This window comes from Bidens hawaiensis, unplaced genomic scaffold (assembly GCF_021521415.1).
Source record: "Bidens hawaiensis isolate Kalapana, Puna unplaced genomic scaffold, B.hawaiensis_p1.1 tig00000780_1, whole genome shotgun sequence".
NCBI lineage: Eukaryota > Viridiplantae > Streptophyta > Magnoliopsida > Asterales > Asteraceae > Bidens > Bidens hawaiensis.
This window is the reverse complement of record NW_027491045.1, coordinates 3,115,731-3,187,819: the sequence shown is the minus strand read 5'-3', so window position 1 is coordinate 3,187,819 and position 72,089 is coordinate 3,115,731. Positions and strand designations below refer to the sequence as shown.

At 35.1% G+C, this 72,089-nt stretch overlaps 4 protein-coding genes and 2 pseudogenes across 4 annotated transcripts; 3 read left to right on the top strand and 3 right to left on the bottom strand.

Moving 5' to 3' along the window:
• Positions 1-19,690: 19,690 nt before the first annotated feature.
• LOC143536956 (early nodulin-like protein 21) lies at positions 19,691-21,107 on the top strand. Its single transcript, XM_077030828.1, has 2 exons — positions 19,691-19,880; positions 20,656-21,107. The coding sequence occupies exons 1-2, from the start codon at positions 19,691-19,693 to the stop codon at positions 21,060-21,062; spliced, it is 597 nt and encodes a 198-aa protein (XP_076886943.1). The 3' UTR covers positions 21,063-21,107.
• Positions 21,108-21,813: 706 nt separating this feature from the next.
• Positions 21,814-29,922, top strand: LOC143538342 (ruBisCO large subunit-binding protein subunit beta, chloroplastic). Its single transcript, XM_077031924.1, has 14 exons — positions 21,814-21,877; positions 23,184-23,368; positions 23,631-23,756; positions 23,828-23,965; positions 24,825-24,920; positions 25,009-25,251; positions 25,932-26,166; positions 26,252-26,421; positions 26,497-26,574; positions 27,021-27,092; positions 27,214-27,411; positions 27,681-27,773; positions 27,852-27,975; positions 29,614-29,922. The coding sequence occupies exons 2-14, from the start codon at positions 23,204-23,206 to the stop codon at positions 29,625-29,627; spliced, it is 1,752 nt and encodes a 583-aa protein (XP_076888039.1). The 5' UTR covers positions 21,814-21,877; positions 23,184-23,203; the 3' UTR covers positions 29,628-29,922.
• Positions 29,923-45,753: 15,831 nt separating this feature from the next.
• LOC143536947 (ethylene-responsive transcription factor TINY pseudogene) lies at positions 45,754-46,561 on the bottom strand (annotated as a pseudogene).
• A 10,413-nt stretch (positions 46,562-56,974) lies between these two features.
• LOC143538295 (aquaporin TIP2-1-like) lies at positions 56,975-58,185 on the bottom strand. The gene is made up of 3 exons (XM_077031887.1): positions 57,962-58,185; positions 57,621-57,871; positions 56,975-57,403 (listed from the first exon to the last, which is right to left on the bottom strand). The coding sequence occupies exons 1-3, from the start codon at positions 58,086-58,088 to the stop codon at positions 57,035-57,037; spliced, it is 747 nt and encodes a 248-aa protein (XP_076888002.1). The 5' UTR covers positions 58,089-58,185; the 3' UTR covers positions 56,975-57,034.
• A 7,005-nt stretch (positions 58,186-65,190) lies between these two features.
• Positions 65,191-66,749, top strand: LOC143538245 (anthocyanidin 3-O-glucosyltransferase 2 pseudogene; annotated as a pseudogene).
• Positions 66,750-66,970: 221 nt separating this feature from the next.
• LOC143538305 (auxin-responsive protein IAA9-like) lies at positions 66,971-69,304 on the bottom strand. Its single transcript, XM_077031896.1, has 4 exons — positions 69,053-69,304; positions 67,958-68,190; positions 67,432-67,570; positions 66,971-67,344 (listed from the first exon to the last, which is right to left on the bottom strand). The coding sequence occupies exons 1-4, from the start codon at positions 69,283-69,285 to the stop codon at positions 67,266-67,268; spliced, it is 684 nt and encodes a 227-aa protein (XP_076888011.1). The 5' UTR covers positions 69,286-69,304; the 3' UTR covers positions 66,971-67,265.
• Between the last annotated feature and the right edge of the window lie 2,785 nt (positions 69,305-72,089).

Below are 72,089 nucleotides of genomic sequence, written 5' to 3'. Positions count from 1 at the left end.
GCGGCGTGAAGAGGCCGGCTCCATCGGGTTCATCCCCGCCTGTCCGCACTTTTAGGCTCAAGAAAACCCGTAAGTACAAACTTTATTTTTAACTTCATAGCTTTCCATCATTAATACTTATCTTCTTTGTGCAGGCGTGGATGTTGACGCATTCCAGGGTGGAGCGGGGAGGAGTACCTCCGGACCCATGACGGTAGGCTTGGTCAGCCTACCTGAGGCGACGACCCTGGCGGCTGCGCCTGCCTGCTTCCGCTGGTTCAGTTGCTCACTCCGTTGAGCCGACTGTTCCAGCTGTGATGACATCACCGCCGGCTGTCAGTGCCATTTTTACCGCATCTTTCACTGAGCCGGCGGTTACTTTTTCTGCGCATTCCGCAGCGGCGACCACGGTTGTGAGTTCACCTCCGGTGAGTTCACCTCCGTTGGTTTCTACCGCGGCGGCCTCCATGCCTCCGACGTCGGCAGCTACAGCCGATCCTTCAGGTATGCTTGGGGCTTATCGCCAACCTCTGCCTCCTTCCCATCTGCCTGACCTCTTGGATGGATTTCCCTTGGGTTCAGGTGATGGGTTTGGCGGCTATCGGCCTGTTGTTGACCCTACAGGTGCGTAGGGTTCTTTTGGCCTTTTTATATTTTTATCATCTTTTTCTAACTGCTTTATGTTTTTTGCAGTGTCGGATTCCAATGAAGTGCATGTTCCACGATGGAACATCCGCCGAGGAACAACCATTCGCACACATGTGGAGTGCGTGGAGTGGGCTCGTCACGCAGCTCCCAGTGGTGCGTTGGGGGAAGCCATGGCTAGCTACCAGGAGGGTAGGCTAACCAATGAGCTTCGGGTTCTCCTGGCCCGGATGCAGCCGCGCGTCGAGCTGCTTAAAAGCAGCTCGCCTTCAATAAGTAGCTCGGGCGCGGGCTGTCCGGGAGGAGAACGTAAGGCTTACCGCAGTGGCTGCGGAAAAGGAGAAGGCCTTCAAGGCCCTCGAGGTTGAAGTTCAGGCCCGGCTCGAGGCCCGTTCCAAGGCTGCCCAAGCTGTTAACGAACAGCTTCGGCTGGCTAAGGAAACTGCACGGAACGCAACCGAGAGGGCTACCAAGGCTGAAGCTGTTGCTGAGCCTCTACGCGTGGAGAATGAGGAGCTTAAAGCCAAATTAGAGGCTCTCCAGCAGGCTCATGATGCCTTGGCGATGGAAGACGCCAAAAAGCTCCAAGAGATCTTGGACCAGAGGGGGGTGCTTGACCACACTGAGCGGAAGCTAAAGGGCGTCGAAGAGGCTGCGGCTAAAGAAGTGTTGCTTGCCAACCTCAACAAAAGTGAAGCCGAACGCGCCCGTAACGAAGCTCAAGCTGCCCTCCAGGGGCTCTGGTTGCCAAGGAATGGCTTCTTCGAGAAGCGTTGTCTCAGGTATGTTTAGCTTCATGTCTTCACGCTTTTCTTTGTAAATAGAAAAGGTTTTGATACTTGTATTTTTTCTTGTAGGTTGTGCATCGGGTCTTCGCGGATACGTCTTATGACGATGCTATGAGCGCAGCCCTCAACGCTTCTCATAAGGATGGGGAAAAGGCCGGCTTCCTGCTTGGTCTAGGGTTCGTTGAGAAAGGCATCCCGCCTTCCAACTTCCCTTTATTTGATGTGGATACTGAAGCTGTATACGACCAAGCAGTGAATCAGTATGCCGCCTTCCCGCATCCGGTGGTGGAGAAGGTGAACGAAGTTGCTGCTGCTGATGATGGGCTAGCTATCCTTAAAGCTTTCCTTGAACCGCCACGCTCTACTGATGGTGCTGGTCCAAGTGGAAGTGGCCCTGAAGCTTGATCCTGAAGATCCATTCCCACTGCTAGGATAGGTTTAGCTTGTATAGATTTATATTCTTGTAGGCGGGTAGTTACCCGGCCATTCTTGTAATGAATATTATGAAATATAAATCTTTGTGCGGGTAAGACCGCTATTTTCACTGGATTACTTGCTTTATAAACGTTATATGACTTGCATACTTTAGTTTAAATTAGCAATTTTCCAAATGTTTAGAATAAGTTAACATTTGAACGTGGTAGATAATAGGTTGAAGTTTTGCTTCCTCTTTCGTGATTGTGCGTGTAGGACCGTCACTTGCACTTAGTAGGATGGCTAAACTTTACCTATATCTGACCTGCGTGGAGGTTTTCCTCATCTTTTTTGAAATTTCTAAGTGTTTAGGATAAGTTAACCTTTGAACGTGGTAGATAATAGGTTGAAGTTTTGCTTCCTCTTTCGTGATTGTGCGGGTAGGACCGTCACTTGCACTTAGTAGGATGGCTAAACTTTACCTACATCTGACCTGCGTGGAGGTTTTCCTCATCCTTCTGTTAGAAATTTTCTAAAGTATTTTGAATAAGTTAACCGTTCGACGCGCGGTTGTCAATAGGTTCGGTTTCCTCTCATGATTTGTGCGGTTAGGACCGGCACTTTCATTTAGTTGGATGACCAAAGTTTACCTATGACTGACCTGCGTGAAGGTTTGCCGTTTTTTGGGTTTATGCGGGTTTTGCCGCCTTCCCCACGCAACGACTTTCACACTTATGTATGCGGTGAAAACCGGCATCAGTGTTGAATAAATTAACCGTTCAACGCGCGGTTGTTAATAGGTTAGTGTTCAGTTTCCTCTATCATGATTCATGCGGATAGACCGGCACTTTCATTTAGTGGGATGACTGAACTTTACCTTTAACTGACCTGCGTGAAGGTTTGCCGTTTTTTGGGTTTATGCGGGTTTTGCCGCCTTCCCTACGCAACGACTTCCACACTTATGTATGCGGTGAAGACCGGCATCAGTGTTGAAAGTTCATAAAAGTATAAATGTAAAATCATCAGCGTCGATGTTCTAAGGAGAATCATTTCCATTAGAAGTGGCTCTGGGCCTTTTCTTTACAAATTTGGAATTGATCTACATGCAAACTGTGTAATTGAGCTCCCTTCCATGTTGTTGGGATGGGAGTGCCATCGAGCCGATATGCACCTGGTTCGGGATCTCGTTGTTTACGCAGTATGTAGTCTCCAACATTGAAGCTGTAATTTTATTCGTGTTTTCCCCAACTGGGGTTCTACACGCATCAGCATGCTCAGCGTTCATTGCGCCACGAGGTGCGCGAGCGTCCCATCTCTGACAAATGCTTCGACCATGTCCTTTACGTCTGTGCATTCTTCAGTGTTGTGGCCTTTTGTCCTGTGAAAGTCACAGTATTTGCTCCGATCAGTATTATGACGATGTCGGATTATTGGAGCCTTTGGCCATGGGAGCTCCTCAGTGGCAAATATCTCGGTGACGCTCTTGGTGAGTGGCGTCCATCTGGAGTTCTGGTTCGACCGTACGTTATCCCTTCCGCCTAACCGATGTTGCAAGCCGGATGAGGTGTCAAAGTTTACCCTTGACTGCCAAATGCCTAGCTTCCGCTTTTTGTTTAGTCGGGCGGTAAGGACGTTGTCTTCTCTTGTTTTCTGGGTGTAGAGGTTTGTGCTCTGGGGGAGATCTTTACCCAGTTGCTTCTCCGTTTCCGCAAAGCGTTTAGCTGCTGTCATGATGGCATCCCATGTGGATGGCATGCCATCTTTACCCGTTAAGGTGCGGATGAGCTCTGGGTCGTTCGCGCCCTGGATGAAAGCAGCGCGAACAAGATCTTCGCTAATATTACCCAAACTTAGCTTCTTTGAGTTGAAGCGAGTGATGAAGTTTGGCAAAGATTCATCTTCCTCTCGAATGCATTTGAGGATTGTCCATTGTTCCTCGGTATACTTTCTTTGCTGGCTGAAGTGTTGGCTAAACTTTTGCTGGAAGTCTTCCCAACCGTAGATGTGGTGGACCGGTAGACGATCGAACCACGCTCTAGCAGCCTCAACAAGCGTCATTTGGAACATGTAACACCACGTAGGTTCCGTCCAACTACTGACGGTTGCCCACGCTATGAACCTGTTCAAATGATCATCTGGATCAGATATACCATCGTAAGTGCCGATGTTGGACATCTGTTTGGCACTTTTCGGGACGATTGCTTCCGCAATGTCCTTTGCAAATTTGGACGTTCTCGCCTTTGCAGCATTTGGTTTAAATGCTTTCGAGAAGTCACGTGGATTTCCACCTGTGTTTTTTGGTTTGAAGGTTTCTCCAAAACGCCTTCTCGGTTGGGAGTCCGTTTCCTTACGCTTCCCTTTTGCCCTATGGCGAGGGTTCGCGTCGGTGTCGGATTCCTCCGAGTATTCGCACTCACTACTCATGTTGAGCTGTTGAGTGCTTCCAAATTCGTCAGCCTGTTGGACGGAACGCAAGCGTTCGTCCAACTCAGCTTGGAATTCCTTTTGACGTGCTTCCGCCCACGCTTTAATTTCATCGAGTGTTTGGCGGGGGAGCCTCGTTCGTTCTCTTTCTAACCGGGTATCGGTGAATCCCAGTGAGCGATTATTTACTGCACTTGCCCCAGCTTGGGTAACTGGGTAGTGTTCGTAAAATTTACTGCACTTGCCCCGGCTTGGGTAACCGGGGTAGTGTTCGTAAAAACTGTGTAGTCGCCGGTATTCCCCCCAGTAGCTGGGGTTGTGGTTACCGGAGTTTCTTTAACCATCTTTCCAAAAGTTTGAAAAAACTGAAAAGAAATGAAGTTCTAGCTTTTATGCACGGATGGCGCCAATGAAGAAACACTAATCGACCCCGGGCAGATTATGGATAACCTGGGGGTTAAATAGATGTTTCCCACGAGGGGTTAGACCCGGCAAAGATGGTTCTTCTGATAACCTGCAAAACAGACACCGTGAGCTCGTCACTGAGAAGGGGGGGTTCCTCCTTGTGACCACCCTCCGGCGTGAGAATCAGACTAGATTGCTCTTGAATATAAATGTATATTAAGATATTGCTAGAGCAGATATCAGGTATAATATGTAATACGAGATAGTATATGATGATATGATGATAAGATGAGATGATCATACCATTTGGGGTATTTATAGCCGAATGTAGGTTTCCAAGAAGGTGTGGCCGGCTGAATAGTATTCCTGTTCTACCAACTGTGGCCTACGCACGTGCCCTGCTGGTAGTTGGTAGGTAGGCAGCGGCTGACAGTGACCAGGCCTGCTGTGTACTATTCCTTTTCCACCAACTGCCGGCTATGCACGTGGTATGACAGGAGTTGGTGAGTAGGCAGCGGCTAATAGTGACATACAGTACAAGAGCATGCTGCTCGCCATACTGTTGTCAATAAGCTGTCGTATCTTTGGTCAGATCTTTTGCCCATACCTCGTCAGGTACAGTACAAAAGATCTCCCCGTATCGTACGGACTGGCTTATTTGGGCGGGAGTATTCCCCCTCCCGCCTTTGTGCGGGATTGTTCCCGGCTTTGCTCATTCCTTTAGGTGACAGCTGAATTATTGAGAGCTAAGTGCCTTGTGCGTGTAGCCTTGCTGCGCGGGTGGCCTTCCCTGATGGCTTGTATCCGCAGCTGCGGGAACAGGCGGAGTACTTCACCATTGGGAGGCATTTCCTGCGGGAACAGCTTGCGTACTGCGCGTAAGGACGTCACGTCTCTGAGCATGGTGGGTCCTGCGGATCCAGTTGGTTTCTGCGCAGACGTCTCTCTTCAAGGTGAGTCTTGCGGATCCAACTGGGCTCTGCTGGGACCTACCTCTTCATGCCCCTTGTCGATCATTATAAATTATATATGTTCTTCATGAATCATTAAATACAAAATTGTTTGGTTGAATTCTATTGTTCTTGTTGTACAATTTGATTTCATTCGTTTATTTAGTCGATCCTATCAAGAGGCGACATCATGTTCAATTTGCAATTACGTGGTTGTTTTAAGTTTGAGACAACGAATCAAACAGTTAAAATCGATGTATTATCACATAATCAATTTATTCAGTATGATATTATGTTGCTCATGTTATCATATGGCCTTTACATGACTAACCATCCCCCATTAGAAAAAATGTATCAAAATATATGCTTTATATATTCTTTCTGTTTATTACTTACAAATGAAAAAGTTAAGTGCTGGCCCGGGTGGCTCGGAAATTGCTAGAAACCCAATACGAGGTAAATAGCATGCATTTGTACGAGTGGATCAATTGGCTACCAAAAGGGTAAATGTTTTTTTTTGAGGGAGAACTATGTTGGATTGAATTGTTATAATGATTGTTCTTATAAGGAGGAATATTCAACTTAGCTCAACAATTTGCCATTTTCTGTTTGGATCGCTAAGAAACCGCGGAGCATTTGTTAATTATGTGCTCCTTGGCATACACGTTTTGGTAGCAATTGCTAACAACGTAAACTCCATCATTTTTACACTTTCTCCATATCCAATGTCATGGAGTATCAAGATCACTTGGTTCGTGGTCCAACACACACACAAAATCAATTCAAGCTATCTTCCGAGTCACATTCGGAGTATATGGAAAGCTAGGAATGACAAAGGATTTTAATTTATTGACAAGATTAAAAAAAGAAAAAAAAAAACGGGTTCGATTGGAAAAAAATGTGCAATTTTGATGCACAAAACTTATAATTTAATGTTTCTTTGTACCTTTTTCTTTGTTGGTAACTAGTCCTTGCTATTGACCTTGTTGAATATGATACCGTCTTGTTATTTTATATTTTTTATATACATGAGAGTATACAAATTATAAAGATATTAACTATCATCATGAACTTGAAGGACCAAGAATATAGACTAAATAGTATAACAATTAATTAAAAGTTGCATAAAATTAAATAGTACATGAGAACAGTTACCAAAAGTACAAGGGTTTAAAGTGCAATAAAGTAAAAGCTGATGGAGTTAAATGAAAAGAAAGATAAAACAAAACTGAAAGCTGAATATTAGTGGGACCCAGTGAGCAGCATAACAACATACTACTCACATACATGACGAGACAATGACATGACATGTTGACAAATGACAAAATATAAAGATGGGATGGGATGGGATGGGATGGGATGGGATGGGATGGGATATGACTCTGTGTAGTGCAGACTCACAGTAAGAAAGGATACTGTGGGGACAGAATCACTGTCTTGCCAGATGACTCTTGTCTTGACCGTTGGATCACTGTCGTATCGTTTACGGTTTAATCCAATTTACACACTCAATCTAATTACTAATGGGAGTTTAAGCTGATAACTTAGTGGTGGAGTGGTAAGTAGCGTTGTAAAAAATCGTTAGTTGGACAGTGTGATGGAGACTAATGACTAAACGGGATTAATTAGATCGGACTTTAATGTATAATTTACCAATTTATACATATGCACGTACACATTTGGGCCGGAATCTCGGCATAAAACGACGATTTTTGGCCATAACCTCATCGAAAAAGTCGTTTAAGTTCGATTAATCCTGATTTTAGTTGGATTTGAGCATTGACCTATTAGCTCAAATTTAATCAATGAAGTGGAGACTAGCGATTAATTGACGCCTCCGTCTTGTTTGCAACACTGGCGGTAAGTGTTTCATGTGACCCGAGTTCGATTTCTGTCCATAATATCTAGTTCCAAAGATACCAGAGTGATGATGGGAGACTAAGCGAGTATGAGTCTTCACTAGGAGGATCATTTAACTAAACAAGTTTTTATCTCATTGTACTGACGTGCATTCGAGTGAGTGTTCACGAGCGTTGGCCTCAAGTGAGGGTTATTTCGGATCGAAAGTCGAGTGTATCCCGATATAGTGAATTTAGGCAGTAGCTCATTTGAAGGTTCGTTGGTCGTTAAAAAAAATATTTTGAGTTTAATTTTTGTTTTAATCTAAAGTTTCAATTAATAAGCTCGATTGTTGAGATTTGGGATAGTGGTCTCATATTTAAAAAAAGACCCAATGATATTTTTGGATGAGTTAGATGTGAACATAAAAATCAATAAAGACAGTTATAAAGGACGAACCCATATAATATGGATTTAGTGATAAATTAACTTCGTGTGATATCTTGTTGCATGTATGTACGCTTCCGCTAAATTAATAATGTTTGTCTACACATGTAAGTGTCTACATATTCATCCCCCAATAAACTTCATTAATATCTATTAATGTAATTGTTTATAAATAACCATGATATAGACAAATCGCATGTACTTTTTAATAAAAACTCGTTTGCATTATTTTATTATTAAAAAATAACATGAAATTAAATGACCAATGAGGTAGCGGTGTAGTCGTAAAAAAGACCATGTATTTCATGTTAACCATGTTTGATTCTTGTCCAACATTTAGTTTCAGATATACCAGGTGGATGATGGGACTGGACAAACTTTGTCTCACCACACTATCGTGCCTTCATGTGAATGTTTTCTAACATTGGCCTTAGATGGGTGTTTTTCGATCCGCAAAAGACGAATGCATCCCGATTAATGTTATTTTAGTAAAAAAACATGAAATTAAATGAAAGTAAAATGAATTGAACATTTAAGACGTGGCAGATTAATTAATATTATTTAGTCAAAAAAGAATATATTATTTAGTAAATGCAATAGGGTGGGCACAGGTGATGATGGGTCCACAGCCGTTGAAAATAGGTGGGCGTAGAGTGATGCAATAACAACGAATAGATCATAATATTACGCCACACACGTTACGTATTATATTCGGCTATTTGACACTTCGCCGCCACCTCAATCAGAATCACATATGCATACGTACCTACTTACAAACATTGTATTTTTTAAGTCTGCTACACAGCGTGTCTCAATGGTAAAAGATGACTTATTGTCTGAAAGTTTACTATGATAAAACTTGATTGAGATTAACTCGAGGCCTTACGATCTTCGGCTAAAATCTTCTCCTCAAATGCACATTGAGCTAAAACTCTTAGGCTACATACAAACATTATCGAATGCCAGGTAAATATGAAATATATTTGTACCTGCATACAGGGCCGGCCTAGAGGTGAGGCAGGGTAGTCGACGGCCATAGGCCCGACACCCGCTAGGCCCGGAATTATTATTATTTTTTAAATTATAAACATTTTTATGAAAAACGTTATATATAATCAATGTTTCAACATAATTACATAACCACTAGCTTGGTTTAGTGGCAAAAAGGTATGACCTCTAACTAAGAGGTTGTAGGTTCTAGTTTTACTTAAAACATTTTTAAGTTTATTTTTATACAAAACTTTTTTGCACAACTCAAATCATAACCAATTAAACACACTTAAAATAAAATTGTTTAAACCTAACAAAATGTTTCTTTTACTTAAGGCCCAAAAAAATTTCGCCTTTGGCCCAAAAAAAAGTTCGACTTCTCGGAGCCGGCCCTGTCTGCATAGAAATAAATATTAGACGATAAAGGGGCAGTATATTTGTTGTATCATATTTATTTGTAGTATGATTAATTAATTTTGTTAGAGAGAGTTTACTTCCATCAAATAAAAAACTAGTAAGAAACTGAAACACTCATGCACCAACAAAAAACAAGTAAAAACATAAAGAAAACACATCAGACGTTTACCAAGGCCGTCACCACCCTAAAACAGCCTTGAAAAGCATCCTAATGGATTATGATGGATAAGAAAAAGGAAACCGAGCTTCGGTTGAGGAGCTGGATTCGAAATCATACCGACATTCGAACACGGGTGTTTTGAATCATTTTCCTATTTCGAAAGGCGAAAAGCGCATTGGTTACTTCCATGGCCAGTTACTCTAAAATCACTGTCTTCGAAGGATTCAGAATGGAGAACAATGGTGTATAAGTGTGTCATCCACGCCTCCTAACTATTTTAGTATTAAGTATCTACACACGCGGTTATTAAGATCGGGAAATCCAAAAATCATAAGACCACTTGTTATTAGTGGTTCACATAACTAGACCTCCCCTTTAACAACAAACCTGACGATTAAACCATCTTGTACCACTGTTTTCATTACCGGGACATTTCGCGTGACTTACGTAACATTAGGAATACTTTCGATACAAAGCACTAATATATATGATTACGAGTTGTTTAGGGGGTGTTTGGCCTAGCTTTTATTTTTAAGCTTATGCTTATATATAAAATTAGCTTATAGTTTTTTTTCTATTATTTGATAAGCTCTTTTTAAGTGTTTGAATTAGCTTATATTCTATAAGGTAATTATGTGTCTTAATAAGTTGTTAAATACAACATTCTTTAATTTGTTAGAGTAATAATTACTAATAAGCTTATATAAAATAAGCTAAGAAACAATCTTCAAATAAGCTTCTTCAAATGAAGCTAATAAGCATAAGCTTAAAAAGCTAAGCCAAACACCAAGTTAAGCTTATTTTATAATAAAAAAAAGCTAAAAAAGCTATAAGCTTAGTTAAAAAAGCTAGGCCAAGCACCCCCTTTGGCAAAATCCAATCTCAAATGCATGATGTTTGGTGGAATGGAACACTCATCCTTGTCAAATGGTTTTAAAATGAGACCTCCGATGGGCTTATGTGATGGGCTTAATAGTACTCAACAGGCCTATTCTGATGTGCATGGCGTGGGCCCTTGTTTGGCCAATGATCAATTTAGGCCTTTAGGGTAGAGGTGGACAACAAAACCGGTTCCTGGAACCGGTTCGACGGAACCGAACCGGAACCGAACCGGTTCCTACCCGTTTTTCGTAGGAACCGGTTCGGTTCCGTTTCAACCCGACGATCCGGGACCGGTTTGACATGTTTGGAGGTGGACCGGGTAGGAACCGGAACCGAACCGGAACCGGTTCTGGAACCGGTTCGACCGGAACCGGTTCGGAACCGGTTATAGCCGTTGGAGTGGTTCTAGCCGTTGGGAAACGGTTTTATGGCCGTTTTTTGACCGTTGGGGTCAAAAATGGCCGTTTTTTGGCTCCCCAAACACCCCACTACTAGTATAAATAGGTATGACTTTTATATAAATAAATATGGGTCAAACATACACATGCCTACGCCGGGGGGGTCTTCATCAAGTTCAAGTGCTCCTAGAGTACGAGACCCCATGATTAGCCTTATGAACACCGTTCGCAACGTAACGGCTAAAAAACAAATGGGTAACACCCCTTCAAGCGAACTAGGAAGGTATAGTGCATATGATTTCTCTACCGGTTTATCCGAAGAGGAATATGGCACTTTTGATGTTTTGGCTTGGTGGAAGGTAAAGGAAACCGAGTTTCCGATTCTTGCCACCATGGCCCGTGATTTACTAACCGCCCAAGCATCTACGGTAGCTTCGGAATCTGCTTTTTCTCTTAGTGGCAGGGTAATATCGGTGAGAAGAACAAGACTGAATTCGGAGTCGGTGGAGATGTGCATTTGCTTGAAGGATCACTTGGACTCAATCGATCGTGTTCAACACGTAACCACTCTGGAAGACGAAACACCACTTGATGTTCGAGTGCACGACGAACAAGAAGGCGTTTCTACAAGTAATTCTGATGAATAAGTCGCCACTCAATAATTACGACGAACAAGAAGGCTTTTATAGAAATAATATGTCACAACTTTATATTTATAAGTTTAATGTTTTGTTAGTTTGTTTTTGAATATTTTAAAACATGTAACCTTTTTTTTTTGAACTTCTTAAAGTAAATAAAATGAATTTTATGTTAATTGTTTTTTTTATTTAACATGTTATACAAATACGAGCAGCGGAAACGAAAAACGAAAAAAAAAATTATTTTTTACACTGTAACCGGTTGGAACCGGTTACAGTGTAAGAACCGGTTCCACCGGTTCCGGGTCCGAGGGTTGGGGAACCGGTTCGGTTCCCTAACCGGTTCGAACATGGAATCGGTTTAAACAGTGATGTTGACTAATGGAACCGGTTCTGAACCGGTTCCGGTTCCTTTGACCAACCCGATTTGATCACCTATACTTTAGGGTTGTTCATGAGCCGAGCCGAGTCGAGCCGAACCGAGCGAAAGCTTGCTCGTTGCTTGGCTTGTTTACAACCGAGTCAAACCGAACGGCTGAAATTCGAACCGAGCGAAAACTGAAATGAGCCAAAATCAAATCGAGCATTTTTCGATCAAACATCGAGCGATTTTCGAGCATTTTTCGATCAAACATCGAGCGATTTTCGATCAAACATCGAGCGATTCTCGAGCATTAATTATTTCTTTTTCACTCTAAAAAACTTCAATAGAAACAAGTTTGAAGGCTGTAAATAATATATTTCATAACAAACAGTAGTTTTTCGAAAAACGTGTAATAGGTTGTAGATTTTTAGGAGAAACAAGTTCGAAGTGAGATATAATGAACATGTAAACAAACTTTTAGTATTTTGAAATCTTGAATCGAACTAATGAAACTATAAAATTGACTGAAGAAGATAAATTTAAAAGAGTTTAAATATTTGTATACTTATAATTTATGTGTGTTGGACTCTATATATTTATATATTTGTTCATACATAATTATATATAAAACAAATTAAAAATATTCGAGTCGAACTGAACCGAACCGAGCATACCTTTGCCCGTTGCTTGGCTCGTTTACAAAACGAACCGAGCAGAGTTGCTCGTTTACAATCGAGTGAAAAAACAAGCGAACATTTTCCGAGCAATTTCCGAGTGAGCGATGAGCGAATTCGAGCTGCGAACGGTTTGGACTAATCATGGGAGGTGTAATGAATTAGTGATGTGATCTTGGGTTTGAAGATTGGAGTTTACGTGTTACAATGATTACGGGGAGCCAGGGAGGTCTAGTAAACTATAAGAAACTGTATAGCAGACCGTATGACACCATAGATACCGTACATATATTTACGTCACATCAAACGGTCGGTAATAAGTTATACAACCGATATAATATGACGAAAATGTTATACGACCCGTATAGCATTTTAATAATATGTGTGTAATATATTGGTGGTGTGCGTATACACCTGCCTAATAAAATTAAAAACTAAACAATCGTTTGTTTATGATTAAAGAAAATAATGGAAACATTTGTTTTGAGTGAGAAATAATTTAGTACACCATAAGATAAAAATCTATAAAAATATATAGTTTTCATTTTCATGAACCAAAAAGTTTTGCATTTGGCACTTGATTGGAGGATTACAGTTGTAATTTTTATTTGAACACCAACATTCATATAATCTTTAGGTATTTTGTACGGTATCACCCAATGGCTAAATGTCGTTGTCAACTGTTCTAACACAGCCATACGGAGCCCTTAAGCGCCTCCAAGTTATCTAAGTTTCGGGAAAAAGTCACCCGCAATGGTAAAACACCCGGATGCCCATGGGCGGATCTAGCTAACAAGTGGGTGGTTCCTCAGAACCACCCGAGTTTTGAATTAATAGTGTATTAACATATAGAAAATGCAGAGTGAACCACTTTATAAATTATAAATGAACCACTTGATTTACAATACATGCATTGGTCTAGCTGATAGGTTGATGGTTTTGTAAGCTAAAGGTCATGGATCCGAATTCGTGCACAAACGATTTTTTGAAACTTTTTTTTTTCTAATTCAGCTTAGCTTATAACAATTTTAGGATTTTATTAAACACACAGCTACACAAACGCCTGCCTCTCTCCCCTCTTGACCTCTTCATACTCTGTTGACGTCACACCGCTACCAAACCACCGTTGTTAATCACGGACCACCGCTTGACCGTCGTTCCTGACCACCGCCGCCGTTTTTTCCGCCGACCACATACCATCGTTGATCCATTGCTCCTTCTTCCTGCCTTGCTACTCTTCCTCAAATTCTCCACTGTGAAGGTAAATTTAGATTCATTTGTTAAATGTTAATTCTTCTTGATGTTGTTAATCATTAAGTTACTTGTTAAATTTTAGTTTTAATTTGTTAATTTTTGTTAATTTTAATTTTTAGTTTGTAATTGTTGATTTTAATGGCGGTGTCTTTTTATTATTTTATCGCATTTTTTTATGTAACGATCTTTGCCCGAACCATAGAACCGACCCGAACCTAGAACTGACCAGAATTTTTATATTTGACCCTAAAGAAGTGCAACACCTAAAAAAATCCCTGGATCCGTCAATACGGATGCCCTCAGGATCAAACAAAAGATCACGAAAATCCCATTCTTTCTTCATTGAGTCATTAATGTCCACACAAAATATTGTTAGTGAGAAATGAACTTAAGGCTATTAAAAAACTTAAACTCCCTATCACTATAACATATTGAAAATGACATTATAGTTGTAATAAGCTAACCTATAGTAAAATGTTAAAACACCTTTTTTTTAATATATAAATACACACATCGTACTTTAGTTAATATATATATATATGTTTGACTAGGTTAGTTACCCGTGTAGCACACAAGTTAGAATAAATAAATTTATTTAAATAATATATATTCAAAAAATATAAAAATATATTATATGATAGTATAAATTACATATTACACAATATATAAATAAAAAGTTGTTAGAAATTCATAAATCTATAAATATTTTTTTGTACACAATACTTGTAGTTTTATTTGTAACTTCATTTTCTATATAAAACATAGTAGTTTCACATTGTTTGTGTTTATAATTCTAGATAATGCAACACATAACTATCATGAGTTAAAATAAATTGTCTCGAAAACAAAACCAGCCATCTATAATAATTGACCTTAGCTTTTATTAATCTTCAATGCAAAAAAAAAATAAAGTGAAAATTTCATACTTTGAAATTAATCATTTTATATAAAGATATAAGATTTTTTTAAAAAATAAAAATGTGAGTTCCAGTATTACTTTCGGATATGAGTTCGGCTTCTATAACACGGTTATCTTATTGTTATTTCACATATAGTTTAATTTCACTGCATATACCAATTTTCTAATTAATATTTTAAGTAACATTACTTCATCGTTGACTTTTAAGACAAATCTATAACTTGACAACCTTAAATTTTAAGGTCATTTAAAATATAAGGAATCTAATATTTTCTTGTAACGTATCATTTTATGACTGATAGAACATGGATAGCGAACGCTTGCTACTTTCTTGAGCAACCACATTTTTCGGTGCAAGTATAACTCACTCACTAAAGAAAACTGTATTTTTAAAGTATTCAATAATAGAAGAATATACAAAGTCAATTTATCATATGATTAATAGTATGTTAATGTCTAACATGTTTATTCCAAAGAGAAGTGATTTTATCCACCTGAAAAACCAAAACATGTAGTATAGTGTTTATATTTTTGTGGATTTTTAAGATTATGAACTTAACATAAATGATTGGTTGATTAAATAGTTAACTAAAAAGAATTTGTAAATGGCTACTGTTTTAAACCAACCCATGGGTCGAAACTCATTTTAATCATAAACTGTTTTGACTTGAACCATGTTTGATATTTTAACCGGCTAAAGAAACCCGCTCGTTTAAGTTAACACAAACACTAAGAATACATCAATGGTGAATTTGTCTTTTCGGGGTTTGAAAGAAAAAGATTTGTAATTTAGTAAATAATCATATATATTTAATAAGTTAAAGTTTATTGAAATTTAATTTTAAAATTATTCTTGCCTCTTCATCTAATAATATCATTTCTTATAAAACCTTAATGAATATAATATATTTAAAACCTTAATTTTTGGAATCATTATTCAATATCAACGTGAAAATTGGTTGCTTAAAAAAACCTAATATTAATAACTAATATAATATATTTATATAAAACAAAATAACATATTTATGTTGGTATTTAATTGTTTAAATCAGGAAAGTATTATTAAAAAGAGAAAATGAAAAATTAAAAAGTAAAAAAATAAAATACAAATATATTAATAGCAAACAATTATTAAAAGAAAAAATGAAAAATTAAAAAGTTGAAAAAAAATGAAATACAAGATTATTAATAAGAAAGAGAACTGTCAATGTATTTAATATGAGAGAGAGGAGGGAAACTTTAATAAGAGAATTGACATGTGGCATTTAGTAAGTTTTATTTAAGGTCCTACTAGAAACACTACCCCAAAATTAAAAACACCCATCCAATCCGCCACACATCGGGCGATCCGTCGCATATTGGTGGGGTCTTTTAAAAAATGTGTTTTTTTTTGTCTTTTTGTTGTCTTTTTTCATTATTTTATTGTTTTGTTGTTTTTTCTTTTCTTTTGTTTGTTTATGATTTTGTATTAGTAATCTTAAAAAAAAAATACTTTTAAATATTTTTCATTTTAGACCAAGTTTCGGGTAAAACCGAGTAAACGTCAAACTTCTCGTTTTAACGAGCTGGTCACCGTTCAAATCAACACAAATATTTCCTAACATCTTTAATTTATGTTTCATTTTATATTATTTAAATTTTAAGTTTGTGATGTGTTGGAACCAAACTTGGTTTAATGTCAAGATCGAGTGGATTTACATCCGCTTAAACCTGAGTTTGGGACTTTCATTAATAAAAAATCTCAAACTAGTTTAAGCTACTGGTTTTATTAAAGTAATTCATATTTAAACAGTATTGTTTGATGAGTTTAAATAATACGAGGATATAAAATGAATTAAACAAAATTCAATACTCATAAATACAAGTTTTTATTAAAAAAAAACTTCCGAATTACATTCTCGAGTTGGGTAAACATAAACGAATACAAATAAAAAAATTTGAGATGTCACGACGGTATAACGACGAAGACGATGATGCTTGGGACAAGCCCATCACACGCAGATGAGACGACGGCGCGGGTGGTGCTGCAGTTTAGATTTGTTTTTGTGTTTTGTTTCTTTTTTTCGAATTCGTTGTTATGTATTTAATATTATTATATAAATTTTGTTTTGTGTATGTTGTTTTGTTTCAATTTTAAAATTGTTGTTTCGTTGTAATTTTAAAACCGATAGATTGAAAACAAAAAAATTATTGAAAATAAAAATTGGTTACACCCCACTAAGGCTATGTGTAGTGGAGCGGTTACAAATTAGGCGAATTGCGACACGTAGCACCCAGTCAGCAAATAGTAAGAATTTGTTTTTAGGGTGTAATGGTGTTGTAGCCCCTCCAGTGTCGCGTCACCATTTATTATTATTTTTTATATTATATTATATTATATTATATTAATGTTGTTACTTATTCACGAACTCGTTTGGTTTTTTTCGAACTCGTAATGTAATAATGATTATTATTTTATAAATCTGGCTATGCATTATGCTTATTTTGTTCGTTTTCAATTTTAAAATTGTTGATTCGTTATTACTTTAAAACTGATCAAAAATCTGTTACACCTGACATACAGAAAAAAGAAAACAAACATAAGTCGTTATGTACTAATTATTATTATATAAATCACGTTCCTTTTATTTTGTACGTTTTTAATTTTAAAATTGTTGTTTCGTTGTCGCCTTCCAAAACCGATCAAAAAACGGTTACACCCGAGCCACAAAAAAACAAAACAAACAAAAGAAAGTAAATAAAATAAAAGACAACAAAAAAACAAAAACATAATAAAATAACAAAAAAGACAGCAAAATGACAAAAAAACACATGTTCCCAAAACACCCAACCATTAAGCGGCTTATTGCCCGATCCGCGACTTAATGGGAGGGTGTTTAGAAAACACCATGGGGTGTATCTAAAAAACCCTTTTATTTATTATATAGTATAGATTTTAATATATTGTTTAGACCGTGACTCATTGACTAATGATATCATATTATTATCAATTTACATTTACAATTGAGCTATACACAACGAGGTTGATTTTTGTTTTCTTTAAATTATATTCTATCTGCTACATTTAGAATTCAGTTAATCATTTTCCCAAAACAACTATAAATTTTAATTTAAATCGATTCACATGCCATATTCACATGTTTCAATTTAATTTAATTAATTTTACATTTAGAATTCAGTCAACCATTTTCCCACAACAACTATAAATTTTAATTTAAATTGATTCACATGCCATATTCACATGTTTCAATTTAATTTAATTAATTTTATATTTAGAATTCAGTCAACCATTTTTCCAAAACAACTATAAATTTTAATTTAAATTGATTCACATGCCATATTCACATGTCCTTTTATCTACAAATTTTTCGCCTACATTTAATTTATTTCTTTATCTAAACTCTAACCGTCGTGTCGTTTCTTCCTTCTCCGATAACCACCTTTCAACTGTCATAACCGAATAACCGCCACCCCTCCCAAACTATAAATACATACGTCTATTCTGATCACCAACTTTCATTCAATCAAATTTACAACGCCGGTGGCGATCATAATTTAACACAACAATGGATTGCGATGTACGTTTGGTTGAACACAACCATCGCTTTATTCCTCTGATAACCACCGTAGAACTGTAATAACCGATACCGTCCCACCACCGCCATCCTATAAATACATCGTTAACCCAAAATTTATGGGTGACCACATCCAACTTTTGCCATCCCTTGATAATTCAACATGTATATGCAATCACATTGTGAGTGTAAATGGCGGTGACAACAAGATTAACCCGACTCGGCGCTAAATCCATCGAACCGCTGTTACTCTAAAATCCGGTTTCGTTTGCTTTATAAACTATTATTCAAGAAAAGGTCGATAGGCATAATATGGCACTCTGAACCGAAACGTTTTAATTAAATATTTTATTAACGCATGTGTATGCTTTTATAATGTATATTGTTATATATTTATTGTCTTATATAAAACCAACATTTTCTCAAACCATAGCATTATGCTGTTAACCCAAATTTTCATGAGGAAACTGATTGTATCATTGCGTTGCCGTTTTTTTTCAAATAGTACGTTAGACGACATACTTCATGGTTATCTTAAACATATACCAAAACTTATGGGTGTTGTTTAAAAGTCGGGATTTCTTAATGGTCATGTTTGTTTATGTGGGATTTCTTACTGGTCATGTTAAGAAGATTGGTGGGTGATGTCACCAAGTTAATTTAATATTCAATTAAAACCTAATTCCTAATTCTTTTATAAACATACCTTATTTTTTTCTGGCCTTACTTTACCCACTTCGTAGTTTTTAGAATTGTTTCCTATTCTAATCAAAGCTAACCTTTTAAGTAACATTTCAAATCAAGAAACCTTTTTTTTAAAGGTTTATAGCATATACAAATATATATTAATTCTAAATATCAAGTCTTAACACTTTTTTAATATACAATAATGTTTTAGAAATATAGTAAACGTTTCACTAAATATATTAACCGGACGATGCATTTTTGCAAACCAAGTAAAAGAGAGCAAATTAATCACACGGTACTTTTAATGTTAGATTTTCCACTCAAATGTTGAAAAACAATATTTGTGAATGTCATGCATGACAAATTTGATGTAAACATAAAAAGCACAAAATGAAATGCTATTTGATAGCACCGTTGCAACGCGCGGGAAACAATGCTAGTTATACCGACAATTTGATTAATAACTCCCATATCTTTCACGAAATCTCAGTGTTAGATTTACACATGATTTTGTCTCGATAGAAAAACATTACATTTTTTTTTGTATGAGCGTACGTATTCAATTGAAAATTACATGTAAATGGCCAAATAAGTTAACCACATGACTTTGACCGCATCAACCTTAACATCCTCAAAATAGTACAACCTTTGATTCCATAGATAAGTAAATAACCACCCACGCCCCCACGTCTACCACTTCCTAATTAATTTCCCTCCAAAACCCATGCATATATATATATATATATATATATATATATATATATATATATATATATATATATATATATATATAAACCCCTCACTAGTCACTACCACAACCTTAATTATTTGCTAACTAAAAATGGCATCCACTTTCACTTCATTTTTACCTCTTCTCTGCTTCTTCTTATTTACCGTAGTCATCAGCTCCGTCTCCGCCGCGGAATTCCAAGTTGGCGGTACCGTCGGGTGGCGTGTACCGGCCAGTAACGAGTCCCAACTCTATAATGTATGGGCTTCCAGACGACAATTCTTCATAGGCGATTCCCTTCGTTAGTTTTCTTTATCCTTACAATTTTGTTTAATATTGAATTATTATTATTATTATTATTATTATTATTATTATTATTATTATTATTATTATTATTATTATTATTATTATTATGCTCAAATGTAAAAGTAGTGTGCGTGATCTAGCTATTTTTTAAAAAGTTATGTACACATGTAACATTTTATTTAATTAATGTATATTTAAAAGTGACATTTAGTAATTTTTTGTATATGATATAAAGAGTAATGTATGATATAATTTACAATTAATCCAAATTTTTAACTAGATTAACAAAAAACTAGTTAATATAGATTTTAAGTTTGATGTTTGTTTTTTAATCTTAGTATTAATATTGTTTAATGTAAATATTATTTTTCTACACCTTTCTTTAATATTAGTTGAGTTTGAAGCTTGATTTTTAATCTTCATACTAATATTGTTTAATTTTAATATTATTTTTTTACAGTTTTGTTATATATTGTTCTTCACAGTTTTGGTGAATATTTATATTAATTTTTTTTACAGTTATGTTAATATTAATGATATATAATTTTTTTGTTTGATACCAATGATAATAATAATAATAATAATAATATTGATTTTGAGTTTTGATGTTTGCAATTGAATTTTTAGTCTTAATATTAACTTTTTACAGTTTTGTTTCATATTCTTATTGATTTTAAGTTTGGTTTTTAGTCTTAATATTAACTTTTTACACTTTTGAAAAATGTTAATAATATTAATAATGATTTTTATCTTAATGTCATGTGAAACAGGTTTCCATTACAAGAATGACTCAGTTGTAGTAGTCGAAAAATGGGGATTCTACCACTGCGATTCAAGCAACCCAATCGCCTCCTTCAACGAAGGCGACACCTTGATTAGCCTCGACAACGAGGGGACAATGTACTTCATCAGTGGTGATTCTGACCGGTGCAAAAAAGGTGTTAACATGATGCTAGAGGTCATGAGTCCGGTTCCAGTTAGATACTTTCCACCAACTATATCAACTCCACCCGAGAACTCTTATTCCGCTATCGCTCCTTCGCCTTCTCAGGTTTTGAGTACGGGAGATGACGCGGGATTGGGGCTAGGACCTTCTTCGTCTGATTCGGTTTTGGTTTTGGTTTCGGTTATGGTAGTTGGTTTTGGTTTAGGGTTGTCTATGTTGAATATTTCTTAGGTGTTTTTAGTTTTTGGTTTTATTTGTTTTTTCTAGTATTTGTGATACATTGGATTTGAATTGTCTGGATTGTTTTTTTAGTGTATTTGGATTATTATTATTATTATTATTATGAAATTGAGATTATTGTTCAAAGATGAAATGTTTATGATTATGAGAGCATACATGATGATAATATTGGTAATTTTGTATTCTTGATTCTTTTATTGTTGTTAATAAACCCAAACTTTATAAAATATGAAAATGAAAACCGGATTCAAAATTGAATATATTAAAATTGAATAATTCAAACCAAAACAAAAATCAACAGTCTGGATTATGTTTATGTGAAAACCGAAGTCACGGTTCATTTTCGGTTTTCCATGTAATAAAAATCGAAAAAAGACCTGAACTAATTTTTGTTTTTATTGTTTCGTTTTAGTAATACAGAGAAATTTAATAAATATGTAAAACAAGTATTTATTAAGCCTAAATGATCTATGCCAAATTTTATTAGTTTGCACCATTTTTGTTTTTCACTGCAAAAGTCTCAAATGGCAAAAACAAAAAAACTAAACCTAAACCCTAATCGAGAAAACCGCAAACAAACGGTTTTCAAAAACTAAAACCAAAGTTTCGACTTATCCAAACCAAACCATATAATTTTTTTTAATAATAATTTATAGAAGATTGCATGAAACCAATAGCTTCCAAAAGCATGATGTAAGCTGACATCACCCTTATCTTCTTAAACCCTACAGTTTATCATCAACCCAAACTATCACTTAAACCACATCTACTCTGTTTCTGTTATCTTCTTCTTCTACATTTTATCTCTGTTACATATTTACAGGTAAGCAGTGCATTCATAATCTACATTTAATGTTTAGTTTCATATTTTTTAGTTTGTTTTTGTGAAACTAATTACTTCACATAATTGCTAGTTGTTGTAATATCTACAGCTGTTTTTTCATATTATTCTGTCAGTTTGATGTTACATATTGATGTTGGTTATAAGTTATAACTTATAATGATGAATGAATATCCATATGCAAGTTGTATAAGTTTGTTCAGTTGTTAAACAGGAATTCATGACGGACTGTAAACGAACCGAATGAACATGAACAATGGCATGCTCATGCTCGTGTTCGTTCATTTAACTGAACACGAACAACAATTAAACGAGGGGGTATTCTTGTTCATGTTCGTTCGTTAAGAAAATGAACATGTTCGTGTTCGTTTATGTTCATTTGTTAAGAATCTAAGCAAACAGTTTAGTTATTTTTACAATTAGTAAACTTAAATGAACATAAGGCCCCCGTAGTGGGCGACCTTTTCCGGCGATTTTTGAGCGACAGGGGCGAGAGCACCCCCCCCCCCCCGGGGGCGATAAGGGGGTGGGGGTGGCGTCTATTTGTCGCCGTGAGACGTGTATGTGTATATTATTATTATATATGTTTGTGTGTGGTGTATATATATATGTATATATATATATAGAAAAGAGTTCAAATAAAAAATAATTTTTTTGTGAGAAGTGTGAGAAGAGCTTTAAAATAAAACAAACCACCTAAATATGACACTATACAATGTAAATAGGAAACATTACAATTATTTAGAAACTACCAATCTCAACCACTAGATCATAGATCCAAGAGCCTGAATCTATTCTTATTCTTCTCACAAAAATATTGTTTTTTACATTAACCCTACCCTATATATATATTAGCCTACAACACCATTACACCCCAAAAACAAAATCTTACCCTATGCTGACTGGGCGCTACGTGTCGCAATTCGCCTAATTTGTAGCACCCCACTACACATAGCCTAAACAAACAATCATAAAGTAACTTCATTTCAACTCTAATGGATGTTTAGTTTTCTTTTTAAAATTTATAAAACTAGATAGTTACTTAAACAAACAAACAAACATAACTAAATGAACATAAATAAATGAGCGAAACCTCTTGATGTTCATTCGTTGAATTAAATGAACAAAAACATTTGTTCATGTTTGTTCATTTATTTAATAAACGAGACATAAACAAACTTCTCGCCAAACAGTTCACTGAACTTTCGGTTCCATTAGAGGCCTAAATTCATGATTTGATATCTTCTCATCATATGTTTCTTGTAACTAACTGATTAAGGATTGTTACCAGATGGCATCAATCACTCCATTATCTTCGTTTTCTTCGATATCATCAAGCCGTTTGGAACACAAAAAACACAATGTAATTCTGCAAAAAAGATCTTCTCTCAAGGTTAAATCAATGGCTAAAGAACTACACTTCAACAAAGATGGATCTGCTGTTAAAAAGCTGCAGGTATCATAGTTAATTATAGTTATAAATGTTTTATTATTATTATTATGAGTTTGGATCAAATACAAATTAAATTAACGTGCTAATTGTGAGAATCAAATAGTGTAATTATATTTACAAGCAGTGTAATTATAGTGTACCGATGCAGTTACATAATTACACTGCTTGTAAATATAATTACACTACTTGGTTTTCACAGTTAGCACGTTAATTTTCCCCTATTATTATTATTATATGGATCATACGCGTGTGCATTTGTGTGCAGGCTGGTGTCAACAAGCTTGCAGATCTAGTAGGAGTTACTCTCGGGCCAAAAGGGCGCAATGTGGTGTTGGAAAGTAAATATGGCTCTCCAAAGATTGTAAATGATGGTGTAACTGTAGCTAGAGAGGTACATTGATTATTATTATTGTAAGGTTTTTAAAGGATTTATAAGTGCATTTCTGATATCTATTTGTATAGGTTGAACTGGAAGATCCGGTCGAGAATATTGGTGCGAAGCTAGTGAGACAAGCGGCTTCAAAGACAAATGATTTGGCTGGTGATGGGACAACGACGTCTGTTGTTCTAGCACAAGGGCTAATAACCGAGGGCGTTAAGGTAATTTACCAATTGAATTTTGAACAGGGTCATGCTATCAAACGGCCATTCACACAACACTCAGACGGCCGTTTTGACAAAAAAAAGTCAAAACTTTTAAAATTACTGGCCAGAACGATCGTTTAAACAATATTTAGACGGCCGGTCGTTCTAACCATTGGGAGTAAAACTTCGATAAATATTGGCCAGAACGGCCATTTGGCCAATATCTGGACGATCATTATGACTATCAAACTTTGAAAATTTTTGGTCAAAACAGCTGTCCGATCTCTATCCGGACGACTGCTTGAAACAGCGTGGGATTAGATATCAGTTGTTATTAAGAATTCAACTAAGCATGTAAACGAACCGAATGAACACGAACAATGGCATACTCATGTTTGTTTATTTAACTTTAACGGAACACGAACATGAAGAACTAATACGAACGGATTTTTTGTTCATGTTCGTTCATTAAGAAAATGAACATGTTCGTGTTCGTTTATGTTCGTACTTCGTCCAACAGTTCATGAACTTAAACGAGCATACACGAACACTCAAACGGCCGTTCACAAAACACTTAGACGACTGTTTTGACAAAAAAAAGTCAAACTTTGAAAATTACTGGTCAGAACGACCGTTTAAACAATATTCAGACGGCCGGCCGTTCTGACCATTGGGAGTCAAACTTTGATAAATATTGGCCAGAACGCCCATTTGGTCAACATCTGGACGATCATTCTGACCATAGATGGTCATACTTTGAACATTTTTGGTCAAAACAACCGTCAGATCTCTATCCTGACGACTGCTAGATATCAGATAGTGTGTATAACTGTATATGTTTAACATACTCATCATGAACTATTTTTTTCATTAGGTGGTGGCTGCAGGCGCTAACCCGATTCAGATAACTAGAGGAATCGAAAAAACCACTCGAGCACTAGTCGAAGAGCTTAAGCTCATGTCAAAAGAAGTGAGTTTGCATTTTATTAATTTCTTTTTACAACACTTAACCATAATAACAAACTCTTAACTAACTTAACAATAATGTGAAATTTCAGGTAGACGACAGCGAACTCGCTGACGTGGCAGCAGTAAGCGCAGGGAACAATTACGAAGTGGGAAATATGATTGCCGAAGCATTGAGCAAGGTGGGAAGAAAAGGTGTGGTGACACTCGAAGAAGGCAAAAGCTCGGACAACTATTTATATGTCGTGGAAGGCATGCAGTTTGATCGCGGTTACATTTCTCCTTATTTCGTTACCGATAGTGAGAAAATGACTGTTGAGTATGAAAACTGCAAGGTAATATTATTATTATTATTAGGTATATTGGTTTTTATTAATCCCAACTATTATCTTTTGGTCATTGCTGATCCCAACTAACGAATTGGTTGCTGACGGTCCCAACTTTTAACGTATTTGTTCCAACGGTCCGCGACTAACGGAATCCTAACATCGTTAGTTGTCGCCAGAAAAACGTTTTTGGCCGGAAAACTCACATTTTTTCCCGGAAAACTCAACTTTTTCGTCCCAAACATCTTTGTAACTTTGTATCGGGCCTTTAGGAACCTTTTTCTAGTAAAAGACCTAATTATCGAGGTCGCCGGAACCCTAGAACCATCGTTAGAATCGATTGGTAGTGCTCAAGTGGTGGTGGGTGGTTGGTGGTGAGTCAATTGGTGGTGGTGGCGGTGTTCAGATGGTGTTTTCGGGGGAAAAATTGTGAGTTTTCCGGCCAAAAACGTTTTTCCAGCGACCTACAACTAACGGCGTTAGGATTCTTTTAGTCGCGGACCGTTGTGAACAAATACAATAAAAGTTGGGACCGTCAGCAGCGAATTCGTTAGTTGGGACCGGCAGTTAGGATTAATAAAAACCAATATACCTTCTTATTATAATTATAATTATAATTATTATTATTATTATTGTTCATAAATCTTGTTCCTACATTTGGATGTTAATTGTATATTTTGTGGGTGTAGTTGCTTTTGGTTGATAAGAAGGTAACAAATGCAAGAGATTTAGTTGGTGTTTTGGAAGACGCGATAAAGGGGGGGTATCCGATATTAATCATAGCGGAGGATATCGAGCAGGAAGCGCTCGCAACTCTTGTGGTTAACAAACTTAGAGGCTCACTAAAAATTGCTGCACTTAAAGCGCCCGGATTTGGTGAACGAAAAAGTCAATATCTTGATGATATTGCTATTCTCACTGGAGGCAAGTGTTTTTGACCCGGCCCGTTTTAACCCGACCTGTTTTGACACGGACAAATTTTAAAGTTTTTTTTTTTTTTTTTTTTAAGGAACTGTGATTAGAGAAGAGGTGGGATTGAACCTTGCGACGGCTGGGAGTGAGGTTTTAGGGCTTGCTGCAAAGGTGGTTTTGACCAAGGAGTCAACGACTATTGTCGGTGACGGTAGCACGCAGGAATTGGTTAATAAACGGGTCGTCCAGATAAAAAACCTTGTTGAGGTGAAATTTTTATAATTTTTTTTTGTGTGCGCGCGCGCGTGTAAAGGTTACTGAGTAGTTTTGATAATTTCATAGGCAGCAGACAAGGATTATGAAAAAGAAAAGTTAAGTGAAAGAATTGCTAAATTATCGGGCGGTGTTGCTGTTATCCAGGTAGGTATTTCAAGTTTTTTGGTTCGGATTTGACATTTGGGCTTAAAGTTTTTGGGCCGAAAAATTTTACCTAAAATAATATTTTCGGGCCAAAGAAAAGGTTGGTTTTGGGCCTGAAACTCTGTGCCTAAGGTTTTTTTTATTAATTAATAATTAGCTAATTATTAAGCACTTGGGTCCAAAATTTTTGGGCTACACCATTATTATTTTTTTAAAATTACATAACCCAAAAATTACAAAATTATAATCCATATTCAATAATAAAAGTCAAAATTTTCGGTTTTTACATAGTCGGTTCGGTTTTTTGGGTACACTCAAAACCGAAACCAGGTACATTCGGTTTTAGAGGAAACCTAAAACTAAACTATCAGTTTTAGGTTGGTTTGGTTATTTCAGTTATTTGAGTCAGTTATTTCGTTTCGTCCAAAATGTAAAATCTTTTACAGGTTGGAGCACAAACGGAAACCGAACTTAAAGAGAAGAAACTAAGAGTAGAAGACGCGCTCAATGCAACAAAGGTTACAAATATACAATACATAACTACATACTATTCTTACATATTAAACATTTTTTGTGTATTTTTTTTCGTGACATATGGGGCTAAAAATATTTATATTTATATATTTTGTCGTCTTAAAGGCTGCGGTTGAGGAAGGTATTGTAGTTGGGGGCGGGTGCACGTTATTGCGACTTGCTGCTAAAGTTGATGCCATTAAAAATACATTCGAAAACGATGAACAAAAGGTTGGAGCAGATATTGTTAAGAGGGCACTTAGTTACCCAATGAAGCTGATTGCAAAGAATGCTGGTGTTAATGGAAGTGTGGTCATTGAAAAGGTATTATTCGGTTACATTTAAAACCATAATATGGGTTTGGATCAGATACAAATTAAATTAACGTACTAACTGTGCGAATCAGGCAATGTAGTTATATATAAAACACAGTGTAATTATAATGTAGTGTAATTACACTGTGTTGTATATATACTTACACTACCTGATTTGCACATTTAGCACGCTAATTTACTTTGTACGTTAACTTTCCCTGTCATAATATCATATATGAGTTTATTTCTTTGGATAATAAGTATGCATGGTTTTTTCAGGTTTTATCTAGTGATGATTTCAAGTTCGGTTATAATGCTGCAACCGGGAAGTATGAGGATTTGATGGCGTCTGGTATTATTGACCCGACAAAGGTAAGTTTCGTGCTATTTGTGTACGTTTTTTTTGTGTGTGTGTGTGTGTGTGTGTAAGAAATGTTGATTTTGGTGCAGGTGGTGAGATGCTGCTTGGAGCATGCATCATCCGTTGCAAAGACATTCCTTACATCGGATGCTGTGGTGGTTGACATCCCTGAGCCCGAACCCGCACCTCTTGCAAACCCAATGGACAACTCAGGTATTTAAGTAGTTAATTTTATTTAATTGTTTATTTTTATGTTTTTTTAGCAAACTTCTTAAAAAAGAACTGAATTTAAGCATAGGCAACTAAGGCGACATGGCATGATTACATAATTACACTGTTTGTATATATGAGTTTTGATTTTATTCATAAACTACTAAGTTTGATACACCTATCTATACTATATATAATGCACCAAACAAGAGCAAATTAAGACATTCATTTTTAAGTATCTTACAACACTTAAAGCATGATGTACATGTGTTAGTAAGGGTATACATGTCTTTTAAACACAATCCATTCAACTTACAAGTTTGGTCCCTCATCTTTAACCATATTATGTTTTTAATTTAACTTGTAAACTAACTTCCCACCCATGATTTTTAAACGACTATAGACTTTTCATACGTTAATATTTTTATAAACAAATTGCACCATAAAACGAGCATTTTATTCTCTTTAATTTGGATATGATATTGTTATAATTTTTTTTCATTATAAATTAATTAATATGTTACGTAGGGGTGTTCAGTGTCGGTTTTGATGGTTTTTAAGTTAAACTTGTAAGTCCAACCATTAATACTGATTTTTTGTCGTCCAAAACCAAACTCAACCATTGAAAGTTGAAACCGAATCGTTACTAACGGTCTGGTTGGTTCCAGTTTGGTTTCACAGTTTAAACTTTAATAATAAATTTAGTTTAAAATAATTAATAATTTTAATGTACCATCAATTTTAACTAAAAACCAACATAATATGATACTTGAGATGATCATAAATAAAAAATTATAATTTTAACCACATAAATGGTAAATATTAATGGAAGATCTAGGACGTGAAATAATAACAAAAAAGATTACAAAATGAATCATATTGCAATTAGGTTAATTTACAGTCTTTTTTGGTTTCATATGGCCGGTTGCCGATATAAACCATGAACCAACCGTTCACTACGTTTTGAAAACTTTGAAACCGACCAACAAACTGAAAGAAAAAAAGAAAAAGAAAAAAGAAGTCAAACCAATGACCGATTTAAACGATTTCAAGGTTTTAACCGAACCATAAACACTTATATTTGTACGTGATTAAGAGGTTCAAACACCCGCTGCATCGCGCGGTCATCCGTCTAGTATTAACAAAAAAGAGAGTTAATACTTAATACCTCAAATGAAAATTTACATATATATCAATACCTTTTAATGCAGTTTGCCCTTTTTTATTTGAGTTAATTACTTATAAATAAGCAACCTTTTTGTCTTAAAAATAACCATCAAACTTTCAAAATTTATATTGTAATCTTCAAAAGGCATAAATTTTCATAAATCTTGATGAATTTTGATAAAACACGCGAATGTACATAAGAATTGATAAAACCTTCAATGCTTGAAACTTTTCTATTAAAACCCTCAAAAATTCGGATAAAACAACAATGTGGACTCGCGGCTTTTAGATACGTTTACTTTACAAGATTGAAGGTTACCCTAAATCAATAATCTTAAAGCCGGTTTTTTTCAAGCAAAAAATCATCGTTACCTTTTTATGTAATTTTCTTTTACTTTCAGTTTTATAAAGATTTATTTTGGTAAATAAATAATATGATTCGTAATATTAATATATAACCGTTTTCTTGACCAGGTTATGGTTACTAAGCCTGCTGCAGCTAGTAAGTAGAACCGCAAGCCGACGTTGTAGTTCTTTACATAATTATAACCGAAAGCGTTATATGCAGCCATCAGGATGAGAAGTATTGCTTCCACCACCACTTTCTGTTAGCCCTTCTTTTGATAATCATAACAAGTTTAAAACCCTTTTTCCATTATATTTAGAGGTGGTTGAATTTTGGCGGGAATGGTTTGTATGATCAACAATTGTATTCTCAAATGAACAAGTGCATCAGTAAGAAAGTAATAATGGTAATATTGTGTGTTTGTGTTTTGAAACATTTATCTGATCTAAAGATTTAACTTTCTATATAATTGTCTACCATAAAATTCTAGGTGTCGCTCTCAGGTTGTTCCCCCTATTCTCTAGAGCCACCAGATTGCTTGATTTATAAATGGAGGCTTCTCATGCATTTGACCCGAATTTGCGGGTATGGGTCTTACCAAACCCGGATAGTCTTTAAATGGGTTATAACGTCTCATTTATTTGTAAAACTATTTCATAATCAAACAATAATTTTCACGGGTCATGGGTCTCACCAAACCCGGATAACCCTTAAACGGGTTATAACATCTCATTTATTTGTAAAATAACCCCTTAATAATCAAAGAATAATTTTCACGGGTTATGGGTCTTACCAAACTCTAATAGCCCTCAAATGGGTTATAAAATTTCATTTATTGATAAACACTTTTATCATCAAACTCTAATTTAATTTATCTGTTTTACATGTTCTCCGTTGATGGTCTATCATCTCTATCGTCGGTTAGCTTCCGATATTACCCATCATTGTCAACTACATCAACGCCCATTTTTTTCATTAGATAAATATTTGTGTTCATGTTTGTATATTTAAAAAAATCAACATGCTCGTGTTCATTTATGTTTGTTCGTTAAAAATCTAAAAAACCTAAACATCTCAACTGGTAAAACCCAAACGTTAAAAAATATAATAACAAACTAATATATATGTATTAAATTAAAGCAGAACTACGTTAAAAAATAAAATAACTCATCATAAAATAGGAAAACGATTAAAAACAAAACTTTTAAAAAACTTCCGTAACACTGTAACATAGTTGTGGCTCAACCTGTTTTGGAACATTTTTCATAAGACAAAATTGAGTAAACTGTGGTTTCGTCCCTGTGGTTTCATTTCACTTGCAATTAATCCCGAATTCATTAACCTCGTTAAGTCTGGTCGTTAAACCCATCAGCATACCACTCACGTGAGGGGCAGTTTTGTCCTTTTTCTCCCAAAATAAACCTCAATCCTAATTTGCAAGCCCCCTCACGTGAGGGGCTGGGTGTATTTGGATTAAAAAAACGGACAAAACTGCCTCTCACGTGAAGGGTACACTAATGGTTTAACGACTAGACTTAACGAGATTAGTGAATTCGGGTTTAATTTCAAGTGAAATAAAACCACAGAGACGAAAATTACAAATTTGTAACAATTGGACTAAAACCGCATATTTGGACAAACCTTATGGACAGAAACCGCAGTTCACTCGACAAAGTTTGATGAAATTTACTTAATTTTATGTGACAAACTTTTTAATAAATTTATTGTAATCAAGTATATCCTTTTGAGCATTCTTGTAGAAGGATAAAACAAACACCATTTTTATATTTTGAAATGTATGTAAGTTTGTAACGATTTTAGGTGACAAAACAGTCATAAAGAAACTAAACTCAGACATCTAGATACCCGAATAATGGATTTCAATATCTGACTATGAAATTTCGGATATGTGATTGCATATGTATAGAAGATTGAGAGAATCCATAGATTATCAACATGAATAGGTTTAGAGAAATACTTAGATAGGAACTCACCTATAATTTTATACACGAAAGTGAATATGAGGTTGTTAAACATCTGATACATGAAGTTCATCAAAACAATGACGTTTTGATCATGACCCCATTTTAGTCAATTTAAATATTTGTATTTTAATATCAGTTCCCGTCAGTTTCACTACCTATTGATCGTCTTTCTCCAAATCAATCTCCAATGCATCTTTCTCCTAGTTGATCTACGACACATATCTTTCTTTCTTGCTTCCTTCTTTACAAATCGACCGGATACAACACACGAAAGCTAGTCCCATATTCGATCTCATTTGGCACATATACATTTGTTTCTTTTTACGTCATTTCATTCATGTATCAGCGATCGATGGCAACATTGTAAAATTCGTGAATGGTGTAAACAAATGCAATCTTGATACCCGTCACCCTTAGGGTTATCTTTTTCTATTGTCTTGTTAATATATTTGCAACAATTTTCTTCTTTTGTGAAAAATAAATTTTATATATCTAAAAATATTGAGAATATCCTTGATGGGACATGAACGCGTAAAAGAAATTTAATTGATACACACATAACGATAAGTCAATAATCTAACTATCTATATAATTGCCTACCATCAAATCCTATGTGTCACTCTCACGTCGCTTCCCCACCCTTCTAAACTCACCAGCTTGCTTGATTTCTAATTGGTGATTTTTCATTGATTTAACCCGGTTTTGACCCGTTTTAGCTTTGAAATTCGCGGGTCCCGATCTCCCCAAACCCGTATATCCTAAATGGGTTATAACATGCTTCAACTAATAAAATGTTCATCTTAACTTATTTTCAAACCCAAGATAGCACGTCTTTCTCCTTCAACACATCTAACCTTCTATATTCTCAAATCTTAGATCAATAGGGTTGGGAGCATTGCCACACTCCCTCTCTAGAATATTCACAGCGACGTCATCAATTGTTTTCTTGATATCAAATTCATTCATCACTTACCAATTGCCAAAGATGACTTTCATCTTTGATATTAGGTAAAAGTTTATATTTTTTTATTTGTTTTCATTTAGAGATCTGGATTTTGATTCAAGGTTTTTTTTACCTTAATTTTCGTTTTAGATAATGTTTGTGTATTCATATTTAACAAATGATATTTTCTTTCAGATATAAAAATTGTTATTTGACATGTGTTACCAGACAATGTATTTCAGATTTCCATTCAACTTATAAACAATTGTTACTGAAATAAAAGGGACGCGATAACTAATTATCTACAGAGATCGCTCAACCATTTGTGTGGGGTGTGATGATTTCAAGTTGATGTCTTTCATTTTTATAATATATGTCTAGAAAAAATTAACTAAAAGTATGATTGAGGAATTGCAGTTACTATACCACAATTTCATTTTTATATTTTAAAGTTTTCTCTATGATATCCTCACATTAATTTCGTCTATGTAAACGGGTTAAACAAGTCATATTGGGCGGGCTGCTTAACCAAATAAAGTTTTTATTTGTAATTTAAACAGGTCTCTTGTGTAGTTAAATGGGTTAAACGGGCCAACATGTAATCCATTTATCTAATGAGTCAAATGGATTGGCAGTTTATTATCAATTTGTAAACGGGTTAAAGGAGTCATAAACGGGCTATCAGGTTGACCATATAATATTTTTATTACTATTTTAAACAGGTGAAGTTAGTCAAATAACATGAAGTTTCCCATTTTTTTTAATATTTTGTTTTTTGGTATATTGTTTAAGCTTTTTTCGAAATCAAATTACTCAAATTGAAGTTCATGAGTTTCTTTGTAAATGGTAACTTTGTTCAGTTTTTTGGATGTAGATCACATAGGTTAATAAATGGAAAGTCAGGTAACAAATACATACGTTATTTTCTTTTCAATTCTTCAATGCCACCATTGTTTATGTTTTGAATACTGTATGATTTATGATTCATGTGAACCATGCTTTGTAACTCATGGACCTGACCAATTTAGATTGTTAGGCAATATAACCTGATTCATGTTGACCTTACTCAGTCAAACCCGACCCATTGTGACCGATTTGACCAGACCCATTACCCAATTTGATCGGACCTGTTTAAAATACACCGATAATTTATAAGAAAATTGTATACTATAAAGAAAAATATAAACTTTATTGGTTGGTTTTGAGTTATTATAAACCAAATTATAAACCAAATTAACAAATTTTTCCATCTTCATAACTGTGTAACTAATTCTCATTTATTCATGTTTCTTTATGCAGGCAAAATGAAGTAATGGTATGTCAATGCTAAATATATTCCCCTTCCTTTCTTTACTCGCTTTCAAAACTTTTGAAACCGATCAAGTACGTTATCAACTTTTTTACAACTGATATAGAATCTAATATTCATCATGATGCTTTTAATCACGAACACATAACATTTGATCGAAGGTAGATGTCGCTATTGTTAGGATTGGATTAGGAGGAAAGAGGAACAAAACTATTTGATTTCAGGTCAAGTTTACAAAATTATGTTAAGGGTCGTATTCAAATTAAATATACATAACATGCAGTTATTGGTAAATTGGCAATAGAACTGATTCTATGGTGGTTCTACATATATGATTTTTGTATTACTTTTAGGTTTTCTTTATTTTAAAAGAAGAGAAAACCATATAGAAAAAATTGGATGATTTATTTATGATATTTTTATTGCAGTTTTAGTTTTGAATTAAGTCTTTAAAAGTCTTAACAGTTCGTCAACTTAAGCAAACATAAATGAATATAATTTAACAAACATAAATAAACATATATGAACAAACGTAAAAGAACACAAGTGAACACAAAAAAACAAATATAAGACATTAAGTACACGATTATTTATTAACATACATCGGTTCACGAATATATGATTGCTCCCCTCATCCTCAAACCATCAGCTTTCAATAGGTTGATTGATTTCAGTTATTGACCTTGTATTGACTATCGTTTTTTCGGTTTACAGAAAAAGATAGCATTCTCGGGTTTAAAATACAAGGAAAAGAAATGATAAGATCGGATAGGAGAATAATGGAAAAGAAATTATATACTTAAAAGACATTCTTGAGTTAAATAAAAGAAAAGAAAGTGTTAATTACATTCTTGAGTTAGATTGAAAGGAAATAATATGAAAAAGAATTGTAACTTTACAATTATGTCCTCATAGAAACATGGAAAATAGAATTGAGATAGAGCAAATTATTAATATTGTAATGGGCTATAAACTTTTCTTCACAATGAGACAATATTTGTCTGGAAAGCTTTGAAGGAAAAAACCCATAATTTTTCTTTCCATTCTCTTTCTTTTATTTTAAAAAATAAACTCAAGAATGAGGAAAGAAAATTTTTCTTATCTTTTCTTTTTCAAACTCTTAAATAAAAAACTCAAGAATACAGTGTTAAGATTATTGTTGTTCAACCTAAAGTTCATGTTCGTAGGTTTTATATATTGCAGTTTATTTGTGACTCAATTTCTTACTTGGTTTGGAATTTGCGTGTTTTAGAAAAATTGCTAAATGCATTCAACTTTGTAACCATTATTGAGAACATAATAGTTTGCATAGCTTAGATAAAATATGTAAATTCCGTTTTGGCTACGGTTATTTATTGATTGTGAATTGCTTTTCTCGATTTCGTTTCAGCTTGATAATCTTCATCCTAACTAACTTAGTTGATATGATTTCATTTAATTAATTGTATGATTGCAAGAAATTGTTGTCTATGTGGTTATTTGATGTTATTGAATCTATAATCATGCTGCATATGTGTAATGCGTGTTGTCGAAGCTAAATAAACCCGCTTAATACGCGGGCTAAAAACTAGTATGATATAATCACGTCTCTTCACACCTAATGTGTTAAGAGTGTCATACTTGGTTTAATCTTCACCTTGATTAAATTCAAACAATTAATTTATGCTACTTTATATGTAAAATATTTTAAATGTTTTTTTTTACAAATAAATGATTATTATGTATCAACATTGACACTAGGGGTGTAGCCAAGACGAGAACGAGCTCTGCTAGGCTCGAGCTTGACTTCTTTCTAGCTATTTTTTTAAAGCTCGAGCTCAGCTTGTGAATTGTTTTTTTCAAGCTCGGGCTTGGCTTATTTATTATTTATTAATTATTTTATATATGTATTTTATTTTTATTTTTTTATATATTAAAAGATGGATTATTTTGTGAAAGAATTTTTAGGCCTATTAAAAGTGGAATTTGTGCTTGTGAAAATTATCGAGTAATCGACTTTGCTCAATGGATTACTCCCACGCTTTAGCACCTGGTGCAACGGTGAAATACAACAAAAGGAAGGAAAATCCATGGACCGATCCCATTATCTCCACCCAATAGGAACTACAAGATTACCCCAAGGACGCCTTCTGCATCCAAGGTTAAACCTTGAACGACCTAAGCTCGGCTCGAGCTCGTGTAGTACCTTAAACGAGCCAAAGCTCGACTCGAACATAGTCTTGTAGTGTTAAATTAGTACATAGAAGTCTAGAAAATATAAAACTTAAAAATACACAAGAGCCTAATGAGCTTCCTAACAAATCTTGAGCTCGGACCTGATAACTAAACAAGTTTTGTTTGAGACTCGGCCTTGGATTGAGCTCGAAAAAGTTTAGCTCATTTCGAGCCTTTTATAAATCCAAGTTTGCGAATGCCTCGGAGCGTTTGCATCCCTAACATTGGCTAAGTAAAAATAATGAAATATCATAACTTAAATAATAATGACAACACAAATTAAAGGATATGTGACTATGTAAGCCAACCGTTTGACAATTTCAATACTCAAATTTAGGTCACTAAACTCTATACAACTCTACTCTTTTGAGAATCCTATTTGATCATCCATTTTTTTGTATTTGATATTAAAGATCATAATTAAGTCATGAATGGGTTGAATATCATTAACAATAAATTAGCAAGACATACTTTATAAAATATCAATTAAGAAGTTATGATGTTGATTTCAAAATTCTTGGACTTGACAAATCAACATAGCAGATGTATTCCTTTATAGCACGTGCACAATTCAAAACTAGTTTTTAGAAATGAGAACACTAGCCTAAGTCTAAATTTTATATATTATCTAATAATAATTAGTGTTTATATATTTCACTAAACATTTTTGTATAAATCATATCATACTAGACGGGTGCCCTTGCGATGCAGCGGGTGTTTGAACCTGTTAGTCACGTACAAATATAAGTATTTATGGTTCGATTAAAATCTTGAAATCGTTTAAATCGGTCATTGGTTTGACTTCTTTTTTCTTTTTTTTTACTTTCGGTTTGTTGGTTGGTTTCACAATTTTCAAAACGTAGTGAACGGTTGGTTCGCGGTTTGTAATTAACCTAATTGCAATATGATTTCTTTTGTAATCTTTGTTGTTATTATTTCACATCCTAGATCTTTCATTAATATTTACCATTTATGTGGCTAAAATTATCATATTTTATTTATGATCATCTCAAGTATCATATTATGTTGGTTTTTAGTTAAAATTGATACCAATTGGTGTCTAGCTGGGTTGGATAAGACTTGGGCTTTCCTATGGTAGGTCTCAAGTTCGAATCCCACTCCGGGCGGCCTTGAGGTTGTAACACCGCGTCTTTTACCCTTTACAAATTTAGGCTTAATGTACTAACTTAGGAAGTACAGGGACCATAAATGAAAATTTTGAAATTATGTTCCTATCGCGATACGCGACGGGGTAACACTCAACCCATCGCGTAGCGCGATGGGCTTGCTGAGTCAGTGGACACGTGTACAACGACGTGTCAACACGTGGCACGTTGTGACAGGCCACGTGTCACCACCGCATAAGGTGGTGTAAAAGTGCGGCGTCGCGATACGCGATGGGTCACCAAGACCCTATCGCGTACCGCGATGGGCTTCAAAAACGGCTATAAAAGGGGAGGACGGGTATGAGCTCTATTCATCCCAAACTCACCTTCATTTTCACATAGTTAACCTAGGGAGGTGTGCCCAATAGCCGTGACGAGCCAACGTACCATTTTCTCGAAGTTCGTGCAAGAAACGAAGTTATAATTGAGTAGCAATCAATTAAGCAAGTAGATCAAGATCCTGCCTTTTCTTATTATCAATCTAAGTGTTCGCATTAAGGTAAGGTTTACATTTAAGTTATTTGAATTATAGCTTAGACTATCAATCGAGGCTATGGCCTTTAACCTTGATCGTATTTTACAAATCATTCACAATCATGTTTTCATAAACGATACTTCATGATGAAGTAATGTTAAAACAAAAGAAATATTTTGAAGGGCATGTAGTAACTGGAAGGGGGATATCACTAGTAGTAAGTTTCTTGCCTAAGGAAAAGTAATTCGTACAAATCCCAATCAACTGAGGGACCCGTTTACTTACCTGGAGAAACTTACCAACGTGTTAAAACCTATTAGGCCAAAGCATGCTATATCAAACGTCACATAAAACCAAGTGTTTTCATTCACAATCAAAGATAAACGATTTCAAGGTTAAGCTTATAATCATAGCTTAACATCATTCAAAACATTCATACGAACCTATTTATGTATAGGTTAAGTATCATTTACAATCACTCAATCAATCAGTCAAGGTTTACAACACCGACGGTATAGGTGAATACGTTAACCTTTTTATCAGTCAAAACATATTTATACTCAATGAGATATGCGGGTGTTTGTCTTAACGAGTCAATCAAAGTCTACATGAGATCGTGTAATCTCTAAAATGTTATAATACAAAGTAGAGAATAAAAACAACTCAGACCGAATACACATGTGTCTGGATCCAAACATAACCGTTCAGCCTAATCATTCAAAGGCTAAGTGGCCGCGAGCTAATGGTCATAACTAGTCTCCCGGTAAGGGCTACGTGGCTCGGGAACGATTGTGTGTGTAGGGCAGTGGTACATAGACCAGAAGTAGAAATGCTTCTGCTGAGATTGTAGAGAAAACTATATTTGTATTGTAATCGTCATTCAAAATTGTTTTATTGAGTCATACGTGTTCACCAGCATATAGCTGACGTATTTTTCCAACCCATTGTAGGTAATTAAGCATAAGTAGCATTAGCAAGGATTGGAGTCTATATGAAGATAGAAACGCGTACAAGATGACTCCGTTTTTTATATGAAATCCTTGTAATATGAAAACATATCTTTTGTAAACTAATACTCGGGTATTTAATTCTCTAGTAAATTTTCAATGTAAATTAATATTATATTCAACCTAAAGTCTTTCGCTAAAAATTAACCCATAAACTCTAATATATTTACAAAACATGTACCAACTTGTGGTCACACGCCTAGGCCCTGAGTCGGGGTGTGACAGAGGTACCTGTCACCAATGAAGTTCTACTAAGACAGGGAAGCCGCAGTGGCGCGGGTTCGATCCTCAGGGTCGGCCCAGATCTGTCGCGGACTGAATGGAGGTGTTTTACGGGCGTCATACCTCTTGCGTGGTGGGGTGATGGGTATCCAAATGGGTACCGGGGTAAGGGTTCCCTCCTCCAACCCTTTTTTTTAGTTAAAATTGATGGTACATTTAAATTATTAATTATTTTAAACTAAATTTATTATTAAAGTTTAAACTGTGAAACCAAACTGGAACCAGGCCGTTAGTAACAATTCGGTTTCAACTTTCAATGGTTGAGTTTGGTTTTGGACGACAACAAATCAGTATTAACGGTTGGACTCACAAGTTTAACTTAAAAACCATCAAATCCGACACTGAACACCCCTGCATAACATATTAATTTATTAAAATGAAAAAAAATTACAACAATATCATATCAAAATTAAAGAGAATAAAATGCTCATTTTTATGGTGCAATTGTTTATAAAAATATTAACGTATGAAAATGCTATAGTCGTTTAAAAATCATGAGTGAGAAGTAGTTTACAAGTTAAATAAAAACATAATATGGTTAAATATGAGGGACTAAACTTGTAAGTTGAATGGATTGGGTTTAAAAGACATGTTTACCTTTACCAACACATTTACCTCATGCTTTAAGTGTTGTAAATTACTTAAAAACGAGTGTCTTGATTTGCCCTTATTTAGTGTATTATATATAGTGTAGATAGATGATATAAAATATTGAAAAGAAGACTATTATTGGTTTTATATTTGACCTTACAAACACGCTCACTAAGGCTATGTGTAGTGGATGGGCTACAAATGGGGGCGAATTGTGACTGACACCCAGTCAACAAAAGGGGCGAATTTGTTTTTGGGGTGTAATGGTGTAGGGGCTACAAGTTGGGCCCACAGTATCTTTTTTTATTATTTTCTTTTTATAACTAAACTTAACAAATAAAAACTAATTTATTTAAATAATTAAATAAAAATGCATTAAAATTAAAAAGAAATACAAAAAAAAACATAACTAAAAAAAATACATAACTAAAAATATTAAAAAACATAACTAAATAAAATACTAATATCTATAATATTCGCGCATTTTTCAATTCGTTGTCGTTGCAATAATGCGGCATCTTCGTGTAACTCGGCCTCTTTGAGGGATTCGTATTCTTCACTCATTTCTCGCAATTCCAACATTTGGGCAATCTTTTCGTGTTGTTTGTTGGTTTCTCTCATGGCATCGTTGAGTTCCTCGACAGACTTTTTGTGTTTTTTGATAATTTCTCTCATGGTAGCGGCGAGTTCCACGAGTGTCGGTTGGTTCGAGTTGTTTGTAGGATTCATTTTGCTAGATTTTTTTGAAGAATTTGGGTATGAAATGAATAAGAAGGTGTATGTTTATATATAATATATATATATATATTACACAGGAAATTGATTAATATTATAAACTTTAATTATTAACCAAAATACAATTAACAACACAATTATCATATATTGTTAATGCAGTTACATGTTATACTGAAATTACTAAACAAACATTACACAAAAATTTTACAAATAAGCAAAATTTCTTTGTACACTACATTTGTTGTTGTATTCAATATACATTGTTTATCAAGAATCATAATCTTTAGTCCATGTCTACTTCTAATTCTTGATAAGGCCACATATAGTTGTCCGTGTGAGAACACGTGTTCTTTCATTCAACATGTTAATTTCACATCTTTAGAAGTTGCATACTTCTCATTATTATTAATTCAAATCCTTTTCGAAATCGAATCAAATCCTTTTCGTAATTAAATCAAAATTTTTTCATAACCGAACCAAAATATTTTCATAATCGAATCAGAGTTAGTACATCTGTTAGATGCACTATGCCTTGGTAAATTCTTTTTTATTCACCATACGAGTCATATGAACTTATGGCCCGTTATATTATTAAATATCAAATACATAATCTCATTTTTCTCATATCTTCATCTAGCAAATGGGCTACTAAATGTAAAATAAAGGATACAAATACTCACCTTTATCTGGAACGTAAAGGATACAAATGGTGTCTTGGTTACTTGGTCCCCTTGTTGTCCTCCTAAGGCTATGTGTAGTTGAGGGGCTACAAATGGGGGCGAATTGTGACACGTGGCGCCCAGTAAGCAGAGAGGGGGGATTTGTTTTTGGGGTGTAATGGTGTAGGGGCTACAAGTTGGGCCCACAGTATCTTTATTTATTATTTTCTTTTTATAATTAAACTAATCAAATAAAAACCAATTTATTTAAATAATTAAATAAAAATCTATTAAAATTAAAAAATAAATACAAAATACATAAAACTAAAAAAAACACACCAATAATAAAAATAAATTATAATAAAAAAAACACACCACAACAAAATACATATAAAAATACAAATAAAGTAAACAATACAAAAAAATAATCAAAGTTTAAAACTGTACGGATATAAACGTAAACAAACCTAAGATTTTAAAGTATTTAAAGTTTTATCAAGTTTAGTACACTTTCAAAGTTCAAGGTTTAAAAGTAAATAAAATTTAAAAGTAGTTTATAAATATCTAAAAAGTCTAGGGTATAAAATGTAAATAATAATAATAATAATAATCAAAAAAATAATCAAACTCTCCCAACCCAGCCCCGTCCCCTTCCCCCAGCTAGTTTTTCCGGCCTCCGGCGACGGCCATAATTTCCTGCCACAATAACACCTCATCCCCTTCACCCAGCATGTTTAAAACCAAATTCTATAATATATATATATATATAATATAATAATAATACATATAAATATATGTATATAACACACACACACACCCATACTGCCGGCCCCACCACCCCCTTCTTCCAGGCGACGAGAAGACGTCGCCCGCGCCCCTTATCGCTCAAAAATCGCCCCGAGGGGCGGTGTTCTAGCCCCTTCGCGCCCAAAAATCACCCAAACTCACGCCCACTACATATGGCCTAACAATCAAACATTGACCAAGTACAATTCAATTTACCATTAAATCTTTAAGCATAATGCATCTTTGTTGGACAACACATTGCAAATAATAGAATTACCACGTAGTAGTGATCATGGCGACTCATTTAATCATACACCAATCTCTAAAGACCATGAAACTTATACATATCAGTTTCACTCGCTATATGAATTATCCTAAACTTTCATGTATTCGTTAGTTTTTTCATAAAAATTTAGTTGAGGCTTTTTATCGAACACCTTATGTGCATGTAACTTAAGACTTCTAATTTTACCAGTCAAAACACAGGTTTAATCCTCCAAACTCAATTCTTTCAATCTAAGTAATAAGAGTATGTTCTCAAATTAAAAAGGTAACTAAATTCACATAAATCAACAATTTCACAAAACCAAATCAAAAGACCTAAATTAAACAGATTTTTGTAATGAACAAAACAATCAAATCAAATTAACTACTAACATGATGTGCTGCAATTGGAGAACAAAGAATGATCCAAATCAGCAGCCGGCGCGAATGAGGCAATAGCAATACAGTTCTGCAACAATGACGGCGACCTATGGCTTGTTGTGATAGTCCAAATCGGCAGTGGTTGGAGATGGGTAAAGAAAGAAGAGACCATTGTTTTGAAAGAAAGAAAATATTTGTTTATTTGGGTCGGGTAACCCAGATCCAATAACATATGGAAAATGGGTAAAGAAAGGAGAGAGTGGCTGAAGATAATAATAATAATATTCTTTTATTATAGAAAGAAGACTTGAAACCAAGACCTAGAGTTGTGAAATAGTGGTAAAATTGTTAATTTTTTTCTTTGTTATGTAGCAAGTCATATTATGCATTTTTCCTTCTTCTTTTTTTTGAACGGTGAATTTCTGTCATTTAGAAGACTTGAAACCAAGACCTCTCAACTCTTTGATATTTTAAAGGCTTTGTCTTTACTAATGAGCCACTAACCCTATGTTGCATTAATAACAAACCAATAATATATATTTTATTCAATTTGATTCGTACTCAACCCATTTGTATTACCACCTAACGTCTTTGTTTGGCTAAACAATCTTTCCAAATCCGTCACTGCTGATTTGATACGGACTTAAATTTGTTACTTTGATTACGTGTAATTGACATTTCTAATCAACATTTGTCTTGTTGTATCCGACCACTTAATGAAAACAATCATTTCTTTTCAATCCATCGATATTTGAGTTGTCTAATTTGCTTTCAACTTCCCATCATTAAGAATCTTAATAATTAATTAACTTTAAACATTACAAGCATTAAAAGTTGATTTCATAATTGAGACAAAATTAAATAACCTGGCAAGGATGACACTACACAAAATTCAAACATAATTTGTATTTTTCTTAATGAGGTTGACTAATCATTAATCACCATTTTAAAATAAGCAATAAGCGATTTATACTTTCTATATTTTTTTTCATGATGATTTACGCGCTGTTTATTATGATTGTTCTGATAGGCGTTCATGATGATTTATGATGGTTGTTAATATTTGTTCCAGACGATGGTTTCTTTATCTTTTTCACAAACATGCGTTTTCATCTTTATTTTAGATTAGACTTGTTGTAAATACCCATAGATTGTGTGATCCATGGTTGCTATTGGCTTTTTACAGATTACAGGTAGATTTCACAAAATAACGATAGCAATATGTCAAAACTTGTTTCTAAGTAATTTATACGAGAGCAACATGCTAGTGAATGGTGATTATATATTTTTAGTCTTATCAACGCCAATTTACTTCAACCAGATTTACTTAATACCAAATGAAAAACTAAAATAAACATTAATACGACATATGCATGAGGTATTTGTAGAATAATGAAAACCCCGTAAGGTGTAATATATTATTGATCAACTATATATAAGAGTACAATAAGATAAATACAAAGAAACATAATCAAATACAATCTCCTAAGTAAGATAACACTATAATACTAAAACTCTAATAATATATTCTATAATATTCTCTAATAGTATTAAGTAAATGTTTATTCATAGTTATTTTGATTTGGGTACCTAGGAATCTCTAGGGCTCTAGCGAGCGAAGCCCTTAGACCATTGGGGGTTCCAAGGGTTCGGAGCAGTACCTAGGAGCGGTCGAAGGGATTGAGTAGTAGTACCAAACTCAGTTATAGTTATCTTTGATGAAGTTTCTCATGAGGTTATTCCCTAATCATTATAATCATTATGATGGTTCTCTATCTATAGAAAAGAGATCTTTGGTTTGTTTGAAATTAACGAATTTAAACTTCGTTTTTCACATAAAAATATATTCTCGTTCTTCGCATAATTTTTTGTCGTATCCAATTACAGATTTCGTATATTTGAAATACTTTTAACAATTCAAATGTTATCCAATAACGCTATGAAATACATACAACAAATCTTTACGCAAAGGTAAATTTGAAAGAAAAATCATAGTTTTGTAGGATGATTCATGATACATCTATTTTCTTGATAGGTTTTCATCATCATCATCATCATCGTACTCAGTATATCCCACCAATAGCAATGCTATGGTAGGGTCTGAGGAGGGTAAGATGTAGACAGCCTTACCTCTATCCCATAGGGATAGAGAGGCTGCTTCCGGTGAGACCCCCGGCTCGATAGTAGTTTTGCATCAAGCCTTGGACATAAGGCACATAGCACTCAATCATCGGGGCACCGGCTGATCGGTGCATGTGCCCTTGTCTTTCGGCTATCAACGCCACCACATGATGCCTGATTAACCTTCCGCCACTTTTAACGTTATTTTCACGAGATTAGTAAAATAACGTCAAAATTAGTGCAATTTTACTTTTGCCCACCCGAGGGTTCACACATATATACATTATATGCGCGCACCGCAAGCAGGGCCTTTTTATGAAGTCGAATAAAGTAACCTACATATGAAAATCCACTTGTTTATGATGAAGATTAAAAATGTGTGTATTTTTTTTTCATGGTATTGGATTTTCTAAATGTATTGTTGTATCTTTAATATGAATAAAGAGTTCAGAACTAGTGAGTACAACTGCGTGTTATGATCTTTTAACATTGTGTCTAAGTTAAGCTATCACATAAAACACATTGCGTTTATTCCATATAACCGCGGGTCAAGATTTTTACAAATTTGTTCCTAGATTTTTATTTTTTTTATAAGAGAACTTTGGACGTGTTTACCACTTAACTCTTAAAACACCAGACACATTAATTGTTTTTCAGGATTTTATTCGAATTCAATACAACTTGTCATTAATTGTATATTTATTTCTAAATGACAACATTAACTTGTTATGTAAGAAAAACATTATTTTGTTTTGTATAATTTTCAATACATGCCCATCGTTTATGTTCATTCATTTTTCTTCGCTTGTATAACTTGTAATCTTCAATACATGTTAATTGTTTGATTAAACTTAAACGAGCATAACCTTTGTTAGTCTTCATTTTTGTTTACAACCATCAAAACCAACATTATTATTCATTTCTCTTCTCGATACATAACCTAATGTTTTAAAAACAAAATTTTTATATCAAATTTAAAGTGTCATGCATGATATTATTATTTAATATTTATATTTTTATAGCGAGGCATGTCTTCTTTTTCTCTCTCAAACAAAAGCATCATTGTCAATATTGATATCATCAAAAACTTAAGACCTTTTATCCAGAAATTTGCTTAAAAATACCATAATGAAAAGATACAATTATCTTCTCACTAATAAAAATATAATGAAGTAAAAAAAGGTAAATGTACAACTACAAGTCTATAATTATAATCCATAACTACAATGCATTAAGTTTAGCTTAAAGGAATAATTATTATTATTTTTTTTACAAAACACATATATAGGAGTAATTATTTTTCATAAGCTACATTTTCCCTTATTTAAAAAAAATAAAATATATGTACTTTTAACAATCCCAAACCAACGTATGAAAACATGAGTCTTTGACCACCTTGTCGGATAAGTCCGCCGGAAAACCACCAATTTCCGCCACCGTCCACGACGGATACATCCATGCTTCACCCGAGTCCACCACCGTAGTAGGTTTGGTCAACTCCAAACCCTCTAAACTCGGCAACTCAATAATCTCATCCAGTTCAACACCAGAGCTTACAGAACCATGTTCACAAGCAGGAAATATATTATAACCATTCCCTGACTGGTGAACATGGTTCTGGCATGCAAATTCTTGCATGGTCGCCGCCTTGGCAGCAGCAGCTTGCACGTCCCGTGGGGAACCAGACACGGGACGTGGCAAGACGTCTCTTAGTTCAGGGAAGTTGAGTGCGGCTGAACTTCCCTTGATGGTCAAGGCGGCGACATCATGGGCTCTGGCAGCCATCTCCGGAGTGGAGAAACTGCCGAGCCATATACGGGCTTTTGTGCGTGGTTGTCGTATTTCTGACACCCATTTGCCCCAACTGCGCATTCGAACTCCATGGTACACTGGAGGACGAGAACGAGGACGGGGAAGCTTCTTCTTCATAGATTTCGGGTTGTTTCGATCGGTTTGTGTTGAAACTTGAAAGGTGTGATTATATATATAAGATGCAAAATGAAGTGGCTATTGGAGCTTATATTTACCATTTATAGTGACATTTAACCTACCGGAAATACGTGTTGTTGTCATGATTAGTTTATGTCATAATTGTATTTATTTATTAAGTTATGATAGAAAAGTTTTTTCTATAATCTTATTAAATAGTATTGCACATGATTTGTAACAGTATAAATTCGAACTTGGATTTTAAAATTTAATAATAAAAAAATTAACTGATTTTTAAAATAATGTACTATGATAATGTATGCTGATCATGTAAACTAGCTACTAGAAAACTTATAGGTTTGCGACGCAAAATTACGCCGAAAAAACGTCAAAAACTAGAAATTCTAAGTTTCTGATGTAACATGCATGTCGGAAAAACCTTCATCAGAAATTTCTTTGTAACACAAAAGAATCGGTTTATGAAAAATGATTATGTCTTGAAGATAATAAAAGATAGTTATGAAAGAAGAAATGAAATATCGATTGCTTAAAACATTATCGATTTTTTGTGTTACACTTAGAACAATAAGTTTTTCAGTAAGTTTTAAGTGATTATACAATTATAGGGGTTCTTAATTGAGATTATTTACTAAGATATTTTGTATAATGGTAATGACCAACCGAAAACTTATTTGAATACATGTGAACAAATGTAATGTCAGGTACCTTTTAAAAAAATAATATTGAAAAATGAGTATTCATTTGGATTTTCAACAAAGTATCACTTAGAGATGACAATTTCTGACATGACATGAAAATAGTTATATTTGGAGTGGCAAATAAATCCATTCAAAAAATGTAATGTTTTTGTCCACCTACTTAAACGAGTTAAACGTACTGTTTACAACTACGCAATTTTAAGTATGTGTATGTTAAGTTGATATTTCTGACAAATAAAAAATTTGAGTCGTATTCTGATCTAACAGTTCAATCCGCCAACCAGCAAGCTATCAATATCTTTTTCTGGGCCCTCCTTGGAGAATTGAGTTGGGCTGTAGTTTATTGTATTGCAGTTGTCATTTTGTTTTCTAATACATTTGTTTGGTGAGTACGTGTTTATCTAAACAATTTGTATATTGACTATTGAAACAACTTTGCTTAGGATACCGTATATTGTATGTCACATTGTCACTACATGATTCATAATTGATGGTTCTTTGATGAATGAGATGGTACTTTAGATTAATAAATATTGTTCATTAGTTGATTCTAGTTTACACATTGCCAATTTCAAACCTAATAGGGCTAATAATAATCTTGTTTATTTGCAGTGGTATTATTTTATCAACATCAATTTATTGCACACATGGTTTCTTGACTCGGTAATATGTTAGTACCCTAAGGCACACAAGGCGATAGCTTATATCGATGCAACTGAGCGCATGCATACCGCCTTCAATCAATCAATCAAACAAACAAACCCAATATAACTCTCATCAATCAATCAAACACAAGGTTGCATACATACCACCTTGTGTCCATGTAAGTGCTCCGTTCAAATTCCAGCATGATTATGAGCTAAACATATTTGAAATAGCTAAAAGCACCATGAAACATAAAAAAATGGCCTTAAACCAGCCTAAAGCTGAAGCTCGAATAGTTAATAATTTTTCAACTTCGAGTTTAGCTTGTTTTTATTTTGTTAAATGTTGAATTATTTTAGATATATAGATATAAATATTTGCACAATTTTGTAGTTATAGTTTTAAACATTATAATAAAATAAACACTACTTAATTATAACTATGCATAATACTTTCTTATGTCACGATATATTTATACTTCTATAAATAACATACTTGTTTAGGCTTACAAGTAGTGACTAGGGATGAGCAAGTGAGTATTCCCGCAATGCCAGTCCAGACCCGATCAATGGTATTCTCAGGACCCATGAACTAGCTTTATTGTAATAACCTGGGTCTGGTCAGTTCGGGTCTCGGGAATCTTAATGTTCTTACATGGTTTATGTCCGCACGTAATTGACGAATCCAAGAGCTTTTTCCAATGCAATTATTCTTTTTATATGCTAAATACAATTTCATAGAACCGAACAATAATTATCCAGGTAGATTCAAATTATGAACAATGAACAATCAATTTGTACCCAACTAAATATAATAACCTTGAATCTTAATTCCTATACTAATTGACAATGACAAATCACAATTGATGATTCTGATATTTTCTTACTAAAAACAATTTATAAAATACAAGCTAAATTAAAACTAACTATATAACTAAAAAAATTTATGAAACAAATTAAATCAAATAATACAAAAAAATAATAGCAAATACTAATTATACATATAATGGTAACCAATTAAGTAGAATAATAAAAAGAACTAGATATTCTCAAGCTTGTTCATTATATGAGCTCCAATTTAGGTTCGAGCCTGTTTAAGCTTGTCTCGTTTAAAAGCTTTTCACAGGCCAATCTCAATTAGCTAGTGCGGCTCATTTACATCCATGATCGTAAGGTATGCACGAAACTCTTCATTTTCAATCATTGCATTATCAGTAATTCAGTATCATCTAAACAAATTTATTCCATGGTGATCAAGGAATTATTCTTGCTATAAGTTGTTGTATAGCTGTGAGAAAATGTGGGCGCCATATAAGAATATAATGTACAATAGTTGGCAAAATGGACGGGTCGGTTCATATTCAGGTTAACCTGTTTCACTGTTTGTCCATATTTAATCATTTCCAATTTAAACAGATTTATGAATTTTACACATTTGACCGCAAGTAGTAAACCGAGTCGACCCTTAGTTTGCCCATTAATTTTTACTATATATGGTTTCAGTGATGTTATGTGTTTTACTTTAATAAAAATGTGTAACCCTTTTACGACTTTACCATTCTTTTTTTTAAATTACCTAAATAGCCCTTTTGATGAGAGAGAAAAGACTATTTAGCCCGTGAGATTTCAAATTCCAAAAATAGCCCACCAAATTCAACGTACTCGTGAGTTTTTGAAATTCCCCGTGAGTTTTCGTGGACCAATCAAAAACTGACATGTGTTTTCCATTTTCATCTACCACGCTATTCATCCCAAATATGTCTGAAGCGTGATTTTTTGTCATCAAATTTAACATAAAGAAAACCAACTTTAACGTGATGTTTCAAGCTGTTTTCAAATTTATGGTTTTTAAAGTTTTTTTAAAATCCATCTCCAAAGATGAATTTCAAATGAATTTCAACTTCGGAGATGAAATTCAAAAATCACCTCCATTACCCTCCCATCATCACCTTCTTCCCCACCACCACTACCATGCCCACTTTTCTCGCAAACATCACCTCCATTACCCTCCCACCATCACCTTCTTCCAAATCACACAATTTCAAAAGAAAATACTATTCCTTTCACTCACACTCTCTCTTATTTCCATTATTATTATTTCCACCATACTCACCACCCTCTTATACCGCCACAACCACCACCACAAACCACCATCCTCCGACAGCCACCGCCTGTTTCCGGCCAACCACCCCACCTCCGACAAACCACCACCACTACCCACCACCGCCTCAACTCCAAGCACCGAGTTTCTTTACCTTGGTACACTCATCAACCCACTACAACCCACCACCACCACCATGGGTTCACCAGAGCTCCACTCTTAATAGATAGTTTTCGAGACAAAGTAGTTTGGCGGACCCCATCCCTTTTCAGAATACGTTGAGATTTATGTTGAAAAACATAGTATTGTAATAAAATCCATCTTCAAAGTCATTTTTTATGAGAAAACTTCATATGGACATCCACCTAACCATTTTCAAAACACGTTGGTTTTATGTTAAAAACCCAAGTCAAAGTTGGAATTCTTATTAATTCAATGTTCAAAGACATTTTTGAGAAGAAAACTTCATGTGGACCCTATCCACCTAACCCTTTTCAAAAGTTCACTTGCACAAACTTCAACTACTCCAAAAATCGTCTCCGATGTTGAAATTCATTTGAAATTCATCTTTGGAGATGAATTTCAAAATAACTCAAAAATCATCTTATTTGAAAACTCACGTTGCCGATGAAAACAGCTTGAAACATCACGTTAAAGTTGGTTTTCTTTAGGTTATATTTGATGTCAAAACTAACGTGTCAGACAGATTTGGGATGAATACTAGCGTGGTAGGTGGGAATGGAAAACACATGGCAGATCTTGATTGGTCCACGAAAACTCACGGGGAATAACAAAATGTCATGTGGAAGTTGGATTTAGTGGGCTATTTTTGAAAAATGAAATCTCACGGGCTATTATTCCTTTTCTCTCTCTTCAAAAGGGCTATTTAGGTAATTTTCCCATATTTAAAACTAAAATGGGGACGACCCGTAGAAAACAAGAAGCCCAAACATACAAAGAAATAAAATTAATAACGAACCCAAACAAGTCAAATACAACCCTTAAAAAGAAAATTTAACAAAGTTGAACCGACACCAGTTTTCCCGTTATTCTGTCTTAGTATATTTTATGGAATATCTGTTGTGTTGGCCATGCAACAATACTAGCAGCAGTCATGAAGTACCCTCTTTTTCATGTCATTTTTAATTTTCACTAACTTCTTGGTTAATGTATGTAAAACGGGTGGGTCGGCCAATATAGATTGACCCGCGACCATTTTATTTTCGGTTAAGGTACTCCTTTTATCTTCACGGAGACGGATCTAACATGCCTTCGCCTTATTAATCTCTAACGGGGCCGTCTTGGTGAAACAACTAGAAATGCTGAATCATGGCCCGTGAAGATGCGGGTCGGGCACTCGGGCTATAGAAACTAGTGAACAAAATGAAGAAGATAAAAATTTACAAGTGACAGCTTGTATACAGGTTGATCATTTATGCTAATTATGCATATCTAGATGCTACATAATCAACTTTGTTTCTACATTTTATCATTCATTCATTCTGCAGCTAATTTAGTTGAAAGTTGGAATTAGTAACACCATTATTATTATATATAACAAATGAAAGATTTGGTGCCGCTAAATCCCAGTTGTGCCTATGATGGTTCAAAAAGCTCACGACTCGAAGCTCGCTCGAAAAAAGCTCGGAGAAAGCTCGCTCGAAATCGGCTCGACTGTAAACGAGCCGAGCCAAGCTCGAATCGATTTCTAAACGAGACGAGCCTGAGCTAGCCCCGGCTCGACTCGAGCTCGCTCGATAGGCTCACTCGATGGCTCGAACTATTTTATTTTAATTTATTATATATATATATATACATACGTACATATATATACATACATGCATATAATTATCGAGCCCAATTATTTTAACACGTGGGCTTTCCTTTAATCCAACCCAATTTTCTTGCTCACTCCATAGTCCATATTCATAATTTCATATACTAAGAGATAGGACTTCATAGTTCACACACTCAATAATCAGTATACGTTCCATTTTCCACCATAACCCTAGCCGCTCATATTCACCTCCGCCGCTGCTCATATACACCTTCGCCATCGGCCGCCGCTTATAGATAATACTTCTCTACTTAATTTTGTATTTGGCTTGGTTTAGACTTGCTGAACATATTTTGTTTTCGATGGTGTTAGTAGACGTATTTATTTAGTTTGTATTTGGTTGGTGTTGATCTCAACGTCATATTTATTTAGTTTAACTTGATGATTGCATATAATTATTATTATTACAGGTAAACTCGAGCCAAATCGAGGCGAACCGAGCCGAGCTTGAGCTCAAATTTTTAGCTCGATTAAGAGTTTGAGCTCGAGCCGAGCCAGTAATGTGCTAAAAACAGTCAATAAATATTAACTAAATTAAACAAGTAATAAAAACAAGACCTAAGACTCAACTAAACAAAACACCGGCAAGTGAACCGGTCAATTGTACTAAGCTAAGTAAGTCCGGAATATCGAACCCACAGGACTCTATAAATTACGTTAATTAACTAATTAGACTCGACTTACGACACGACTATTTATTATTAATGCTTTAAGGGGGATTTTTAAGCTAATATTAAACTAAGATTAAACTAAGAAAGTAAATAAACAAGTTAACGAGAAACAAGCGACTAAACACAAGATCGAAACCAATCAGAGAAGGAATCTACCTAGGTAAGAATCCCATGCATCAACAATCATCAAGCAATGGACAAATAACATGATTATGGAAACTGATTTCTAAACGTATTCATCTAACAAACCCTAAGGACCTTTGACTGAATCAAATGAAATCCCAAAGAACAATTATTAGATTATTAAGCAATCAGTATTATTGAATTCCGCAAAGTCATCAGTTAGGGTTAATTAATAGTATCTAAAGCAAACAATCTTACAAAACACTAAACTCTAGATAACTTGATAAGCTAACATGACATCATGAACATGGATCAACTCAATAAGCAAGAATATTGTCACTAACTATCCTAGCATGCAATTGACCAAGACACATGAACAACTCCTCACCTTACAGCTATTGGAATTTAGCAAAACATTTAAAACCTTAACCAACTATCAACAAGCTTTTATGATCTAATGGGCCCATTTAACCATAATAATCAAAACACCAAGTAATTGATTAAACATAAACCCTAAATCTAAAGAACACAATCAAAAGATAAAAGATCTACGTGAAGCAATAGTTAACAATCAATCAAGATAATAAATACTTATACGCATCATGAAAACAAAATCAAGTCTTTTACTATTAAATCAACGAAACCATAATCAAAGCATAAGTCCAAAACAAGAATTGAGTCTTAAACATGTTCATCAAACCTAGGCGCGGCGCGGCGCCCTCTTTTGGGAATTTTCGTTTTTTTTCTTTTTCTTTATTATTTAACCATGTTAGATCCCTTTCTTGAACTCCAAGTAACGTTTAGAACCTTCTAGACCTTCTTTTCTTACAAATCACCATCTACATGAAAACAAATCGAAACGCTAAGTGGAACAATCATGTAATCATTAACGAGCAAAACGTACTTAAACTTCACATGAAAAGATAGAAAGAATTAAGTAAAACATGCAAGTCACCAAAAGAGTTAAAACACGATAAATATATAAAACTTGACTCAAAACCTAAATTAATAAAAGATAAACAAAAATCGAACTTAAACGAACTTAAAACATTACGGAAACACAACTTTACACGGGATTCGAGATGTATAAATAGACGTATATCAGCCAGCTCGATTGAATATCGAGCCGAGCTTGAGCTTGCCTTGGCTCGGGCTGTAACATCCTAAAATTTATAATGTTAAATAAAGAAAGTTACGTTTAGTGATTTCGCGTTATTAATTAATTAATGTCGAGTAAAGAACGGATCATGGACTTAGATTAATTAAGATGGGTTAAATGAGAATGGGCCTTAGGTCCATGGGCTTTAAGGGATATAAATATCCCATAAACCAACCTAAAACCCTAAACCCTCATTTCATTTCCATCATAATCTCTACACACTCAAAAACACACACATACACTACACCATATTCGGCCGAGAGAGATAGAGAGACATCCGAGACCAAGAATCAAGCAGACCATTATTAGATCTTCAATATACGAGATAACCAAGCAAACCTCGACCACACCGAACGTATAAAAGGTATGTTCTTGACCTTTAAAGTTTACGTAGTATTGAACGTTTTTACCTTAAAGGTCCAAGCTTTATAGTATATACGGGATATATATACGAACGAAAACGGTTAGGGAACGTAGGGGGTGATGTCGAACCATAACAAGGGTATTAAAATCGCCAAAATGCTTGATAAAAACCAAACCCGTAGCTGACCTGAACAACTTCGCCTGCAAAAGCTTAACTTCGCCTTCAAAGCATAACTTCGCCTTCAAAGCTTAACTTCGCCTACGGCCAAGTTCGCCTAACTGGTAACTTCGCCTAAGGCCAAGTTCGCCTAATTGATAACTTCGCCTAAGGCCAAGTTCGCCTAACTGATAACTTCGCCTAAGGCCAAGTTCGCCTAACTGATAACTTCGCCTACGGCCAAGTTCGCCTAACTGATAACTTCGCCTAAGGCCAAGTTCGCCTAACTGATAACTTCGCCTAAAGCTAAGTTCGCTTAAGGTTTAACTTCGCCTAAAGTTAAGTTCGCTTAGAAAATAAATTAAAAACCTAATGGAAAATGTGTTAAGACAGTTAATGTAAATAAAATTTTTCCAAGCTGACCTGGCAGCTCGACCCCAGCCAGGGGCTCTGCCCCTTGGACCCTGCTAGGGGCTTCCGCCCCTAGACCCCGCTGCCAGGGGCGCTGCCCTCGGACCCCCGTTCGTTGTGGGTAGTAGTTAAGACTAAAAAGATGATATGAGTAGTGATAGTTAATTGATACGTATACTTGTTATACAGTCAGCCGTGTACAACTGAAGAAAGGGATTACGATTAACGGTGAACATAACCGTGTTCAGGTCAGTTTCTAGCCCCAATTATGTGTTATGTTTTCGGGGTTGTGTGCATACTCGATATGTTTGTTAATACGCTTATCCTAAGAGATAAGTGTATGCCTTATGTGAATGATGTGTTATGTATGAATGATGGCTTGACGGTATGTGAACGATCTTCGGATATTGCACGTACTGTCAGGTTGTAACGCTAAGTATAAGGTAAGTATGATATGTATGCTTATGTGTATGAATGTGATAAAGTTAATAAAAGAAGGAAAGGATGGTTGTATGGTTACGAAGAGGGTACCGGGACCTAATAATACTCGAGGTATGATGTATGGTTGTATGGTAACGAAGAGGGAATCGAACCCTACTAATATTCGAGAACTAGGGAACCGAACCCTACTAATATTCGAGGAAGAGGGTACCGAGCCCTAATAATACTCGAGGAAAGAGGGTACCGAGCCCTAATAATACTCGAAGAAGGAGGGTACCGAGCCCTAATAATACTCGAGGAAGGAGGGTACCGAGCCCTAATAATACTCGAGGAATGTAGGGCGTAATGCTCTTTATAACGTAAGATATGAAAGCAAGTTAAAACAAAAGAAAGTATGAAAGTATGATTGAAAGAATATAAGTTTATGTGTATTGTATAGTGTATGATTAACTAGAACTCACTCAGCGTAGCTGACTTTTAGTATGCACGCAGGTGAGTAGGATGAGGCAGCTCGCTTGAGGAGACACGTGGCACTGAATAAGAGGCTGGCATCGGAAGACTCAAGACGTTTAAGTTTAATGTTTCGTTTATTTTAAAAGACAAAATGATGTTTTAAGACAAGACGTGTTTTGTTATGAAATGTTTTATGAAAGCTTTTATATTCCGCGAATGTTTTAATTAACTCTGATATTTAGAACTGCGTTTATGAGTAAATCCAACACGAAAGTAGGGCTACCGGTAACGGGGCCTTACATCTTGGCTCGGGCTCGGCTCGACTCCTGAACAGGCCTTGAGTTGGGCCACTTGGCGGCACCATATTAGCTCACGGCATTTTGTTTTGTTTTTATTTTTTTTGTTTTACTTCCGTTATCGTAATGAAAACCGATCGAATGTCAATTTTGTTTTGTTCTATTTTTGGTTTAGTTCCGGTAGTGTAATGAACGTGACGGAGCCGACCAAATTCATTTAGACTCAACGCATTTTGTTTTAATTTTGGTACCATAACAAATGTAATGAAAACCGACTGAATGTCAATTATGTTTTTTTTGTTTTAGTTCCGGTACAGTAACGAACGTGACAAAGACCGACCAAATTTGCATAGACTCACTGCCTCAATGACCTGGATCGACAACGCTCGGGTCTTCCCAACGCCCAAGTTTTACGGAGCGACGCCACCCCATTGATCACACCTTAATTTTTATATCTTTTTTTTGTTTTAGTTTTGGTTTTTAGTTCTGATATCATAACACATTTATCGAAATCGACCGAATTTGTCTCAACTTATCGTCTCAATGCTTGAGTTTATCACCACTTAGGTTTTACCAACTTGCCCCGACGCAGCGCCGGGTATAATACTAGTTAATCCTATGTTCTGTTGCAAATTTACAAACTAGATAAGATTAAAGGGGGAGAAGGAACATTATGTAAATAATACATGATACGGCCGTATATTTAGCATAACCCATTCTATTTGTTGAACATATTTTGACATCAGTTCTAGTATATTCAAATTTCTATTCATATAAGTTTTGAACTGTTCGACGTATTATAATTATTTTAAAACATTTTATAAACCAAATGTAGTTGACATGTGTTTATTTATAGAGACACATTTAATACAAAACCAAATTTTTATATAAAAAGACATCAACAACAACAACAACAACAATAATAATAATAATAATAATAATAATTCATTTGTTTTGCATTTTACTTGACACAGTATTTATATTATCGTGTATGATGTCAGAGGTCAACATGATGTTACAAGATATAATGACATGAATTGATTATTACAAATGTGCCCGGCCACATCATTCAGTTTGAAAATAATCAAACAAAAGGATCCAACAAAGCAAATGGGCCCACCACTACCCATATTTCAAATCAACTCAAGGCTTGAGTAGTGGTACGTCAATGAATCACACATAGAATTTAGAAAGCATGACAACAAAAAACCCAAGTCCAATCATTTTCCATAAATTAGAAATTAAGAAAAAAGAAAGAAAAACAAATAAATTGTTTTCCTTCCTTTTATTTACAATCACAAATCGATCTTTGTTCACACCAAACATTTTAAAAATCGCTTGAAAGGGGAGCGTGTTCATGGCACATAAACACATTGGGGTAAATGATTCCGGCTAAGCCACCACCGATAAGAGGTCCAGCCCAGTAGATCCAGTGGCCAGAGAAATCTCCACTAGCCACAGCAGGCCCGAAGGATCGTGCTGGGTTCATTGACCCACCTGAGAATGGGCCTGCAGCCAAAATGTTGGCACCAACAATAAGACCAATGGCAAGGGGTGCGATTGTGCCCAACGCGCCTTTCTTGGGGTCACAGGCGGTGGCGTAGACAGTGTACACCAAGGCAAATGTGATTATTATCTCCATCACGACTCCTTGGATCGCTCCCACACCTGCGGCTACTCCGTGGATAGGCACAGCCTGAAAAATAAAACGTACGGTATAACTATATAAGCACATTGTACAACCCTAATGTGTCTTTAAAATTTAAAAACATTAATTTGGGTCTAGGGAGTAGGTTTAGGAATCATTTTTTTAATAAAGCTACAAATAATCATTTTAATTATAGTTTAATAATTACATTTACTTTATTAATTATCTACATGATTATTAATGGGCCCGGCCCGACATCACTTACGAGGCCTCCAGTAACGTAGCTAAGAAGGTAGCATGCAACAGTCGAGCCAATGAATTGGACAATCCAATATAAGATCCCAGTCAGAATCGTGATTTGACCACCAACAGCCAATCCAAAGGTGACAGCTGGATTGACATGGCCACCAGAGATGTTGGCAGCGATGGAGACAGCAACAAAGAGTGCAAGTCCATGACACACGGCCACGGCCACTAGGCCAGGCGGATCAAGGGCCGCGTCGGAAGTCAACTTGGCTACACATTAACAATAATAAAATTAATAAATTATATACAACAATGTGAAATTTGCATGGGAAATTGTTTAATAAGTGAAATACTAGATACCATAAGCAATAGCTGAGCCGACACCCGCGAAGACGAATAGAAGGGTGGAGATGAACTCAGCAATGTAGGCTTTGATGGAGGTCAAGCTAAAGGAGTCATCAAAACGACCAAATGCAATTCCAGGCATTTTTGTTATTTAAAAATTATTATAAATAATTAAAAGAAATGGAGTGAGTGAGGAAGATATGAGGAGAATTGGAGTGGTGCTTTGCAAATGGCACTAAAGCCTCTTATCTAATGAAAAAATTCAATTATAATAATGATAGTTTTGAAGAAGGACCAAAATTAAATAAATATAGTACATAATCATAAAAAATCATTAAGATAGGTTTGGTTTCTGAATTATGAATATCATTAATTATTATATTGTTGTATTCAACATTATTCAGAATATTTGATGAACAAACCGTAAACAAATTACAAGGCTGAGGGGTGTGGGGCTTCAACGGGGGCGCTAGAGCCCCTCCGCTCGCGCCCCCAGGCGCTAACACCACACCACCGGGGCGCGACCCGGGGCGCTAGCACGAAAAATGAGGCAGACGTGATGGGGTTAGCTGCAGATATGAGCGTAAAGTGGCCTTGGATAGTGTGCAAAGAGACGTTGGAGGATATAAAAGAGCCGTTGGGCTCTTATTTAATTAAAAAAAAAACGTTTTTTTCCTATATAAAACCCATTTCACCCATATCAATCACCACAACTTCAAACATTAACCCAAAATAAACTCATCTTCCTAACATTTTTTTAAAAAAATGGCTGGAAATTGGTACCCCAACCTTGATTCAGATTATATTGACGACGATTTATGGTCGTCACCGCACCAACCGATGTTTTATTCGGAGCCGCAAGAATCATCCGGCTTTCAACCATCAAACACACAACCGTCTCCTAACTTTGTTGTTCCGGAGACACAAGAATCACACGGTGAAGCTACGGGACCAAGAAGACGCGTCCACCGGAAAAAACAAGTTGCAACGGACGGGTCGGGACCGGCTTCGACTCCGAGGACGAAACGGAAAACCACTCCGTGGTCATCGGATGAGAAGGAAGCCTTGTGTCGGGCTTGGATAGTCATTTCTGAGGATCGGTGTTGCGGTAATTGTTTTAACGTTTTTAAAAATGATTTTTAATAAAAAAGTTAAATAAAAAAGTTAAATGGAAATCTAATTTATTTATTCATTTTGCAGCCGACTACCAAAAGAGCAAGATTTTTTGGACAAAGGTTAGGGAGACGTTCTATACGCTCGTTGGGAGTACAGAGCGGAACGCCGATATGATTTTGGGTCGGTGGTCCGAAATCATAAAATTTGTCGGCTTGTTTACTAATCTTTTCAACAGGAACAGCGGTCGTATGAGACCAAGTGGCAGTGATGATTTGGCGGTTTACAATTTCACGGTCGAAGAGTGGAAGCAAGAGTGTTTGCGGAGGTATGGGAAGGTGAAGACGTGGGACGATTTAAAGTTGTGGGAGAGGTTGAAAAGGTGTTCAAAGTGGGTTGAGCTGGTGGCGCCGGACGTTGATTCGGAAGTACGGCCGAAACGGACTAAAACTAGTTCGTCTGGAGCGTATAGCACTTCAATCGGGTCGGATTGCCGCGTTGGATTCGACCTAAACATTGCGGAGGAGGAAACGTCTTCACCGCCGAGGAGGCGGCCATTGGGAAAGGACGCCAAGGGGAAAAAACCGGCTGAGGGGGAAGCCGTAAACATCGCCAATCTTGTTGAATCCCTCAATAAATTCAACAAAACCATGGAGGTAGTCTCTAATGACAAAAAGAAAAAAAGTCGAATGAGAGATTTGGACTTCCTTACTAGAGACTTCAGTAACTAAATCCGGTCGATCAAATGCTAATGGAAAAGCAAAAGGAACATATCCGAAAGAGGTTGATCGAAGAAGACCAAGCCGAAGAATAAGAATAATGTTTTTTTTAGTACTTTAATTTTTATTTTATTTTTAGATATTAATGTGTTTTTTTTATTAATGACTGTTTTTTTAATAATTTATGAGTTTTTTTAATAATACGTTATTTGAATATATTTATAAAAAAATAAAAAAAAAATTCGCTGGAGCCCCTCCACACCAGGGCCAGGGGCTCCAACGGGGGCTCCAACACCCCCCTTATCCAGTTTCTCTCTCTGCCACACGTCATAATATTATTGGCTGGAGCCCCCATTAGAGCCCCCCACACCCCTCAGCCTAATGACATAAAGATGTGTTAGTAGTGAAGGATTTTAGATTTTTCAATATCATTTATTACGACATTGTTATATTCAACATTATTCTGAATATTTGATGAACAAATAGTAAAAAAAAAATTATGACATAAAGATGTGCTAGTAATGAAGGATTTTAGATTTTTTATTTTTCACAAAGGTCGGGTTTTTTAATTATCGGATGTCTCTTAGCTTTGGGTTTAGATTTTCGCTTCAGGATGGGTAAAGTCACATAACTAATAATAATTTGTTGTGGCTACAATACTAAGAGTTACGATAAGGTTTTGGAATATGACGCCTAATAGCCATTTAGAAGGATTCGATGCTTTTTTTTATATAATCATTATGTACATTGTACGTGCATATTTGTTTTATGGATGTATTTAGGGGTGTTAATCAGGTCAACCCGATCGGGTTTCGGGTTAATCGGGTCGAGTTAGTCGGGTTTTCCTTAAAAAATATCTAACCCGCAACCCGACCCTATTAAGGCTCGGGTTAGTCGGGTTCGGGTTATTCGGGTTTCGGGTTAGTCGGGTCAGATTAGTCGGGTTAATCGGGTTAACCATGTTACTTTATAATTTTAAGCTATTTTTTGTGTTTGTAACTTGTAAGTTGCAAAATTTCTTATTCCGCTCACTTTTTAATTTATTTTACAAATAATTATATTATAATTACATACATAGGCCTGTAAACGAACCAAATGGACATGAATAAATGCATGTCCGTGTTCGTTCATTTAACTTTTAACAAACACGAACACTTAATTGAACAAATATTTGTGTTCATGTTCGTTAGTTAAAAACTAAACATGTTCGTTTATTTAAAATCTAAACGAACAATTCACGAACATAAACAAAGATAAACGAACATGAATGACATATATGTGCAAACATTAACGAACACAAACATACATAAATGAACGCATTTAAATGAACAACAAACAAATATAAAACATATTAGGGTGATTAATTTCTAAATGCAAATTACATTTAATAATTTTCTATTAATATGTAAACGAACACGAATGAACGTAAACAAACTTAAATGAACGATCATAAAGGAACGTTCACGAACATAGATGAACAAGTGAAACATGTGTTCATGTTCGTTTGTTTAATTAAATGAGCACAACATAAATAAACTTTCCATCGAACGTTTCATGAACAATCAGAATAATTAACTTCTTTATAAAGCTTTCAATATTGCCTTAATAGTGCTTATTTCATCTTTTTATTATTGTATTTAAAGTTAAGTATCACCACTAATCGGGTTATTCGTGTTAACTCGAAACCCGACTTTTTTCCAAATATGAACCCGAAACCCGACCCTATTAACAATTCGGGTTATTCGGGTTAACCCGAATAACCCGATTAATACTATTTGACCCTATTAACCCGAGCTAATTCGGGTTCGGGTCGGGTCGGGTTAATCGGGTTCAGGTATTTTGGACACCTAGGTCTAAATCAATCCTTTTAAAGTAACTTTAAAAGTCTCATGGTTAGTCGAAAAACGTCTAATAGCCATTTAGAAGGATTCAATACATTTTTTTTAATCATTATGTACATTGTATGTACATATTTGTTTTATGGATGTATTAGGTCTAAATTGATTCTTTTAAAGTAACTTTAAAATTCTCACGGTTAGTCGAAAAACGCCTAATAGCCATTTAGAAGGATTCAATACATTTTTTTCTGAATCATCATGTACATTGTACGTACATATTAGTTTTATGGATGTATTAGGTCTAGATCGATCCTTTTAAAGTAACTTTAAAAATCTCATGGTTTGTCGAAAAACTATAATATACGTTACATGTAAAAATAAAAAGTTACTAGGTCAAGCCAAGTATGCTAGATAATTGCATCCTTATTCAAATAAAAAAGTTGCATAATAGAGGTTTGTGTAGATAGAAAGGAATATAATGTTGTCGATGTGGGATCCTTCCTTGCTGTCAATAACATGTTTTAATATGTGGAAGTGTCTAGAACTCATATGAATTATGCATGTCTTATTATGTTTGTCCTTTCAATCTCTCAATGGATATTATTCTTATGTTGTTTTATTATAAGTTTATCATGAAAGTAGAGATTTGTAAATAATAAACGAATTTTATTTCAATGAGATGACTTCAGTAAACCTTTGAAGTAAATGTCACATATTATGGTTCATGAGATGGGTTTTTAATGTGAAATATGTGTTTGAATATGTAGAGTAAAAATATTTTATTTAGATATATTTTCTTTCTAAATTATTACTGTTCAACGGTAATGTTAGCATTGTTGAACGACTAGTGGGCAACAGGATAGCGGGTTGAAAAAGTCCGTGTGGTAGGGTTTTTTGAACGGAACCAACACTGCTAGACAGTGCAGCCGTTGATACACTAATTAATATCGACTTCATACTTTACCAATACGTTTACACTAGTAGGTAGTAAAATTTATGACTCAACTAATTATAATTAGTGTGAAGTTGGTATCACAAAATTATTAATCATTAAAAATATTAATAAAAAATAAAAAATATTTTTTTACTTACTTTTTTTTTCCTATTAATGGGCCCTTGTGATATATTGATTAAAGGTGTGTAAGAGGAGAACACAATGAACAACTTTGGGCCATTAAGTCCACCGACCATATTCAGAAAAATGATTAAACGCTTTAGCTTGTATTGTCCTGCTTCGGAGTGGTTTGAGTGGCTTCATGTAAATTATTTATTTATTTATTTATTTATTATAACCTTTTGTATTGAAATATGTTAGACCGTTAACGACTTAATAACCTATAAACACAAAACATCATAAACACGTTCAAACAGTTGTTACATCAGATTTACACTAATCTATTAACATACGGATTTCTTTCAACCCTACAAAAACCCTCACATATTCTTATATTTTAACAATAATTGCCGCCTTTTTCATTAATTTTTTAAGATAAAAATTATTAACTTATTAAAAAAAATACTTTGACGATAAAATAAATTTATATAAATTAAAGTATTATATAAGAGAAATAAAAATAGTGCCAAAAAAAGAAGTTAAAGATAGTTATCATTTTACCAAATTACTAAATTTAAATGATTTAAAATTACATAAACGTACATATGTTGCATAATCATTAATGCACACGATATATGTCGTGAACCTAAAAATAACACCCATGTTACCAAAAAAAAAAAAAAAAAAAAATGACCAGGCCTCACCCAAGACAACCAACACCGCCCTTCCCGAAGGACAGTCTTCTCAAGAGGGTGTCACCTCACAAACGGATCCTTGGCGGGTTAGTAGGTTGTTAGTTATGGTCATATCAAATAAACTTGGTTTCTTAAGAGTTTAAAATCCACCTTTTTTTTTTTTTTTAATTTAGACGACCAGAAATCTTTCTTTATTTGAAGCCGAATATTAACTATTATGATTTAAAGTCTGATAATTAAAACACTTTGGTCTTAGATTCAGATCAAGCTTAGTAGCAGTTTTTTAAAACCCGAACATCGGCCAACATAGAGAATCGATGCAAAGCAACTAAGACCCTAACTAAACTCCACTTCGTGTTTTCGATATTATATATCCAGCTATTGGTGAAAAGACATGTAATGTATTTGTTGAATAATGAAAACCCCGTAAGGTGTAATTTATTATTGATCAACTATATATAGGAGTACAATTGAGATAAATACAAGGAAACCAAATCAAATACAATCTCCTAACTATGGTAACACTATATTACCAAAACTCTAATAATATATTCTATAATATTCTTTAATAGTATTCAGGGATATGTCAATGTACGTAAGAGTTGGGGTACATTAGAACTGGCCTCTAAGCTTGGCACAATACAAGCCCATAAGAAGCCCAAATCATGGATTATAATATGGATTATAAATTTTTACGCGACACGAAAATTATAGATTTTGAATTGGGTAATAGTAGGGGTACAAATCATATCGGGTTGACGAGTTAATAGGTTGTAATACGACTTATATTATTTTCGTGTAAAAAACGTCAACTTTAACTTGCTTGCACACCCTTAGAAGCGTGTTAACCCGAATACGACCCAATTATCTAGGCGTGTCAAATGGGTTGGCGTGTTATAATCAAGTTGTGCTCGTATTAATCAGGTTGGTATGTTGTGAAATAAAGGGTTAACGGGTCACAACGGGTGTTGGTCGACCTATTTAACTAAACATGTTACATGAGTCAATTCAAAACAAGACATGTTTAATCAATCAAGTCACCCCGAACACAGGACCGGCTATAAGGGAGGGCCGGGTGATCGACGGACCCCAGCCCAACTCCCCGATAGATCCGGATTTAAAAAATAATAATATATATTTTTATGAAAAACAATATGTATATATAATGTTTAAACCTAATTACACAATACTAGCTTGGTTTAGTGGCAAAAAAAAATAACTTTCAACTAAAAGGTTGTGGGTTCTAATTTCACTTCACACATTTTAACCTTATTTTTATAAAAAAAATGTTCTTTACACAACCAAATCATAAGACCCAAAAAAATAAGGCTCATTTCAAACTTAAATTTATTAAACCCAACGAGATACTCCTTTCTATTAAGGCCAAAAAAAATTTCGCCTTCGGCCTAAAGAAGTTTAACCATTCTCGAAGCCGGCCCTGCCCGAACATGACTGCTTGTTTAAATGGTTAGATACTTAGATACGTCATCCCAAATTGTTATTATTTTTGTGTCATGTTGTGCTAGAAATTTGCGTCCTAAGGTAATATAACACATTTATAAGTATATCGTGTTTTGGATGGACACGTCTAATCCATTTAATACACAGGTCATGTTCAAGTTGAACTAAAGTTAAACACGTAAACTCATTTAAAAGTAGAATTACTCGTTTTAACTTGTGTTTAAGTATATTAATGGTAATTTTTGGCTTTATTATTTTCATGTACAAAATGGTCCTTCTGGCTTATGGGCATAACTTTTCTCGTGACTTTTTCCAGTAAATGACATCACTTAATTTGTGTCATGTAGTGTCCACAAGTAATATAAGACTCCAATGAAACCATTAACGTACCAAAAGAACTATGGCCACTAGAGTTGCAAAGCTCATATTTATCCCTGCCCCCGGACTTGGTCATATCATGTCCACCGTCGAGATTGCAAAATTACTCGTGAATCGCGATCAACGTCTCACAATAACCGTCCTTGTAATGAAACCTCCAGGCTCGAATTCTAGCCCGGCTAACACCACCTACATAGATTCATTAGCTAAAAACAACATGGATCACATATCCTTCATTCAACTCCCTCAAGATGATATCCCATCATTTGACCCCAAATCTCCCATGTCTTTATTTAGTAAACTCATCCCTAGTCATTGCAAATATGTTAGAAATGTTGTGGCTAACATGACTAGTCAACCGGGTTCGGGTCGGATTATTGGATTTTTCATTGACATGTTTTGCACTTGCATGATAGATGTGGCTAATGAGTTTAATGTTCCAACCTACATGTTCTTCACTTCTAATGCCGCTTTTCTTGGATTTAAGTGTTACATTCAGACATTGTGCGACGATCTGAATGAAGACGTTGTTGCAATTAGCATTTTGGATACCACGATATCGGTTCCAAGTTTTGTCAACCCATTGCCAACCAAAGCCTTTTGGAGTCTTGTCCAGACTAGAGAAGGTTTGGATTTTGTTTTGAGGTCCGTTCGGAAACTTAGAGAGGTCAAAGCAATCATGGTTAATACATTCTTGGAATTGGAACCATACGCGATGGAGTCGTTATCTGCTGACACTAGGGTCCCACCAGTGTACTCGGTGGGACCTATACTCAACCTAGAAGGTGTGTCCGGTGCTGGGAAATCGTCTGAGAATGATGTCATTAGGTGGTTGGATAGTCAACCGCCTTCCTCGGTTGTGTTTTTGTGTTTTGGGAGCATGGGTTGTTTTGATGAGGCCCAAGTGAAGGAAATAGCACGTGGATTAGAGCAGAGTGGTCACCGATTCGTGTGGTCCCTACGTCGACCTCCATTAGATCAAACATCAAGGGTCCCTGGCGAGTATGAGGATCCGAGTGTGGTGCTTCCAGAAGGGTTTATGGAGCGAACACGTGGAATAGGGAAAGTGATTGGGTGGGCCCCACAGACGACAGTGTTGGATCATCATGCAGTGGGAGGGTTCGTGTCCCACTGCGGGTGGAACTCGTTGTTGGAGAGTATATGGTTCGGTGTACCATCAGCAACATGGCCGATGTACGCTGAGCAACAGATGAATGCGTTTGAGATGGTGGTGGAGCTAGGATTGGCGGTGGATATAAAGTTGGATTATAGGAAGGACACGTTTACTCCAAAGGCAAATACGATTGGTGTTGTGTCAGCTAAAGAGATAGAAAATGGGATAAGACGAGTGATGGAGGATAATGAGGTTAGAAAGAAAGTGAAAGCAATGAGTGTAAAGAGTAGATCCGCGGTGTTAGAGGGTGGCTCGTCATATGCGTCTATTGGATGTCTTATTCAAGATTTTTTAACAAACCTAATCTCTTGAATTGGCCTTTTGCTAAGTTAAAGTTTGAACTTTGAAGTGTCTTTTTCAAGTGTTGGTGTAACAAGGTGAACCACATGTTTAGATTGAGTTATCTTAATTTTCCATAATGTGAGTTGGGCCTTTGGGGTACATTAGAACTGGGCTCTAAGCTTGGCCCAATACAGGTCCCTAAGAAGCTCAAATTATGGTTCATACTTCATAGTTTCATAGTTGATGTCATATGACTCATATCCAGTCATTTAGCTTGGCAAAATGATTTGAGATGATCATATATGTTCACTACTACAATTCTTATGAAACAATATTGACATTCAATTAATTACAAAAAGAAGAATGGAAGAACAACCCATTTACATTTAGCACACAACAGGAAAACCAAACATCTAAACATGTTTCCTTTCATGTTATGGCTTTTTCCCACATGATAGATAGATTTAATCAACCACTAAAACCGAAAATAAAACGAAGAAATATAAATATTAAATAACCCTTTTCACCAGTCAGATTCCTTTTATACGGTTCTAGCACTTCTCCACTAACGCTGGGTCTTGCACACGTGCAATTATTAACATACATTAGCAAGTTAACATACCTAGCCCGATTGCTTCCGACCCTTTCATGATTCTTAACCGCTTGCACGAGTCTATAAACATCCTGCAATACCAAAAAGGCAAAAATAATATCTTTTAACACAAGTTCTTGATAATAAGTTGATTATCTGCTTACAACCAAACAACTTACTCCCATGGGACATCACCAACAAGCATCCAATCACCGTCTTTGTCTTCATACGTCAATACACATTCATCGCGACGTAAAAGATCTTTCAAGTTATTTTCACTTGACCCTTCTTTCCCTCTTATAGTAGAACTACATTGACCTAATTCAAAACACAAGTCAACCATTAAAATAAGATGACTTCAAGTGACATAGCGATACGACCCATATACCACAAAAGGCCCGATCTAAAAGAAAGACCCGTAAGCCGACCTGTTATGAAGACTAAAATGATTTGGATGAATTTTTCAAATATTATCAAGAATCTTATTTCTTGATTTACAAGTTATTTTATTTAATTATGAATTTGTTTCCTAGTTTAATTATGTTTCCAACTTTTCTTTTTTTTCTTTAAATATCGTTGAACTTTTTAATAATAATCATAGAATAATTATTTGATATCCTTTCTTCTTTATTTTGTGTTCTTGTGAAGTTTGCACTTGTCTCGAATAAACTGTATCACATAGGAATATGATGAGCAAGAGTGTACCAAGAGTGAAGCAATTGAACATCTTCTCGAGCACGGTCGATAGTTGGGTGTAGTTTGTACAGTTCTTGAGATCAACCTTCCTTAAATATGGAGCACCATCCATGCTAACCTTCACATAAAGGCACCCTCCACAAACCGAATTACCTTTGGTCGCGTCACCATTTTTTGACGAATTAGGGGCCATGATGTTCTTTCGAAAAGATCGAATTGGTGGCCACCCTACAACTTGAGCCCTGTTAAACATCCCAAACAAAGTGCATTCCTTAGAACAATTCACACAAGTTTGAATACACAGTTTACATATAACGGAGATCAACGCATAACGCTAAATATTGCGAAAATAAAAAAAAAACAAAATATATACAAAAAGTATATATATGTTTTCAATCTTCAAAATTTTAAAATAATAAAAATTCAATATTTATTCCACTCTCCTAAATTTTAAATAATAAAACACAGAACAAATATAATTTCTTATATGCTTTTAAAAAAAACATAGAACTAAATTTGTTCTATGTTTTTGGTGTATGCTGGTTTTTTTTGGTGATTGGTGCTTGTATTATTTCCTAGCGGCTTGTTAGCTTTAATATAATTTCTTTGTTGAACTTTCAAAAAAAAACATAGAACAAATTTCGGTTATGTATAACCTACATGTGACTTACACATGCTAGTAAAATGTTAAAAAACAGAACTAAGAAAAATGAAGAAATTATTTTTTATGGCTTTTTATGTACGTAAGAATAGACATTTGTAAGAAAGTACAAAATTTAAACAATAAAGACAAATTTGTTATTTTGTTCTCGCAATAATTTAATGTTACTTAATAGTTAATAACTTAATACTACTCACCCTTGTTACATACAACATTAATAATCTTTTGAAATTCTTAAAAATTAACCCAAATAAGCTCTTAATTCTTGATATGTACTAATAAACAACCATATTATAATGCAAATTAAAAAAAAACAAATTAGTTGTAAATGCTAAAAGGAGTTTTTTTTTAAATTTCGTTGAGTTTTTCATAAATATGTTTACCATTAAATTCAAAACGATTACAATAAAGTGGCAGACAACAGGAGTTTGATGAAAACTTACTTATTAGTATCAGAAAAGCCTCTTTTAGCTCCTGCTACATTATTCTTTGTAGGACTGTTTTTGCATGAACTGTTTTCCAAATCTTGGCATAAACCAGGCAACCCGAGACGTAGTTCGGTGGCTTTGAGGTTAAGAGCATTCTTGTTGTTACTTTGGGTTGACTTGGTGGAAGATTTAGATGTTGAAGAAGGTTCTGATAAGCCTATATAGTCATGTTCAAGTGGCATAGACATCAGTGAAAGTTAAGGTCTTGGAAGATTGAAGAAATAGTAGAAATGGTTTGAGGGATTGAATGAGAAGCGTGGAGAATGTGTGAATAGAATCATGTTTTTTCACATGTTATATATCAATCAATCAATCAATCAATCAATCAATCATGTCCAGTGAAGTCCCACCAACAGCAAAGCTATAGGTAGGGTCTGGGGAGGGTGGGATGTAGGCACACCGTACCTCTATCCAAAGGGATAAAGAGGTGGCTTCCAGAGAGACCCTCAGCTCTAAAGTCCATATGTATGAAGCAATACAAAGGAAATCAAAGTTTAACAGTAATAATAATAATATTAATGATAATAATAATAATAGTAATAATAATAATAATCATAATACTAATAATAATATATATGAAAAGAATATACTAATACTATGTATATGGGAAGAATAATACTAATAGTAATACTAATACTAATACTATAAATGTGACTAAAATAAGGTAAATAGAAGCCCTAAGGAATTCCTTTCTCACTGAAAATCCTTAACTTTAATTCTACTTCTCCATGAATTTATATCCTCAACCATGTCCTCAGAAAGGTTTAAGTCTATCAAATCATGCTTAATCCTCTCATCCCACGTCAGTTTAGGTCGTCCTCTACCCCTCCTCCCTTCTATAGTAATGTTTTCTACGGTTCTAACAGGATTCGTCGGCTGTCTTCTCATCACATGTCCAAACCATCTCAATCTCCCCTCTCTTATCTTTTTTGCTATGTTCGCCACCCCTAATCTCTCTCGAAACACAACGTTTCTTATTCGGTCTAACCTTGTGTGCCCACACATCCAACGTAGCATTCTCATTTCTGCTACCTCCATCTTCCGCACCTGTGCCTTCTTGATAGCCCAGCAATCCGATCCATATAACATTGCAGGTTTAACCGCAACCCTATAAAAATTTCCCTTTAGTTTAGATGGGAAACTCTTGTCGCACAGTATACCTGTGGCTGCTTTCCATTTACACCATCCTACCTGAACTCGATGGGTCACATCACTGTCTAATTCCCCATCGCTCTGAACAAATGATCCTAGATACTTGAACTTCGTTACCTGCGGAACCACCTGCCCTTCAATGGTGATCTGTACATCCTCGTTGCCATTCCCCCCGCCGAAATCACAGTGGAGGTACTCCGTCTTAGAGCGACTAATCCTTAAACCTTTTGTCTCTAAGGTTGTTCGCCACTCCTCAAGCCTCATGTTTAGATCTTGTTTTCTCTCAGCAAGTAACACAATATCGTCTGCGAACATCATGCACCACGGAAGCGTCCCCTGAATCGACTTTGACAACTCATCCAAGGCTACTGCAAAAAGAAACGGACTCAGCGCTAACCCCTGGTGAAGACCTACCTCTACTGGGAAGAAATCAGTATCCCCTACTGGCGCACGGACCCTTGTTGCACTCCTTGTATACATATCCATAATTATCTCTATGTATTTCCTTGGTACTCCTCTACCCTCCAAGCACTCCCAAAGCACCTGTCGTGGCACACTGTCATAGGCATTTTCTAGGTCAATAAACACCATATGCAGGTCACGCTTCTTCTCCCTAAACTTTTCACATGTTATATATAATGTATTTAATTGTATTGTATTTTTAAATAATATATAATATAAAGATTTTATGGTGTCTTCTGTATTTAATAAAAAACTCAAAATACATAATTAAAAATTCATCTTTTTATTTTTATTTTTTTAAGTTTTAAGTATTTATCCCCTCTACAATTTAAGTGCAATTTATGCAAATAGCTACGGAGTAGTTTCAGAATTTAATATATGATAATGACGTTGAGAAGATGTACTTAATCGATAGTCAAGTAACATTATATCGAAGCAGGATCAAGTGTATACGTTCTAGGAAATGCAAAATAAACGTGTATATGTAAGAGTTACATATAAAATGTGTGTGTATAGCAAATCAAAAATTATATAAAAAAAATTCAATCCGATTAATTCAGATTAATCGCTAGTCTCACCCCGCCGTCCGACTAACGAATTCTGTGATACTTTCTATATATCACCTAAAGTTTATTAAAAACGGAGTTGTTGATTGAAAAAACTTACCGAAAACTACTAGGGCACTAGATATCCCCAACAATTTTCTCTCAATGAGATTGGAAAATTGTGAAATTGAGCAGTTTTCATTTTAAGATAGGAGTAATTTGGGTTAGCCTTAGGTTCGTTTAGATAATATAGCTCGAGGAAATATATATGCAGCATTTAAGTATAACTGGACACCAACCCCTCAAAACTTGATGAATTCAACTCCATTAATATATACTTATAATTTTTTTTATTTTACACCCATTATCTCAAGTTTTAATCGAACTAATCCGTTGACACTGCGCGGACTACTATTTTTCCAATACGAGATATCCATCCAAGTCACTATGCACAATTTCCTTAATTCTTTTTCCAAAGTTAGAGTTTGATTTTTCTCTTCCAATACCCTTTACATACTAAGTGGCATATGATATAATGGTAACGAGATTATTATTTGGTTATTTTAGGGACAGAAAACCAACAAAACCAAACATCTGATAAAGACTGTTATGTTAACAGTTGCTTTATTATCAATTTATCAGTTAATTAACGACATTCATTTAAATATTGTCAGTATTTTTGTATTGAAAGAGTGAAAGGTGATTTTTATATTATTAACTTTGATTAAATGTTATCATATCATTTATCGCTTTTAGTATTATTGTTTTGATGATGTATAAACTAAAATCCGGAATATTATATAAGTTACTTTGTTCGTAAAATATTAAAAAGA

Bases quoted from the DNA above. Each gene is read 5' to 3' on its own strand.
- LOC143536956 (XM_077030828.1), top strand. From the start codon at position 19,691: ATGGCATCCACTTTCACTTCATTTTTACCTCTTCTCTGCTTCTTCTTA. The intron at 19,881-20,655 runs GTTAGTTTTCTT...CATGTGAAACAG, and splicing joins CTTCATAGGCGATTCCCTTC to GTTTCCATTACAAGAATGAC.
- LOC143538342 (XM_077031924.1), top strand. From the start codon at position 23,204: ATGGCATCAATCACTCCATTATCTTCGTTTTCTTCGATATCATCAAGC. The intron at 24,921-25,008 runs GTGAGTTTGCAT...GTGAAATTTCAG, and splicing joins TTAAGCTCATGTCAAAAGAA to GTAGACGACAGCGAACTCGC. The intron at 27,774-27,851 runs GTAAGTTTCGTG...ATTTTGGTGCAG, and splicing joins GTATTATTGACCCGACAAAG to GTGGTGAGATGCTGCTTGGA.
- LOC143538295 (XM_077031887.1), bottom strand. From the start codon at position 58,088: ATGCCTGGAATTGCATTTGGTCGTTTTGATGACTCCTTTAGCTTGACC. The intron at 57,872-57,961 runs GTATCTAGTATT...GTTAATGTGTAG, and splicing joins CGGCTCAGCTATTGCTTATG to CCAAGTTGACTTCCGACGCG. The intron at 57,404-57,620 runs GTAAGTGATGTC...TTTATTTTTCAG, and splicing joins GCTACGTTACTGGAGGCCTC to GCTGTGCCTATCCACGGAGT.
- LOC143538305 (XM_077031896.1), bottom strand. From the start codon at position 69,285: ATGTCTATGCCACTTGAACATGACTATATAGGCTTATCAGAACCTTCT. The intron at 68,191-69,052 runs GTAAGTTTTCAT...GATGTTTAACAG, and splicing joins GGCTTTTCTGATACTAATAA to GGCTCAAGTTGTAGGGTGGC. The intron at 67,345-67,431 runs GTAAGTTGTTTG...TTGGTATTGCAG, and splicing joins GTTGGTGATGTCCCATGGGA to GATGTTTATAGACTCGTGCA.